At 32.0% G+C, this 71330-nt stretch overlaps 1 protein-coding gene across 1 annotated transcript; it reads right to left on the reverse strand.

The window, feature by feature from the left end:
- Nucleotides 1-18068: 18068 nt before the first annotated feature.
- On the reverse strand, nucleotides 18069-20313 carry LOC105763245 (agamous-like MADS-box protein TM6). Its single transcript, XM_012581388.2, has 7 exons — nucleotides 19788-20313; nucleotides 19619-19685; nucleotides 19461-19522; nucleotides 19240-19339; nucleotides 18752-18793; nucleotides 18620-18664; nucleotides 18069-18518 (listed from the first exon to the last, which is right to left on the reverse strand). Exons 1-7 carry the CDS (start codon nucleotides 19973-19975, stop codon nucleotides 18348-18350), a joined length of 675 nt encoding a protein of 224 aa, XP_012436842.1. The 5' UTR covers nucleotides 19976-20313; the 3' UTR covers nucleotides 18069-18347.
- Between the last annotated feature and the right edge of the window lie 51017 nt (nucleotides 20314-71330).

Genomic DNA, 71330 nt, shown 5'->3' on the forward strand with positions numbered 1-71330 from the left:
GTAAATGCATTACAATATTCATTTAATTTAAATTATACTTTTATTATTATAATCTTAATTTTTAAATTTTCTTCAAAAAAATTAATTTGTATACTGATGTTTGATTATGTAAAAAAATACAAATATTTAAAAATAAAATTTTGAAATTTATATTACCTCTATCTTTTAATCTATTAGTGCTATATATATATATATATCTTCAAATTAAAAGTACCATGGTTGACAATTTTTTTATTTACAGGTGGCAATCGAATGTTCAACACACAAAAAAAATTGCAATAACAAATGTTTTCTATTATTCACCATTATAAACAGTGATTGATGAAGTTGATTAGGAAACTAACTATAGTAATGATTAAAAATTTAATTGTTGGCGAATAGGGTGTGATGATTTTACCGAGATTTTGGTTAAAATTGGAGTGGGCAAAATTAAGAATATATGCACGTTTAAAGAAAATCAGGGTTTTTAGTTCGTTTTATCTGGAAAATTAGGGAAATAAATTGATTTTGAGAAAGGTGGTAAAAACGCTTCCTACTTTTAGTGACATGGCAGGAGAAATGGTGGAAACAAATCTTGTAGGATGCGCTTTCAATGAAAATGAATCCTATGTGATGCGTTTTAACTTTCTCTCCTACTACGTCACTAGAAAACACTTTTTTGTCAAATAATAATAATAATAATAATAATAATAATAATAATAAATTAATGGTTAGATTAAATTCTGAAAACCCAAGAATCTCACGATAAAGTTTTTAAAAACTCGAGAATCCGTGATAAAATTTATATCCCATCTTTTCTATGGCAGAACAGGAATATTATCTTTAAAAACTTACCAAAAAAATTGCTTCTTGTTAGAAGCATTTTTTTGACTTGTCATGTTTGATCTTTTCTAACATTTTGAAATATGTTTCATATTTGGTGGTACAGTTTCCTATAAAATGAAGATTGATATGGTGAGATTTTCATAGTTAAATTTCGAGCAGAAGATTTGCATAAGGAGAAGGTTGCTGATGTTAAAATATGAAGTTCAAAAATCGATCCAATAAAGTAAATTAAATCAAGTATGAGTCGTTTTAATTTGGTTAATAAGTATTTATTTTTTTGTATAATATTTTCATTTTAAACACGTGAAATAGGGTATATTGTTGAAGATGAGTAGATGAATTAGAGTCGTTATTTCTTACAACAGTCAAATTTGTGACACCAATATTGTCCTAAAAGAGTTTTGTACACAAAGAAAAATGAAAATAAATATTGCCTCATAGTTTATTTAATGTTTAACTAATACTAAGCGGTATTGCGTGGTCGGATCGTAATACGAAAATACAACTTATATTAGTAGATAATCTAAACATGTCATTAGTCTAATCAGAAATGAGCAACCTAATTGAAATACTAACATGTTGTCTATCAAGTCCAATTGGGAAAATACCTTGTCTTAGGCATTGGAGCGGATGGCTCCCAGAAGATAAAAATATAGATGTAATTGACTGAACTAACAGTACATCAGATAAGACCTAAGTGGAATAGATTCTATATCTGTTTGTGGATTTATTCACTTGTGATGTTCATCGTGTGGCATACCTCAATCCCGAGTTGATAATAGACTATGTATACATGACTTGTATACTTTGATGTAAATGAAAGCCTAAGTTCAAATAGATAAGAAACTGAAAGCTGGTACATTAGGTATACGACTTTTGTAGTATGTAACATTATTCCACGATAGTGGAATTCATAGCCCAACTAAAGAGTATATGATATACTCCTATAGACATTATATGATTATTGAAAAATAAACGTAGTCATGAGTCATTTGTCTTTGTGATAAACGATTTGATTATTATTTGATAATAATTGATTTTCATGAAGGAAGATGTAATGGTTACCATAAGATAAAATAGGATCATATTGAGAGAACGAATTAATCCAAAGAGATTAAAATATCCTATAAGGGTAATACACTTATGACAACATCATTGGATGAATACTTATTAACTAGTTGTCGTAATTATATATAATAAGAGAAAACTTAGTCATGATACTTTAGTGGAATGACTTCGTTATTAAATAAATTTATAATTAATAAGCGAAAAGTCGAAAGTTAATTATAAATTATTTAAGCCCCAATTATAGATATCCAATCAGTCCCTTTGCTAACTCGAAATAACCAGAAACGAATTGCATGTAGAACCAATAAATGGAAATGAATAGAAATGCTTATGTAAGAGAAATTGATCGCATGAATCACTATCCGCAATGAATTTGTTTTCTCGCTAAGTACATAAATGACTTGAGAATTAATTTAAGGTTCTTAAAATTATTATTTAATTAAATATAATAAAAATTGAAGTCCGAAGATGGAAATAAATTAATTAGTCATTATGAGAGTTCTTGAATAAGAAATTAGATATATTTTCTCTTAGATTCTATTACGGTAAAATTGTTATGACTTTAACAAAATTAAAATTGGGTTGAAAAATTATTTAATTGAGAAATTAATTTAGTTAATTAAATTAATTGATTAAAATAGAAAATAAATATTTGGCTAAATTAAATTATAAAGTGTTGGGTCAAAAGTCTAAAATTACATATAATTTGACCCAATACATGAGAGGCCCAATTAGCCCTCATAATCCCCTCTAGTTGAAGTACGATTGTATTTTCTATTTAATTAATATTATTTATCAAAACTTATTCAACCAAAATTGTTTTACTTCTCCTTATAAATAGATAGAGAGCACTAGTAGAACTAAATACAACAACATTCATATATCTTTATTCTGCCATAAAATAGTGGAAATTTATTTACAAAGTGTAAATTCTATTTTCTAGGAATTACAAGTTTTACTATTGAAAGTAAGTAAATAATTTTTTTCTGTTTTTTTGTTCGTGCTACTCAAGCTCACACTCAATGTGATTCGTAGTACGAGGATAACGAAAAAGGTCATTCGATTTAAAACGAGGGTCGACTTGAGATCGCCTCATACAAAACATAGGTACATATCTGGTTAGGGTTTAGTACTATAAGTATCACAAAAGGACTCAATTTTAGAAAAAAATTAAAACTTCCGCTATAGCTATAATAATTGTTTTCTTAACCGGATTTTTTTCCAACATAGTTAAACATTGATGAATGAGAATATATGTGTAAACACCTTATGGATTAAGAATGAAGGTACTTGTAGAGGGAATCAAACCACAATAATCCTTAGGTAAATCTTGTTTAAACATGCATCGCAAATAGTAAAGATATGAATACTCAAACTAATACGAGCAACTTAGCCCAATTCAAAGGCCATAATAGAGATGAACTTAGTTTCCCTCAAGGCCCAATTACGAGATTCAAATTCAAACAGATAAAGTTAAAACTCCAACTTATTCATTCAAGACTTTATCACGAAAAAAATTTGAGAAGAAGAGTTGAAGTTTTAAGATGATGGATTTTGGAGTAATGATGAATTAGAATGGACTAATTTTGTTCATGAGCCTAAACTCTCAATCTATGATGACAAGCCCATGTGAAAAATGCTAACAAGCTTAGGCACTTCACTTCAAGGACCCCAATTGATTTCACAAGCCTAGACGTTTCATATTGGGTTCAAGTTTTAGGCTTACTTTTTATTATATATGAGTCCAATATTTTATTTATCAGCTCTTATTATTTTATTATTATTTTATTCCAAAATTTTGATAAGTATTAAGTATTTTAAGTTATTTAGGAGTTTTATGTTAACAAGAAAGTTTAGTTTAAAACTACATCTTGTTTAGATTAAATTAGAGTTCTAATATACTTAAGAGTTTTATTTAGATTTATTTAGCTAGCCTATATATAGGCCTTTGCATTGTACACAATTCATACAATTCATTATTATTTTATTTCTCTTTGAGTTAATAAATTCTCTCTGAGTTTTTCTTTTCAAGAATTTCTCTTGAGTTTTTTTAGAAGAGTTTTAAAAATCTTTTTAGATTGTGGTGATCACCTTTAAAATTTTTATTGCCAAGTTTTCTTTCTTGGAGGGAAAATTAGAGCCGCCTAAAGGGGATTGTAGATTCTTCGTGTTTCCAAGGCTTCTTAGGACTTCTATATACCACGTTCTATCTTTCTATATATCTTCTTTAATTTCTTCCTTATTATTTTAATCATAGATTTATTATTCTATTTTAATTATCTTAGTTATTTATTTTAATTATTTTATCAAACTTGGATTTGATTGCATTTCAGGTTGTGTAAAAAATCCAAGTTTCTTTTCGAACGTCTAGAGCCCTAAGTCAAATCTGCGACTTTGACAGACTTTACGATTCGCTTCCACGTTCATCCGCCTCATTCTTTATTATTTGGTATCAGATTTGGGCATTTTAGGTGTTCTTTTTATTTTTATAAACTAGTTTCTAGCAAACAACCTCAAAATAAATTTTTTTACCCCGATAATTTTTGGAAATTTTTTTTCAGGAGGTAAACGATTTTCAAACAATCTGAAATTTTACATATTATTTCTTGGCAATATTTTAAAGAATAAAAAATGTTTTCCACAAAAAAGTGATCGAAAAGTACAAAAAAATATTAAAAAATATTCTGTGGTTAAATTTTGTGCCGAAACTTTCCAGATAAAATCTATATTATTTGAGGAGACTCCAATTTAAATTTTGTGATTTTTGGAAATCGGGAACACCTCGAACGAAGTTCGACAAGTTGTTTTGTAATTTTTCGGGTTTTCGGATTTCAGCAATTTTCATTGACTCTTAGCTTTAAGTTTTCATTTGTTTTTACTTTTTATTGTTCCTTTACGCATTCTAACACTTTCTTGTTTCTTGTGTTAGTAGGTTAAAGCACGTTGCATACTCCTTCCTCCGTGCAACATAATTTTTTGATGTCTAGCCGATTTTGGACTCATAGTGCTATTAGGTTTGCTTTGTTAGTTTGATTCTAATACATTCTGATTGATTGATATAGACACTTTTTAAAAGACTCACAAGATTAATTCTCACCTCAATGAGATTGGTTTTTGAGTGCATAAAGGTGAGGTTTGTTTAAATTTTTTTCTTTTGAAGTGTTTTGCTTTTCCAGGCTTTCACTATGACTCGTGACACTCATACCCGTAAAAACCATGATGAGATACCATCTGATGACAAAGAATAAGATGTTATATTGGAGAATATTGTGGGGATGGTAAATTTTCAACATCAACAATTGAACGAGGCACGTGATACATTTGAGGTCAATTTGACTAAGTGTCGAACGGAACTACAAAAGAACATTAATCGGCTTTCCAATCAAATTTAAATGCTAACTCAAGTTGTTGCTCGTTTGGAGACTTCTTCGAATCGACGATCTTGTGCTCGTGATAGTGATGACGATAGGGACAATTAACAACTTCTTATTCGTTCTAATACTGGTAGACGCAAATATCGTCACATTAATAAAACTTTGGGTATTCCTAATCGAGGCCAGCTTTCTATTGCTAAACCAAAGTTCAACATTCCACCATTCCAAGGAAAATATGATCCAGATGCATATTGTGATTGGGAGGATAAAATAGAGATCATGTTCTGTTGTTATAGATGTCCAGAGGAGGAGAAAGTTCCATTGGCTATATTGACATTTTCAGATTATGCATTGAACTGGTGGACTCAACTTGTGTTGAACTGCCAAAGGAATCGTGAACGAGATGTTGATTCGTGGGAACAGTTGACACAAATCATGCGAAAATGTTTTATCCCACCTCACTATTATAGGGATATTAAACGGAGATTGCAACGCATTGTTCAAGGTAATCAATCTGTTGATGAGTAATTTAAGGAGATGGAGATGCTTATGCACAGAACAAATGTCCGAGAAGATTAAGAGACTACCATGGTGCGGTTTGTAGATGGCTTGAATGTTTTGATAGCCAATGTTCTTGATCTTCAAACCTACATTGATCTTGAGGACACGGTACGCAAGGCGATTAAGATTGAGCGATAGTTTCAACAATGTCAATCTCATGCATTTAGTGCTTCACAATATTATAGAGGTACATGTTCTAATTTCACTTTTAAGAATTCAAAACCTCCTTATGCTACTAATAAGTTGCTGCCAAAACATGATAAGACTAAATCTTTTGAGTGGAAAAGTGGGGCTCTTACAAAACCTTCTTCTTTATCTTCTAAGCAGCTCACTTCTACCACTTCTTCACTAAAACAACAAAGAGCTCGTAAAATTGAATATTTTAAGTGCAAAGGGCATGGGCATTATAGCGGTGCTTGTGCCAACACGAGAATTTTGTTGATCAAAGAAGATGGTGATTATACCTCTGATTCTAATAAAACAGACCCAAATATGCCCGAATTAATTGATGATGTTGATGATGGATGTAAGTTTTATGGTGAAGAAGATTTGGTGGAACCACTAACTCATTCCTGTTGTCTAGTTATGAGTCGTTTGATTAAAGGTAAAATTTTCTCATTTATCATTGATAGTGGAAGTTGTGCTAACATTGTGAGCAGCTACCTTATGGATTCTCTTGCTTTGCCATGTAGCAAACACCTTACACCATACCATCTTTAGTTTCTTAACGAAGGTTTGGAGGTTCGTGTGGTAAAACAGTGCTTGATCACTTTTAAACTTGGGACTTACATTGATGATGTTTGGGGTGATGTCGTTCCCATGCATGCTGCCCACTTGTTACTTGGTAGACCATGATAGTACGATCGTGATGTTATTCATCATGGTAAATTAAATCGATATTCTTTTATTTTCCATGGGAAGAAGTACACTTTTACCCCTTTGAATCTGAAAGATATTCACAATGATCAAATCGACATGATGAATGTAACACCCCTAACCCGTATCGGTCGCCAGATTAGGGTTATGAGGCATTTCTGAACAAAACATAGTTCATCACGATCATTTATTACAATTCATGCACAATTTACCATTTATGTCCATACGTAGATAACCATCCAATAAATTATAAAACATATTCGTACTTTGCCATCACAAACCGTACCTAAACAACCAATATGCAAGCAATCACTTATACATAATTTAGTTTATGGGAATATATGCATTATAGTAAAAACACATCCATCAACTAAATCATTACTCAACCAAAACATATAACCAATACACCATACATATATATCACGAAACATACTTCCCAAAATGAGCTTATACTATGACCGAGTATACACAAACATTAACATCATTATCAAGCCATTTTTGCATGGCCACATATATACAGATCAAAAGAACCATATCGAAACTAGCCTATACATGCCATAAGTCGAAAGTACAAACTTTTAAAGTACCGAAATAGTGATTGATAGTGTGACGATGTTCTTGGATGGTCCCCAAACTCGAGATAGCTTTCAAAATCTATAAAACAATAAAAAGACACACAAAGTAAGCTTTGAAAGCTTAGTAAGTCATAAGCAATTAATTCAACACGAGAACATATATAATTTAATTCAAAATAGACCGAGATTTAGCTAATATCATACATTTATAAAATCATTTAACTCATATATTCCAAATTACCATATTAAATCACTTCCCTTACCTTTTTTTTTTCAATAAACATATAAACCTCATACGTACATGAGCCATTCAACTCAAATTCACATTCGGATTTGTTAAGTACACACAGAAATTATATAAAGCTCGTACAATACCATATCTCGGATACGGTCTTACATGTTAACGCATATCGATGCCACTATCCTAGACAGGGTCTTATACGAATCATATACGATGCCAATGTCCCAGACATGGTCTTAAATGAAATCACACCTCAGAAGTCCTAATATCATGTCATCAATATCAAATACATTTTCTAAGGTTCATTCGGAGCTATAAGCTTCTTAATTAAATCATTTCATGCACAAAACCAGTTATCCAATGCTCAAATCAATTCAACAATATATATATTCATATACGAACCAAATTTGACAATGTATATCTATATACAAATCAATTCGACAATGTATAACCATATACGAATCAAGTTTGGCAATGTATAATCATAGACAAATTAAATTCAACAGTGTATAACCATATACGAATCATTTCGACAACTTATATCCATATACAATTCAATTTCAACAATGTATAACCATGTACAAATTAACATCAACAATATGTAATCATATACAAATCAATTTAACAACTTATATCCATATACAATTCAATTTCAATAATGTATAACCATGTACAAATTAATTTCAGCAATAGATAATCATATACAAATCAATTCGCAACTTATATCCATATACAATTCAATTTCAACAACGTATAACCATGCACAAATTAATTTCAGCAATATACAATCATATACAAATCAAGTCGGCCACTTATATCCATATGCAAATCAATTTTGACAATGTATAACTATAAAAATTGAATTGACAATATATAAAACAATCAAATTCGCAATGTATATCTATAATTAATCAAATTCAACAATGTATAAAACATATACATTTAAATACAAAACATTTATTTACTTATGAACTTACCTTATTTTCGGGATAAACGGAATGGATCGACTATTCGATAATCTTTGATTTTCCCCTATCTAAATCCGATTTCTTTCGTTCTTGATCTATATACATTCAAAATTAACTCATTTATTCATCAAATCATTCAATTCAGTCCACAAACACATATTTATGCATTTTTACACTTTATCCCTTAAAGTTCCATATTTATTCAATTTAGTCCTCATTTCAGAAATACACAAAATTCATGCAATTTAATACCTTCCTAAGCTAGCCGAATTTCCTACTGCACATATCAGCTCATATTTATCATTTATTCACACATTTAACCACATATTTTCACATTTTCACAAATAAATCCCTATTTGACATTTTTATCAAAAATCACTTAACAAAATATGATAATCTATCAACAAATATCCATTTTTCATCATCAAACATTTAAAAGCTTAAACATTCATCAATGGCACTTTACAAAATCATCAACAAACTCAAAAATTAGGGCACGGGCTAGCTAATACTCGATGCAACGATCACAGAAACATAAAAATCATCAAAAATAGAACAAAATTCATACCTTAATTAATAATTAAAGGTGCCGAACCCTAAAGCTTGAAGATAGCTTTCTTTTTCTTCAAAATTCGGTGCAAAAAGATGATACATGGCCACCATTTTGTTTTGTTTTAATTTAATTAAACTTAAATCACCAATTACCTAATTAACCTTAATGAAATAACATTAAATATATATAATGGTTGTCCATAAATGTCCACTTACACAACCAATGGTCTAATATCATCATAAGGACCTTCGCATTTTACACAATTAAGTCTTTTTTTTCTCAAATTAAACGATAAAATTAAATTACGAAACTTTTACACATATATAATCACATGTTGTAAACACCAAAAATAATATTTAACTAATTTTACAACCTCGAATTTGTGATTCCAAAACTACTATTCTGATTTAGCTAAAATCGGGCTGTTACAATGAAGTTTTGTATGGAGGTTATGGGAAGTAAGACACAAAAATCAAAAAAGGCTGAGAGAAAAGAGGTCTCTAGTGAAAATAGCCAAATTACTGATGACCCAATAGTGAGTGCATCCTCTTGTGAGAAAAAAAGAGTGGTTCACAATTTTTATGAGACTGGAAAAGATGTGTGATGAGCCTTACTCACTAAACAACCTTGCATCATTATCCGATTTAGGCAAATTAGTTTATATTTGACTAACCTTCACAGCTCTTTGCCTAGTGTTTTTGTGACTCTTTTACAGGAATATGAAGATAATTTTGAAGAAACACCTAAAGGATTGCCACCTTTGAGGGGTATTGAGCATCAAATTGACTTAGTACCTGGGTTAACAATTCCAAATCGACTAGCTTACCGAAGCAATCTTGAGGAGACGAAGGAGTTACAAAAGCAAGTAGATGAACTTTTGGTGAAGGGTAACATTCGTGAAAGTTTAAGTCCTTGTGCGGTGCCAGTAATTTTGGTGCCAAAGAAAGATGGTACGTATAGAATGTGTGTCGATTGTCGACCAAATTACTATTAAGTATAGACATTCTATTACAAGGCTTGATGATATGTTTGATGAACTTTATGGTGCTTGTATCTTTACAAAAATTGATTTAAAAAGTGGCTACCATTAAATTCGAATGAAAGAGGGGGATGAATGGAAAACAACCTTTAAAACTAAGTTTGGTTTATATGAATGACTAGTCATGCCTTTTGGTTTGACTAATGCACCAAGTACTTTCATGCACTTAATGAACCATGTTTTGAGACCTTATTTGGGTAAATTTATGGTTGTATATTTTGATGATATTCTGATTTACTCAACTTCTTTAGATGATCATGTTTTTCATGTTAAATCTGTTTTGGATATTTTGCGAACTAAAAAGTTATTTGCCAACCTTGATAAATGCACTTTTTGTTGTGATAAACTAATCTTTTTAAGTTTTATAGTCAGTGCTCAAGGTATTCATGTCGATGAGGATAAAGTAAAGGCAATTAGGGAGTGACCCCCTCCTAAATCAATTATCGATGTAAGATTTTTCCATGGTTTAACAAGTTTTTATAGACGTTTTGTGAAGGATTTTTACACTATTGCCGCTCCATTAACTGAAATTATTAAAAAGTCTGTAGGTTTTAAGTGGGGAGAAGCTCAGGAAAAGGCTTTTCAAACTTTAAAAGATAAGTTATATTCTGTTCCGGTTCTTAAATTACCTGATTTATATAATACTTTCGAACTTGAATGTGATGCTTCAGGTATTAGAATTGGTGCCGTGTTTATGCAAGAAAAAAAAGTCAATCACATATTTCATTCTTGGTTTACCACGAACAAAAAAGAGTTGAAATAGTATCTTTGTTGTTGTTGACAGGTTTTCAAAGATGGCTCACTTCATTCCTTGTCACAAAACGGATGACGCTACATATGTGGTTGACTTATTCTTTAAAGAGGTGGTGCGCCTACATGGGATACCTCGCACCATTGTATCTGACAGAGACATAAAGTTCCTAAGCCACTTTAGGAAAGTATTGTGGGGTAAGCTTGGTACTAAATTATTATATTCTACTACATGTCACCCCCAAACCAATGGACAAATTGAGGTAGTCAATCAAGTCTTAGGTGCTTTACTATGATGAGTTGTGGTTAAGAACCTTAAAAATTGGGAAGAATGTTTGCCATTTTTTGAGTTTACATATATCCGATCTATTTACTCTACAACTGTCTATTCCTCATTTGAACTTGCTTATAGTTTTAATCCACTAACTGTGCTTGACCTTGTACCATTGCCTATAGAAAACATTTCTAGTTTACATGGTGAGAAGAAAGTTGAATTGGTGACACCCATGCATACGAAAGTAAGACAACGAATCACCAAAACAAATGAAACAAATGGCAACAAAGCTAACAAGGGAGGCAAGCAAATTATTTTTGAGCCCGGTGACTGGGTTTGGGTCCACATGAGAAAAGAGCGATTTCCAACTAAATACAAAAAAAAATTGAACCCACGTGGTGATGGACCTTTTCAAGTACTCAAGCTCATTAATGATAATACATATCAAATCGATCTTCTCGGTGAGTATAATGTTAGTGCCCCTTTTAATGCCGCTGACTTTTCTCCTTTTGATATTGTAGATTCGAGGACAAATCCTTTTGTGGAAGGGGGGAATCATACGAGCAACTCAGCCCAATTCAAAGGCCATAATAGAGATGAGCTTAGTTTCCCTCAAGGCCCAATTACGAGATCCAAATTCAAACAGATAAAGTTTGAACTCAACTTATTTGTTCAAGACTTTATCACGAAAAAAATTCGAGAAGAATAGTTGAAGTTTCAAGATGATGGATTTTAAAGTAATGATGAATTAGAAGGAACTAATTTTGTTCGTGGACTTAAACTCTCAATCTATGATGACAAGCCCGTGTGGAAAATGCTAACAAGCTTAGGCACTTCACTTCAAAGATCCCAATTGATCTCACAAGCCTAGACGTTTCATATTGGGTTCAAGTTTTAGGCTAAATTTTTATTATATATGAGTCCAATATTGTATTTATTAGCTCTTATTATTTTATTCCGAATTTTTGGTAGTTATTAAGTATTTTAAGTTATTTAGGAGTTTTATGTTTACAAGAAATTTTAGTTTAAAACTACTTATTGTTTAGATTAAATTAGATTTCTAGTATACTTAAGAGTTTTATTTAGATTTATTTAGCTAGCCTATATATAGGCCTTTGCATTGTACACAATTCATACAATTCATTATTATTTTATTTCTCTTTGAGTTAATAAATTCTCTCTGAGTTTTTCTTTTCAAGAATTTCTCTTGAGTTTTTTTAGAAGAGTTTTAACAATCTTTTTAGATTATGGGGACCATCTTCAAACTTTTTATTGCCAAATTTTCTTTCTTGGAGGGAAAAATAGAGTCGTCTGAAGGGGGTTGTGAATTCTTTATGTTTCCAAGGCTTCTTAGGACTTCTATATACCACATTCTATCTTTCTATATATCTTTTATAATTTCTTCCTTATTATTTAATCATAGATTTATTATTTTATTTTAATTATCTTAGTTATTTATTTTAATTATTTTATCAAACTTGGATTTGATTGCATTTCAGGTTGTGTCAAAAATTTAAGTCTCTTTTCAAACATCTAGAGCCCTAAGTCAAATCCCGACTTTGACAAACTTTACGGTCCGCTTCCGCGTTCATCTGCCTCATTCTTTGTCGCAAACACAAAGACTCAGTGGAATTTTAGTTTGAAGCTTTGTGTAGAAAAGAAGGTAGAAATATGTATGAGAAGGGGGGAGAATGGATATGAAAGCTAACATAATTTAGTTTCAACATGTTCAAGAAAATTTTGAGGCTCTTCACAATCCCTTGCCATGTTCCCATTCTTACAACACTTTAGATTAGTTTGAGATTGATGATGGTTTGGTTTGTATTCTTGTTTCTTTAGAGAACATAACAGGCAAGTTGAGGAACCCGTTGTACGTGTTCTTCTTAACCACCTTGTCAAGTTTTGAAAATAGTTCGATCTCGGGGGTCAACTCAGAATCAATAGTACCATCTTATAACACCCCAAACCCGGCCTAGACTTTAAGGTTGGATTATGAAGGTTACAACATTCATAGAAACATTGTTGACTAATTTACGTGAAACCTTAGTTTGATTTCCAGAATACTAAAGTTATTTAACTTATAAAACACGCAAGTATTTAGAAGATTGCATGTGAAAACTTTGACGAAAACCTTGTTTTATTAATTTTATAAAAACAATCTCGAATGTTTAACCAATTGAGTTGTAAAACGTCGTAATTAATTTCAAAACCTTCTAGCAGAAAAATACTTTTAAAAATTATTATCTCTTAAAATTGTAAGGTTCCATCAGTTATGTCGCCTTGGGTATGTTTATGAGTTATAAATAATACATTCGCAAAAACAAATACCAAAACCAAAATTTTAATGTTCCAAAGCAAATTAAAATCCAAAACATACTTATACCAAATTGTGTGAACTGAGCTCCAACATTGCTGCCAAGTCCTAAGTCTGAAGGTCACCTGAAACGTATTAAACATATGGGTGAGCTAGAAGCCTAGTGTGAGACTTGTCCCACAAACATAATTTTTTTATAACATACACAAATGTAAATACCAACATAGAATTTTACTTATAATGTACACTTATACAATTTTCATATAAGAATGTCACATTACCAAAAACATATATCCGATCAAAATGCCATATTTCTAGAAACATATATCAGATCAAAATATCATATTTTTAGAAGTACATATCATATCAAAATGTCATATCATATTAGAACAAATCCTACCCCCATCCACTATACACCAACTCTGTCCAACCAATCACACCAAATAGGACTACTAGAGTTCATCCATTTAATCACACCGGTCGTGGTGGTATGCCACTCATAATGGTGCAGTTGAGCTGCCAGACAAATATTGCAGTTTAACCACCAGATTTGCAGTAAAACTGCCACAAAACACTTCCTCCAGCATATCAAATTCCACCCCGATGCATATGCATTAACATGCTAACATACAATTGTAATGAATCAGAATTATGACAAGCTTATGTAAATGTCATTAACACGGATTATATCAAACAACCTACACAAAGTTTATTAATCCGAGTGATGCTTATCATACATAATCATACTTTCGGAATTATTAGATCACAGAATGTAAACGTATTTTTCACATACCTTACCCATAGCACATACAGACACATATCAACAGATGTTATGTTTTAAGTATTTTTCAAGCCAAACGGCCTCCACAAGAGGTCTAAGTACGAATTTTTAAGTCAAACGAGCCTAAGTGAATTTTTTTGAAAAATGAGCCCACACAGCCCAACAAGCCAGCCCAAGTGGTCCACACATCCTACTTGGTTAGGCTGTGTAAACACACATGCCCGTGTGCTCCACATCGCCACCCACATGATCGTGTGATGCACACGATCTATCACATAGCCAAACCACACAGTCGTGTGATGCAAAACAATTTCGAAACTGCCTCTTTTTTTTTCTTTAGATTTTTCAATTTTTTCATCGATATTTCAAGTTAAAATCACACACTTAAATATTTTTTGACACGAATTCAACCCTGAGATTTCCAGAGCCCAAACAATCACAACCATCCTAACACCTAAGTCGCAGAAGTGGAGTTTCGAGTACATCTTAATTTTCACCTGAAATGATGTATCTCGAGATTGTTGCATATGGCCCCAAATAGTTTCTTTCACATTCTAAACATCGACTTGTTTAGAAGTCTTATCATATTGAATTTCAATTTTACTAACCTGACGAGGCTGAGAAACAAATGTGCCAGACTTATCAACATCGCCATGGAAAATTTCATTGTCAAAACCACCAAATCCACTTTGCTCTTCCCAAGACAACTATGGATCATCATCATTACATTGCACCCATGATTCATCTTTATTTTTTTTTCTATATTTCCAATGAACAGGACCAGCCCAAGCATTTTGTTTCAAAGAAAATCCCAGGCACAAAAACAAATAATCATCAATTTTCTCAAATTTGTCATCTCGATAACTCATAAAAGTTGGCTCTTCCCTGTTAGATTCCTAACCAACAATGCTTGGTTGGTCATCGTGATTGAAACCATCAGTGTCAAAACTCTCAATGCAACACCATCAAACTATTATTTATGCATCAACTAGCTCTATTGATCTCTAGCTGCAGGAAAAGTTCTCCAGTGGCCTTCTGTTCTCTTCATCAAATTGATTGACTATATTATGGAGAGTTGGAGAAATCTCATCTTTTTCTTGCATGTTCAACACCATACGCTCAACTACACGAAAGAGTATTAATGCAAAAGGTTGAACATAGAAAGTAGACTCCAGCGCGAAGGTAAATAGGAACGAAATAACGAACAGGAAGTAAGAACTGAACCACCAAAAACAACAAAAAAACACAAGGAAGAAATAAAATTAGAATTATAAAAGAACAAGAAGCAAAAGAAAAAAAAAAACAACTAGCATATGTGAGAAGAAAGGAAAGAAAAATGTGATCAAGAGAGTGGGGAAACGTGGGAAAATTTCTCTTCAAAATGAAACAAAACAAATCCCATCCCACTAGCAACTAATCAGATTTTCACATAAAAAAAAAATTCATTTATGCTCATACAAAAATTCAAATACAAAACCAAAGGTAAATTGAAGCCTTATCATAGAATTAACAAACTCATTCTTGCCCATGCTTGTGCAGAAATTAAATTTAAATTAGATTTTCAGAGATAAAAATAGGACCAAAAACAGCTAAAATTTCAAAGAAGATTTTAAAACTCAAAACCTCACACAAACAAGCACAACACTTAACCATTGAGCCAGACCAATTACTTACCAAAATTTTAACAACCTTAATTTAAAACCTGGATGTAACCCTCTTGATTTCGTTGACTCAATCTTTCGAAACACATTCAATTTGAGGTTGTTGTCCAACTACTCCTGTGCATATAGCCGTCAATGGGGGACTTGTGGCAGTGGCAGTGGCGAGTGAAGAAAACAAGGATGGATGCTTGTCAGCAGAGGTTGATGTAGTGATTGCATTGTTGAGAATAGGTTTGACCATGTAGGAAAAATACTTTATAGTTTTTCTAAGTCTGGAAAAGTAGAAAAGAAAAGTGTCACCTCAGCAAATCATTAGAAGAAAACGAAAAATTGAATGGGAGTAATTATTTCGCACAATTATTCTAATTAGAATGATTAAATGAAAAAAATTAGAGTGAACAAAATAGAAAAGACCTTATTTTAGAGTGATCATGTGTTTAGTTTACCCTAATTTATATAATAGCTATCTTCATATATTATATTAATCATATGTTATCTACAACTTATAAGAGTCAATTTATTGCCCGCTAAGAAAAATAAAATTAAATTGTGAAGAGTTTAATTTACAATATAGTATTTTTTATTATTTTTACAATAGCTTTAATAACAATTAGAAATTTTTTATTAAAATTATATTTGAATTATCAAAATAGCTAATATCGTTAATTATTTATTATTTTGAATAATATTGTTTTGCATTAATTACATGAAGTAAAATTATATTGTATATTGAGTATGTTAAAATTCTTTAATATATGATTTGAAAATTTTATTATAATATTTAAATTTTAAATAAATTAATATATATTTTAATTATATTTAAAAATTTAAATAAGAAATATTATTTCACACTAATTACAATGATTACAAATATTATATTTTAAAACTAATTAAAATTAAACACATAAAATCACATGCAACACACATAACATTAGAAACTAGTATGTATGAAAATTACAAGATATTGTTTAAATTCTCTTTTGAAATTCTAGATCTATAATATTTTTCAGTAAAAGACCTTTCCAATCACTCTCAATTTTGATATTGAGCAAATTGGTCCCTCTAAAAAATTGAAGAAATTTAATATTTTCAATTTCAAAAGTGACCAACTCATGTCAATTAATCATGGTGTTAATGTTTTCCATCAATTGTACATAAATTTGATTGGTATAATAACAAAGTAGGCCCTTGATGTTTATATTATTTATAAATGTTGACAAAATGTGTAAATATTGTGGGCTAAATTTGTTAAATCAAAATCAAATTGGCAAAACTCGTATTTTCTTGGGCTAAATTTATTAAATCAAGATCAAAATAACATAATGTGTAAACTTTAAGCGCTAAGTTTGTTATTATACCAATAAAAATATGTGCAATTGATAGAAAATTTTAACATTGTAATTAATTGTCCTTAGTTGCTCACTTTTGAAATTGAGAGAGATTAAATTGATGTTTCTTTTAGAAAAACTAATTTGCTCAATATTAAAATTGAAAAAGACCAATTTTTTTTTCAGTAAGTCTATCTTTCATTGGGTTGGTTTGTGCTAAGATCTAAATAGTTGTCCATATATAGGAATATCAAAGGCTTTTTTTTGGGAATAATATGGAAAAATTTATTTATCGAAATAACATAAAAAAAGATTTTAATTACCAGAACAATATTGACGGTGCATAAGAACCCCAAATCGACATGACGGCTAACGATTTGGGGTGACTACAAAGCAATAATCATGTCCGAAAAAGACATGGAATCCTCTTAATCTCAAATCGGAAGTTGACATGCTAATTGGAGTTCCGAATGGGTTGTTATGTAAAAAAATTTCAATCTTTTATATTTTTAAAATTATTTTTATTTGTTTTATAAAAAATAAAAATACTCTTGTAGTAATATAATTTATTCAAAATGTATAAATTTTCATTCATAATTTCCTTAATTAAATTGATGTCACTTGACTCTTGAAACCAAATTTAGGGTTTTAATAATTGTAGAGATATAACATAAAATAATATTAACGCAAAGTATAAAAATTATACAATATTAATTATTCATGTATTAAGTTTATATAAAATATATAGTAATTAAAATTAAATTAAAAGAACAATTTTCTCAACAAAATCTAACCCACTAATTATAGGGAAAAATGTTGTAAACTAGAAATATTAATTGGTATCAATAGAGTAAAAATAAAATATAAAAGTTGAATAAAATGCCAATCCAACACTAATCATATATTACATGATAAGAAAACACACAAGCACTTAGTTACCCTAGGAGGAACAGGCTACTTTCAGCCCATTGATCATGTAAGAAAAGAGAGAGTTGGTAGCAAGATTAATTCTTTCACCATAACTGCGACATAAACGATTCACAATGAGAATTAAAATTATTTATTAAATAAATAGATAGATAAGAGAATTAACATATTATAGAGAATAGTCGTGATCAGAAACAGGAGGCAGTGTGTCCTCGAAAACCACCAATAATAATCAAGCAAGACGAAGATCATTGGAACCAAATCGTCCTCCATGGTGAAGAACAAGATTAGGGTGGTGGATTTGATACAGGCGAAGAGCATGTAAGTTAGAGGCTCCATTTGCTGCTTCATTATAGTATCCTTCACTTTCAACTATTCCATCCTGTTGGTCAAGCTTTGTCTCCTTAATCACCACCAAAGATCGGGGGAAAACACACACTCATTATTAAGATGCACTACTAGTCTTTGATCTATTGGATAATTAATGAAAGTCAAGTTCCTTACCAAGTCGAAGACAAGATTTGCATGTCTTTCCTCCAAGTTCCTAACCTGCAGCGCATTCCAGTCCTCAAATATTATAAGAACTCGACTAATTGAATGACAGGCAACTGTTTTTATGGTGTTGGATTCACTGACCTTCTTTCTGTGTGTGTCGGTTTGCGTTTTAATGACATGGTACTGTGGAAAATCAACTGATATTGTTAGTTTCATTATTTGAGTTTATCTCAATTGGAGGTGGTGGGGAGGTTTAGACACACACAAAAGTACCCTTTTATGTTAACCCGATTCTCCTACAAGTTCATATAAACATCTGTAAGAGAGAAGATTTTGGCATCCCAACATCCCCAATTCCAGGAAGAAAGAACACTTTCTGTTTGATCAGCTACTTGGACTTTGGGGGCTGAAAACTTTCTAAAATGGAGGAGTTGAGATGACTAGTGTGATAATAAAAATCCAAACTTTTTTTCCTGAACTTAAATCATTTAACATATTTTTAGCCAAAGGATTGGTTCTTCCACTTAGAACCCTTAACTTTTCTTTTGTAGTGAAAGAAGCCAAAGCAAGATATCCTTTTTTGGGAGGGGCGGGGGGGTAAAACAAAAAAAGAAGCAATAATTTCAAACCTTTCTGTCACGTATAGCCACCAAGGAAGAATCCATCTTAGTCTCAAGAGCCTGCAATTCCTTAATGTTAAGATCATCCAGATCTCCACCCATCCTCTGCCTGCTAAAACAATTTCCTAGTCAAAGTTTTACTTCATAAACCATGAAAAAAGGACTTTATTTATTACCAAAATAACCCTAAGTTTGGTTTGGTATGTATGTCAAAGCACTAATTCCTTTACCTGATCTCTCTTCTTAACTTCTTGTTGATCTCCTTCAGCCTTCTGTAGTTTTCTTGCATTTTCTGGCGAAACAAACAAAGCGTACAACTAAAATATAAGAAGAAAATCTGGAAAAGCCGACAGATCAAGCAAGCAAACATTCAAGAGAGACTAATAACCTCGTAGTGGGAGATCCAGAGATCGGTGCCTGTAGTCTTTTGATAAAGATCAAAAAACGCCTTCGTCCTAATTTACATCAACAGCAACACAAACAAAATCCATATAATTTCTTTCATGCATACATATATATATGTGTGTGGAGAGAGAGATGGGGTTTGGGTATTGTACGAGATATTAGGGCTGATGAACTCATGGAATTTCCCAGTGCTGGAGAACATGATGAGTGAAACCTTAGCATCACATAGAACAGTGAGCTCTTGGGCTTTCTTGAAAATACCATTTCTTCTCTTGGAATAGGTCACTTGTCTGTTTGTAGCGTTTTCAATCCTCTTGATCTCGATCTTGCCACGACCCATTTTCTTTTCCCTTGAAAATCTCAAAAAAAGAAAAAGAAAAGGTGCAGTAGGGAAAATTAAGAATAAGATTAGAAGAGGTAGAACAGCAGCAGCTAGCTATATGCTAAGAGCTAGTACAAATAGACTATCTTCAAGTTCAACAGAGGAAGAGGAGAAGAAGAAGATGATAAAGAAAAGGGAGAGGAAGGGCGGTGTAGAATCTATATCGGGAAAGGGTATAAAAAAGTTTTATGTTTTGTAACTATAAGTGGTGGTTCATTAAATGAACACCGATCAAAGAGCAGGGGCATCTTGAGGCTAGGGTAACATCGCCTGATAACGTGTGAGATTGGGTTTTTTTCCTTTCATGTTTTTCTTCGATCACGACAGGACATGAATGTATACACGACAGTGCTCCTTTTCCTTAAACCTCTTTGTTGGGAGATCTAGTTAAGTAGGATTCGGTTTAGTAGTAAGCTGTCTTGATGTACTTGTTTCTAACACTGACTATTAGAGAAAATACAATCATCGATTTACTCGCATAATATCATCATTTTGAATCACTCTTCTTCTTCTTCTTTATTACTTGAATTTTTTTTTTAACTTTTGTTTTAGATTTCTTTCTTTATCCTCAAATGGCATTGGGACCGCCACAGCCTTTTGGACCTCGAAAGTGGAATCTAAATTGTGAATCCCTAATTATGGGAGTTTCTTCGCCTTCTTTTTTCTGCCTTATAAATATCTTACCTGTTTATGTATTCACCATTCACATTTATATTGTTGATTATCAAAGAAATTTAAAATAGGAAGAACCTTTGTTTTCCTAGGGTGTATTTGGGCAAAGGATTTTGTGGAGGATTTTCATTTCTAATAAGATTTTTAAAATTTCAAAAATAAATTTACTTATTCAAATCAACACAATTGGAAATTTTAAAATTTTAAGAGATTGAGAGGAATTTTAAGTTGAAATTGCATGAAAAAAGGGGTTAAAATACCATGGAGGCCCCGATGCTAGGAGTAAGATTACATTTTACTTTTTTTTATATTAAAAAATATTAAATTAGCCATTGTATATTAGATCAAAGAGTAAACTAGTCATTCGGTTAAAAATATCATCTATTTCTACTATCACTACACCAAAACAGGGTTTTAGCGGCGCTTTTTTAGGTCTATAGCGACATTTTTTAGCGCCGCAAATACTTTTAGCGCCGCAAATACTTTTAGCGGCGCTTTACGAAGCGCCGCAAAGAACGCCGCTAATGACAGCGTCGGTAACTTTAGCGGCGCTTTTTATAATAAACGCCGCTAAAGATCAAGACCTTTCGCGGCGTTTTCTTTGCAACGCCGTTATAGACCAAGGTCTTTAGCGGCGCTTAGCCTAAAAATGTCACTATAGACCATGGTCTTTAGCGGCGCTTAGCCGAAAAACGCCACTATAGATCATTGTCTTTAGCGGCGCTTAGCCACAAAACGCCACTATAGACCATGGTCTTTAGCGGCGTTTAGCCAAAAAACGCCACTATAGACCATGGTCTTTAGCGGCGCTTAGCCAAAAAATGCCACTAGAGATCATGGTCTTTAGCGGCGCTTAGCCACAAAACGCCACTATAGACCATGGTCTTTAGCGGCGCTTAGCCAAAAAAGCCACTATAGACCATGGTCTTTAGCGGCGCTTAGACAAAAAACGCCACTATAGACCATGGTCTTTAGCGGCGCTTAGCCGAAAAACGCCACTATAGACCATGGTCTTTAGCGGCGCTTATCCAAAAAATGCCGCTAATTTTGGCAGATTTGAAAAGTTTTTTTTTTAGCCCCCTCCTGTAAAAACAAATCAGAAGAAACCAAATCTAACCAACCAAATCTAACCAAATCTATATAATATTTAAAATAAATGTCAATAAATAAAATAAAATTCATATTATTCTGACAGAAATTGTAAAAGTTAAAATGATAATACCAAAGTCAAAATTGAAGTATATTTAAACGATAGTCTAAGACGACGGCGGTTGCGACTGCTGAAACATCTTCATCATATTCTGAAGCTGCTGTTGGAGTTCATCGAACTTTTATCTTGATCGCTTCCTCATTGCACCTCTACTTCCCTCGCTGCATTGCCGCTTCTCTCGTTGTCGCATCTTCTTTAAGTCGCTCTGCAGCTTGCTCATACTTCGTTGAACCTCGACTTCTCTCTCGCGCCTCTGCTTCTCTCGCTGCCGCATCTGCTTTAAGTTGTAGCTGGAGTTCTTCATATCTTTTTTGAACCTTGGCTTCTCTCGATGTTGCCTCCGCTTTAAGTTGTGTAATTTGCTCACTCGTTGCCGCTTGCATCTAAGCTATCTGGTCTCTTAACCTCTGAACTTCAGCTTGAGCCTGACTCCCCGAATGCATGTATTGTTGCGAGCTGGATCCAAAATATTGGGATGGGTTAACAAAAGATCCTTGAAATCGAACCCGATCATACCTTTCAGGACCCAAAACTTCAATGATAATCCGATTATCAATGTCGTCAATATGAACAGAACTATCACTGGAAGCAATCGCTTCGTACTTCGCCTTTTTATCCTTCAGTTTTTCCTAAAAAATAAATCACATAGTTAAGAACGCAACATATATTAACAAAACAAATGCAACATAACTTAACAATATTTGCATTATAAGAAATGTAATAAAAACCATTAGAAAATAAACAGTATAAATAATTAAAACAAGTCAAATTGTATTAAGCAAACGTACCATAATTTCTGCGACTTGAGAGTCATAGGGTTTCCATCTTTCTTCCTATGTAATGTCAAAAGTTGAAGGCGTCCAACTTTTGACCCGACAACACTTCCTACAATACAATAGTAAAAATATTATTTGATAGAAAGTAATAAATATCGCCAAGATTAAAAATTCAAAATACCTCGGCTGAGCTACACGCAAAACTTCTCGACCCAAATTGTAATGCGTGAATTTTTGTTTCGCCTACTACTTGTTCCAACTCGTTCACGATCCTACGTTATGAAATTATTAGTACGTTAATTAGTAAATACTATAAACCAAAATAATTACAAGATTTTTGTAGTAACACATACCTCTCCTTTCTTCGAAGTCCAAAATCTAACGACTTCTTCCCACTGGTACCTCAGCATTCCCTGCGGGACATTTTGTAATCTCTCGTTGAGTGTTGTTTTTGTCTTAAAATAGTCTTTCTTTAAAGTGCTCTTATGGTCTCTCCATATTTTTCCCAATGCCTTCTTTACATAAGCATCGGAGACTTCTAGAGCAAATCTCCCCTACAAAAAACACAACTTCAGAAAGTAAATGTAAACGAAACTTAAACTCAAGTATTATAAATGATATACACATTTTGTTACCTTAATGTTATCGAGAGCTTGGTTCTTGTTACTCTCGGGCACTTTATGCCATGACTCGAAGTTAATTGGCAACATATTTGCATTTCGTGCTAGAATGCCTATGTATCCTGCTAAAAGGCGAGCTTCTGATCCAACAGGCTGACCAAAGCTATTACTGGATGCTTGGACACGCTCGACTGGATCTAGATCTTATAAATCCCTCAGTAGCGTACGTCCGCGAACTCTCCGCGTCCCACCAGTTTCAGCTGGAAAATAAAAGTATTGTAATATAAGAAATTAATAAAATAAAATAAATAATAAGTGAACACACATGTAAATTAAATGTTAAATTACTTTGAGCTTCTATAGGTTCCTCAGGTGTAACCGGAACATTCGAAGATCCAATACCAGTCTGTTGTTTAGTGCTGTTTGTATCCACCGAGTCTGGAGTACCTTGAACAATGCGGTGCGCTCGCATGGGTCTTCTAGGCATTTTATCTAGAATACAAATAAATTAGTTAAAAACTTAATATACAATTACAATAATAATAATATGTTCGTCCATATAATTAAATAATCGTAAAAGCTTACTATATTATAATCCATAAATATCTTCGTCCGTATCCTGGCGGACCCATTGACTGTGTATACTAGTACTAGGGATGTTTTCGTTTAAGTTTTGTTCTGGAAATGGCAAAGTTTGTGTTCTGTCATCAATGCCATCTCTACTTCCACTGCCCATGTCAAACAAGTCCCTAGGGATGTTACGGAGTACAACGTACCAACCCTCATCAATTGGATCTTTTGAGTAAAAAACTTGTTTGACTTGAGAAGAAAATACGTACGGCTCATCAATCAATTGTTGTCCTGTATGAATCAATCGAGTGAAGTTCACCATTGTAAAACCAAATTGATCTTGCTTAATTCCACGACCAGTATTAACATCGGCCCAATCACCTCGAAATAAGACAACTTTCCATTTTCCTTAGTAATTCAACTCAATTATATCAGTAAGAAGTCCGAAATATTCTACATTTCCCTCGACAGGATTGTTGTCCCTAGTACTAGCATAACTAGTAATTGAGGAATTAACAACTATTCCACAATTTTGCGTTCTCCTCAATCTCTCGCGATGTTTTGTATGAAATCTGAATCCGTTTATGAGGAACGCACTATATCTTTTAACCACCCGATTTGGACCTTGGGAAAGCCATTTAACTTCGTCGGTCATGTTCTTCCCACTCCAAACCTATTGTACGAAAAGTAAACTAAGTTGATAAAAAATTTATGAGAAAAGATTATAATTATACGTCGATGAATACTAGTACAATTGCATACCGTTTGGGTTAACCATTCGTGGAAATATTCTGTGAACAACTTATTGATATCTCGAAGTTGTGTTCTTCGGGAGCGCGAACGAGATCTCAGTATTTGTTTGTACTCACTATGTAAAAAATATGTTCCGCTTGTTAGAATATAAACAATTTAAAGGTGATAAATATTTGGCAAATCTATAGAACTTACTTGCATAAAGGTTCCATTGATTCGTGGTGAAACAGAACATACCGATGTGCTTGTACCCACGAAAAATCATCTAATTCTGCAATTTCCACTTTGCCGATTGGTTCTCTAAAAATTTGGAATAAATAAGTATCAGCCAAGTTATGATTCGTGAGTCCAGCATTTCTATTTGGTCTGCTTAACCTTGTTTCGACATCATCCAAATATCGGGAACAGAAGGTCATACATTCCTGTGCTAAGTAGGCTTCAGCAATCGATCCTTCTGGATAACGCTTGTTGCGGCAGTAAGACTTTAATTTGGATAGGAACCTAAACACGATATGCAACATTATGAAAAGTTGTACTTAAAGGCATATAGGGTTTAGGGAAGGAGAGTTTTTAAAATAAATTAACACCTTTCTATGGGATACATCCATCGGTAGAAAACGGGTCCGCCAAGAATTGCTTCTCCCGGGAGACGGATTATCAAGTGAACCATAATAGTGAAAAAGGAAGGTGGGAAGATTTTCTCCATGTTGCATAAAGCCAATGCGGCTCTATCCTGTACCTTCTGAAGTTCTTGAACATCCAAAACTTTGCCACAAACGACTTTCATTATATTGGATAGTTCAATTATGCAAGACGTCACCTTCTTCGACATACAACATCGTAGAGCAACTGGCAGTAAATATTACATCAAGATGTGATAGTCATGTGATTTTAGCGAATACAGTCTTCGATCTTTAACACTAACACATCGAGATATATTTGATGCATACGCATCTGGAACCTTTATATCCTTCAACATCGTACAGAACAATTCTTTCTCTGTCCTCGACATCGAAAAAATTGAAGGCGGCAACTGATATTTCCCATTAGGAAGTGGATTCGGATGAAGATCAGGTCGAATTCCCATTTGAACTAAATCAAGTCGACTCTGAAGATTGTCTTTTGATTTTCCATCTACATTCAAAATTGTACCCACAATGTTCTCGCAGACATTTTTCTCAATGTGCATAACATCAAGATTGTGTCGTAAAAGTTGATGCTCCCAATAAGGCAACTCAAAAAATATACTTCTTTTTTTCCACAAGTCTGCCTTATTGGGATCATCCTCTTCATCGGAGTCATGATCAGCTTCATCATTTGATCTTCTATTTATTTGCATGTTTGCCGGGTGGTTCATCTTTCCATAACTGAAATTTATATCTTTCAACATGAACAAGATATCAGATCCACTTGTCTGCGAAGGAGCTTCTCTGAACTCTTCGGTACCATCAAATACTGAACTCTGAAATCTAAATCTATGATTTTCCGGTAACCACCGTCGATGCCCCATGTAAGAGAACTTTTTCCCATTGTATAACCATTGCGAACATGTTTGTGCAGCACAACAAGGACACGCATAACGACCCTTTGTACTCCAACCGGATAAATTGGCATAAGCGGGGAAGTCATTAATGGTCCACATCAAAGCTGCACGTAATTTAAAGTTCTCCTTTCTCAGCACATTGTATGTCTCGACACTAGCCCATAATTGTTTTAACTCGTCAATAAGTGGCTGTAAATAAACGTCGATATCATTTTCGGGCCTTTCTCTCCAGGGATAATCATAGATAAGATTAGGGAAGATTGCTTCATGCAAATCCACGGAGGTAGATTGTAAGGAACAAGCACTACTGGCCAAGTACTGTACGCAGTGCTCATGATCTTGTAAGGATTAAATCCATCAGATGCTAGGCCAAGCCTCACACTCCTAGGATCGCTTGCAAAGGTTGGAAATTTATTGTCGAATGATTTCCAAGCTAAAGAATCTGCCGGATGCCTTAATAATCCATCATCGGTTCGTCCATCATGGTGCCACGTCATTGACTCTGCTGTCTTCGACGACATGAAAAGCCTTTGAAGCCTTGGTATCAGCAGAAAATACCGTAAAATCTTGATCGGCTTCGTTCTTGGTTGTGCATCATTTTCGTCGTCGTTCCCATCTTCTGTGTTTCTATTTATCCAACGGGATTCGCCGCATACATGACAGCACTGTTGGTTTCTTCGATCGCCCCAATACAACATGCAGTCATTCCGGCAACTATGGATTTTGTTGTTCCCAAGACCTAAGTCTTTTATCATTTTCTTCATATCTTTGCATGACTGAGGGATTTTTGGAAACGGAAACATTTCTCTCAAAAACTCTAGCAGCATTGTCAAAGAGTTTCCGGTCCACCCTCCCAAACATTTTAACTGGAAAAGACGAACGCAGAAAGCCATTTTGGAGAATTTTGACCCCTTATATATGTCTTCGTTCATGTCATTAAGTAACGTGTAGAACTTCGCCGCTTATCCATTCGGCTCTTCAGGAGGTACATTTGTTCCCGGTTCGGTAAAAGTACTTGGACCAACATTACAATCTGCAGATGGTACAAAGTCGGCTAGGAACGAATGCAAACCATGACTGTGCATATTAAATGCATCCCGCAACATACCTTCCATGTCATCCCCTCCAACGGACTGATGGTAAGATCTACCAGGATAAGAAACATCCATTGTTGACGAGGAAGTACTAGGCGGGCATTCTCCATGGAAAAACCATTTTTTATAACCCCGAACAAACCCATCAACAATTAAATGCTCGTATACAACTTCACGATAATGCCAGTTTATGTTGACACACTTGTTACAGGGGCAAAGAATCATGTTCTCTTGGCTTGAATATTGAAATGCAAAATTCAGAAAAGTCTGTACTCCATTTCGATATTCGTTGCTTACCCTTGATAAATTCATCCAAGACCGGTCCATTTCTTAATTCTTGGAAGTCTGATTTTCAGCAGATATTACAAGGGTAAGTTTTTCACTTATAAGTATTATTTCACTATGTAAGTTAAGATATGATATATATTTATGTATTATGTCGTATTATGTAAGTTATATAACCCGTTAACAGTACCTTAAAATGGTATATGTTAATATTAGGCATGCTCTACACAACTAGACTAAACAACACTCAACAAAAAAAAAATACAAGATATTTATTTTCCTTCGTAGTTATTGCGGAGAACATGGGGTTTTTTTTGTTTTTCTTAACAATATTTAAGAAAATCATTATTTTTAGATTTGTATCTAATTAGACCTCAATTTAAATAAAAAACAAAAAATTAGATATAAACTAAATATTAGAAATTAATTTGATACGATATGCAAAGATAGAGACATATAAGTTAATACTTTTTAACCTTTATAAACATATTACCTAATTAAATAGATAAAATAATAACATATTTTAAGCTTAAATTTAATGTTTGAAATTGTTGATGAATTAAATTAAAATATAATTGCAATTTACTCGAAATAATCTTTAAATTTATTTGGTGTTTAAAATTAAACTTTAATGTTTAAAATTTATTGTTTAAAATATATTTGGTGTCATAACAATTCATATTAATGTATCAATAATAATGTCCATTGCATTTATCTTTATTCACGGAATCTTTTTTGAAATTTTAATTTTCAAACCCTACCTTACATTATAGCAAAATGCTAGAAATAATGTCCATTGCATTTATCTTTCTTCACCGGAATCTTTTCTAGCATCGGTAGAGGTTAGCGACTAAATAAGATTCTTCTTATTATTTTGATTAAAAGTAATAAACTAATTAGAACATACTGAATATGACAAAATGCATAATAAATTTTTCTAAATATTTTTATGGTTAATTTGGTTGGGATTTTATTGATTATAAAATGTTACCAAAATATTTAATCTACGTGACTAAAATTGTTTTTTATTAAAATAATGTAATTTTAAAAATTGTTAATACAATTAAAATTTTAAAATTGTTAATACAAATAAAATTATCTATTAAATTTACGTTCATTGCAATGCTTCATTGCCTTGTTATATGATTATCATATCAATATTTTTAAAAAATTAAATGTTACTTAAACAAATTTAACAAAAATTTTAGTGGTGTTAACAATTGGAGTTAAATTTTAAATTTTAAAAATAGAGAAATTAAATTCTTAAAATAAAAGGCTTATATGTAAAGAAAACCATTAAGAAAATGCAAAAATTGATTAACCCTTATATTAAATTTGCACTCAATTAAACTTTCCAATTAACGGTTTCATCACTAACTACATTGATAGTTAAAATAAATCAATGTACGAATTAGATGATATGTGGTGGTTTCGTTTAATCTAATATTTACCAGGATAAAAGTATCGAATGAAACATGTGGCAAAGCAACATACAAGAGCAAGTAAATGTTAGCTAGCGTGTCTATTATTTAATTGAAGCGTCCCCTTCTAAGTCAAGCCCATGCCATGATGCAGCAGTTAATCACACAACACAACCAAAATAATTAAGTTTCTTAGCAATATGATGGTAAAAATATATTAGCATAGAACACACGTCAATGCTTTTCAACTTAATCTTGTATTAGCACAGAAGGAATCAGAAAGAAATTGTACCTAAATCCCTCACCTGCTAAACGATGCAGAAAATAGAAAAGGAAGCAACAAAATGGAATTGAATGAAACCCTAAACACAAACCCTATAAAATCAAAATAATACCAATAAAACCATTCAGAAAATAAATAAACATTCGAAGCATTACATTACCTTCAAAACGATGAACAAAAATTGAAGAGGAAGACCGAAAACCCTATAATTAAACAGAGTATATTTTTTTTAATGTCAATTTCTCAGCACAATAACAGGGAAGGAAAAATAAAATTAACAAATTGGGGAAAACCCAATGTATACGGAGGCAGAATGGGGAAAGCGAACCTTGAACAATTATTCCCCCGACCACCAATTCCGACGATCCTCCCCGACGTTCTCCGTCAACTGTCTGTGTCTACAGAATGTACGAACCCAATTTTTATCAGTTTTGCAAGAAATTGAAACAGCAAAACAAGTAAATTTGAAAGAGATATATAATTGATTTTCAGAAATGGGAGAAAGCAAAAACCGTTTATGAGTTAGGGATTTCAGAACTTAGGGATTTTAGAATAGGGAAAATGAAATTGGCGCTGGGAGAGGGGGTATACCCCGAAATCTGATCTCTCACTAAACGACGCCGTTTCAATTAAATATATTTGCGGCGTTTTTCATAAAAACGCCACTAATAATTCAGTTGTTATAATATATATTTTTTCTTTTTAACAAAAATTATTATTTTTAATAAGTTTCTTACTTAATACTTTTTTTAATTGACAAAATTTATAAAAAAAATTTAATTTAATACAGTATGATTAATTTAAACATTAACAACATTGAAATTTATAAATATTAATCCCAATACAATATTCTACAAAACTTTCATTTGTGGCGTTTTTACAAAAAACGCCCCTAATACCAATAAACAGTATAAAAACGAAGTCGTTTCAGTTACACATTTTGTGGCGTTTTTGCAATAAACGCCACAAATCTTGTTCTATAGTGGCGTTTTCTGTATAAGCGCCGCTATGTTTTCAATTTATTTTATTTGTCTTTATTTATAAGTTTAATGATTTTTAATAGATTTTTTATTGATAATTGTTATGACATTATTTTAAATTGATAAAGTAATATGCATTTATAAAATTATTTCAATTTTATGCAGTACTATAAATATATAATATATAACATATATATATGCATAGATATATATCGTGGCATATATTATATATATAACCCTGTCACTTATAATCCTATATACTAGTGACATATATAATAAGAAGTAAAAAGCAGAAAGAATTTTAATTTTTTTTTTGGTTTTGTACCCTAAAACCCGAAGCCATTAATCCCTATAACCCGTAAACATTAAAATTAAAGGCTAAACCCTAGCTAACTCGTAAAATTCATGCAAATCCGAAGGCAAAAACCAAGCATTGTAACATTCAAATCAATACGTGTGAACCATAAACCATAAACATCAAGTCAGAAACAAGAATTTTATCATTAATACATCTTATAAGCCGTAAACCTCGCATTAAAACTAACATGTAAACTCAAACCCTAAACCCCATTCCTCAAGCCGTAAACCTAAACCCAAAACCCTAAACATAAAATTATAATCCTAAATTAATAAACATTATGTATCAAACCCTAAAACCCCAAACCGTATGCAACAAAATTTAAATATTAATCCCAAAACCCTAAAATACATAACTTTCATTTGCGGCGTTTTTACAAAAACGCCGCTAATACCAATAAACAGTGTAAAACGAAGTCGTTTGATTACAAATCTTGTTCTATAGTGGCGTTTCAGATAAACGCCGCTAATTTTTCAATTTATTTTATTTGTCTTTATTTATAAGTCTAATGATTTTAGTAGATTTTTATTTTGATAATTGTTATGACATTATTTTAAATTGATACATCAATATGAATTTATAAAATTATTTCAATTTTATGCAATATATGTATAATATAAAACATATATATATGCATATCGTGGCATATTATATATATAACCCCATCTCTTATAATCCTATATACTCTTGACATAATAAGAAGTAAAAGTTCATCTAATTTTAATTTTTTTTACTTTTGTACCCTAAAACCCAAGCTATTAATCCCTATAACCCGTAAACATTAAAATTAAAGGGCTAAACCTAGCTACCTCATATTCTTCATGCAAATCAACACAAAACCAAGCATTGTAACATTCAAATCAATAAGGGTAAACCATAAACCATAAACATCAAGTCAGTAAAACAATAAATTTGATCATTAATATATCTTATAAGCTGTAAACCTCGCATTAAAACTAACATGTAAACTCAAACCCTAAACCCTATTCCTCAAGCCGTAAACCTAAACTCAAAACCCTAAACATAAAATTGTAATCCTAAATTAATAAACATTATGTATCGAACCCTAAAACCCTAAACTGTATACAACAAAACTTAAATATTAATCCCAAAACCCTAAAATACATAACTTTCATTTGCAGTAAAACAGTATAAAAACGAAGTCATTTCGGTTACATATTTTGCGGTGTTTTTGCAATAAACGCCACAAATCTTGTTCTACAGCGGCGTTTTCTGTATAAGCGCCGCTAATTTTTTAATTTAATTTATTTATGACTTTATTTATAAGTTTAATGATTTTTAGTAGATTTTTTTTCGATAATTGTTATGACATTATTTTAAATTGATACATTAATATGAATTTATAAAATTATTTCAATTTTATGCAGTATGTATAATTTAAATATAACCAACATTATAATTTATAACTTACTGAAATTATTCAAATTAATATAATGTATAACAACTTTAATTTAGATCCCAATATATGCTCTATTTTTAAGCTAACAAACAAATGTACATACGTAACTAACACAATATTAATATATATATATATATATATGTTTCATAATATATAACTTATAATATAATAATACAATTCAAACATTAATTGAGAATATATAAAAGAATGAACTAATATTTCTAATTAGCGGCGTTTTTACACAAACGCCGCTATAGACCCAAGAGTTACCGGCGCTTCTCCAGGAACGCCGCTATAGAACGGAACATTAGCGGCGATTCTCCATAAACGCCGCTTTAGAGCGGAGCATCAGCGGCGGTTTATGAAAAACGCCGCTAAAGATAAGACCATTAGCGGCGCAGACGCAAAAACGCGGCTAAAATTCCGGTACTTTACCGACGCTTAACGCCAAACGCCGCTGAAGAACGGATTATTAGCGGCGTTTGGGCAAAAACCGCCACTAGTGTTCCCAAATATATGAAAACGGCGTCGTTCTGTGTTACTCTATTTGCGACGCTTTTTGTAAAACGCCGCTGAAGAATGGAGTATTAGCGGCGCTTGGGCAAAACCGCCACTAATGTTCCCAAATATATGAAAACGGCGTCGTTCTGTGTTACTCCATTGCGGCGCTTTTTATAAAACGCCGCTGAAGAACGGAGTTTTAGCGGCGCTTGGGAAAAACCGCCACTAATGTTCCCAAATATATGAAAACGGCGTTGTTCTGTGTGACTCTATTGCGGCGCTTTTTGTAAAACGCTCCTAATGCTTGGTTTTAGCGGCGTTTTTTTATGTAGCGTCGCTAATGCTCGATATTTTACGGTGTTTTCGTAAAATGCCGCTAATGCTCGATTATTAGTGACGTTTTTTGTCCAAACGCCGCTAAAAGCGCCGCTATATCCCTATTTTGGTGTTGCGTATTAAAAAAACCACGCTAGTTTTTAATAGTACAAAAGGATGAAATTTTTAATAGAAAGAACCAATTCGCTCCTTAATCTAACATGTAGGGACTAGTTTGTTCATTTTTTGAGTAGAGTGACCAAAATACAATTCGACTCCTACTACACAGGCTTTTATGATACTTTTACAAAAAAAAAAAGAAGATGATTTGTCAAATTTTCTTTGGCTTAATACACATGATACCGCGATAAAATAAAAAACATAAACTTTAAAATGTAATTTTTATTTAATTCCATTTATATATTATTAAAAATATTTATATACATTTACAAATCTAATGATATCCCTCTAACATATTTTATATTATTTATTTTTAATATCATTATTTTCTTTTATAATTATTTTTTTAACTTATTAAATTTCATTAACTTAAATTTTTCTTAAAATTATTTATCCAAACAAAATAATCACAAATACTAAAAAGATATTAATATTTTAAAATACTAACATTTTCAAATTCTTCAAAATTTTAAAATTCCTGACCTAAAAAATCTGCCTAAGAATCAAGTAGTGCTGTCAATTCGCTCAAAAACCTAACACTCCCCTGAAGCTGCCATATAAATATCACACCTGTCCAACTAACAAATCAAATTATGATAGGTTTTGTTGTTAAGTTCTTTAATGAACATGTTAGCTAATTGCTTATTTGATGCCACATGAAACATGATCAAGGCACCAATTATAAACTTTTTCCTTTACAAAGTGTTCATCAATTTAAATATGTTTTTGTTGGATCGTGTTGTACTGGGATCTGAATTATACCGATGTCAACTATGTTATCACAATGCAAGGCTAATTTATTGAAACTTTCCAAAACTTTTTGAAATCATAGAAGCTCATAAACACCTTCAACCATAGCTGTATTCTCTGCTTTAACACTTGAGTGAGCAACTACATTCTACTTCTTTTTCTTTCTTTTTTTTTCCTTCACTCCCAGACAGGAGTCAAGAGTACAATGGACCAAAACAGTCCTTACAAAGCAAGACCAATATGCATAAAAACTCAACAAATTAAACCAAGACCAGAAAAAGCTGTTGAGAAAACTTAAAGCAAGCATAAACGTAAAAGAAAAGAGAAACAAAGAAGCATTACAACCATCGCAGCTGATCATCTAGGCCAGCAACTCGATCATCAACCTGGATCAAATACAGCAACTGGTCATTTAGACCAGAAACCGGATGGAGAAGGAGCCCAAACCGATGCTTGATTTATCCCTTTCAATATTTTAGGAGCCACTACATTCGAGGGGTTCCTAAATACATCATCAATGCTAGAGGATAAGGAAGGTCATTTAGATTTAAACCACCATGCGGACCTCTGAATAATTGTTTGCAAAATCTGCGTCCCATCAAACACTTTTCCCTTGAACACCATCCCATTAAGAAAAAGCCATATGATCCAGACAACAGAGTAGAAAAAAATTCTCCACAGATTGTCTCACCTTCTCGGATCCAAAGCATGCTGCCAAGCGAGGAAAATATAGTTTGGATTTCCAAGAACAAACCACACCACATCCCAAAGCTGACAGCATTGCTGCCAAATCACCTAAGTCTTGCTACAAAAAAAGAAGAGGTGTCAATGGACTCAGATCTCTCTCATACAGGAATTGCTAGCAGCATCCTACAAAATGATGCCTCCTTGCGAGCTCCTCCCTTGTGGGAATCCTTCTGCGAAGCAACTAGCAAACGAAAATCTCCACTTTATGAGGAGCTAGCCCTGCCCATAAATATTTCCCAGAACTACGTTCTACTTCTTACTTCTCTAAGTGACTAAATCTTCTACAAATGTGCAATATTAAGAGGTAGACCTGTCATCATCTGTAGGTCCAGCCCAATCTTTATCCGTAAATGCTTCTATATGAAGGTAACCTTTAGGTTATGTAAAATACAAAATAACATGCACGTGAGATTCCTAATGATCACTGATACAAAACTAGGAGGGGAAATTCATTCGAGTTCAAGAGTGATACATGCAGGATATGGGTGAAAATTATTAAATAAATTCGCTGATACTGTTGTTTTTCAAGTCGAGGATATCGACCAACTTGCAATACATTTCTGGATGGAATTAGAAAATATTTGGATTGAGTTGTGTTCTTATGGATTAAAGAGCTATTTCTTAGCTTCGTAATTCACTTTGAAATACATCAATTCGAGTTCAAGAGCTCAAGTTTTGGTCGTTTTAGTTAAGACTGACCAACTAGAAATAATTCGACGAGTTCAGTACGGCTTTTTTAAGTTGAAGGCTTTGAAATTCTCTTTAGCCACCAATTGTGTAACACCCATAACCCGTTTCCATCGTCGGAATAGGGTTACAGAGTATTACCGTGCAATTCGGAACATTTCATAACAATTAGCTTCCAATTCATCAAATTAATTAACAATATTCATAAATAATTCAGAATGAAGTAAGACATACATTCACGGGTCTTAAATCGAGCCTACGACGGGTCTTAAATCGAGCCTACGATGGGTCTTAAATCGAGCCTATGAGGCCTTACGAATAGTTTAGGAACAATCAGGGACCAATTAGAAACAAAATAGGAGATTTAGGACAAAAATGAAAAATTTCAAAACAGAGGTCACACAACTGTGTGTCCAGGCCGTGTGACAAAGCCCAGACCGTGTGGCTATCCTACACATCCATGTATTAACCCATGTAGCTCACTGACATGGGTCACACGGCTGTGTCGCAGGCCGTGTGAACCTTGCAACTAACACGCCCGGGGCACACACCCGTGTGGGATGCCCGTGTGTGACAACCCATGTCTCAGGCCGTGTGTACCCAAAAATGACCCAAAATGTTCCCATTTCATATTCAAATGCTTAAGTACCTAAACCAATTATTAACACATGATTATAAGACTTCAAAATGCATTTCAATGACACCTAAATCATGCCAAACCAAACATCCTAAAGCCTAACCAATGTGTCACCAATGACACCACATTTCAAACACTTAACATTTTCACCTACCTAGAATTACATTACACCAGTCTCAACTCACTCAAAATAACTTGCATTCAATTCTAACATACATTTCTTAATTCATATCAAACTTACCATTCCATGCTTGACCACTCATGTTTAAACTTGGAACTTAACAAGCATACCACACTAGTTACTCATTCCACCACATCAAAAGCACAATACATAACACATTACAAAATACTTGTGAACCTACAATCATGACCCAATGGTCCTATTACATGTCATATAAGCCAAGTTAAAATTAAAATCTACCAAAGAGGTCCTCGGATAGTGTGATTCTTCGAGTTGATTTGATTTCTCGATTTCCACAAAAATGTAATCTATAAAGAAGAAGACAATGACATGAGTAAGCTTACATAAAGCTTATTAAGTTCGTCGATTAAACAATAAAGCTTACCGAACCAAATATAATAATACAAATAACAAGATTAATGAACATAGTTCCTGTCAATAAGGTTATTAATAGATTTCTGTCAATCACAGCTCTCAACAAGTGAGCACTGCTCAACAATAAATACAAATAAAAATTTCCACATTTTAATAACATTTAGTAATCATTAGACAATGCCCGATGAACGATATACAAATACGAGTATACGGTTAACCATCCAGAACATAGCAGACGCTCATACGAGCTAATCCAACCAATAACACACATTGACACTAAGTGCCCAACCTATAGGCCAACATCCACCCCCGTAACACACCAGAAATGTTGTAATATAACTCAGTAGTCCGCAACAAATGCAAGACCTTAGTATATTCAGTGAACAGAGGATATACAAAAGTCATTGTCACATCTCATACAAATCTCGTATCGCGCGCAAATAACCTATTGGCATGTCAATTGTACTCTATCCTGCGTTCATCCTGCTCATGTTTTATAAATAGAAAACAGTACTATCGTTTCATTTCATTAGTTTTCATTTACAAGACAACATTTGTATTAATCAAAATTTAACAATTGAATTTAATCTAATATGCATTTAAAAATGTATTAGAATTAAATCAATCGAACTTACCTGACTAAACTGCAGCACAACAAGTTACAGGGACTATTTAACAATTTTTTTCCACGATTATCAGCTCGTTCTTGATCTAAAATAATAATTTCATTCAACTAACTAATTACAACAGCCAAATCAACTCATTTTATGCAATTAAGTCCTTTTTACATTTTTACAAGATTACCCTCAACATTTTACTTTTATACAATTTAGTCCTTAAGCCCAAAACATGCACTTTATCCATTGTCATTCAAACCCAAGCTTAGTCGAATATCCAAGGGTTTCACTACAAACCATATTTACGATTATTTTATATCAAGCCCTTGTAATTTTTTTACTTTAACAATTTAGTCCTTAAATATTAAAATCATCAAAAACTACTTTACAAAATAGTCCTATCTAACAACCAAGCTTAATAATCTACCATAAAACTTCAAGAATATACTAAACTCATCAATGACACAATCCATAACATTTAGCAAATTTACAAATTAATCCTCGGGTTAGTTGGATTAAGCTAATACAAGCTAAAAACATAAAAATCACGAAAAATGGGTGAGATTTCACCTACCTATTATGAACCCAAAGCTTGGTCGAATATCTTCTCAACTCTTCTAGGGTTTTTGGTTATTATGAACCAAGTTTATATGACGTATCAATTTATTATTGGTTAGAATTTTTTTTAAAAATAAGGCATTTTGGTACAAAATTGGTAGCAAAATAGTTTATGTATCATTTGTAACAAAAAACAAATTTATGTAACCATTTGTTGGTTAAGCTTTTTTAAAAATAGATTTAACTATTTAAATAACAACTTGATTAAAAGGGTATCAACTTGAGAAAAAAAAGTAATTTAAGTACCATTTGTAATAAAAAAAGTTGTTACCAAGATGAGAAAATTTGACATAATTTATATACTAATTTATGGGTTAAACCTATATCTTTTGGGTTTGCATTTGTTCATCTTTGTTTATATTAATATTTTTTGGGTTTGTGATTGTTCATATTGATAAATTTTTCGGATTTATCTTTTATATATGTGTATTCTTTTAATGAGAATTTGGGTAAAATTTGTAAATTTGTAAATTTTAATTTTAATTTGCAAATGAAACAACAAGAAAAAAATAACTTTTGGAAGAAATGATCAAGAACTAAATGAATTACCCACATATTTTTTTAAAAAATCGAGGTTAAAATCATTTAATTATTTCATGAAATTAATGAGTTTTATTTTATAATTTTCAATTTTATAATTTTATAATTTTTAATTATATAAAATTAGATTATATATTTCCTGATTTTTATATTTTATATTTATTTTTTAAAATATATTTTTATTAAAAATGGCTTATGGTGTATTTCTATTGGTGGCCTATTTTTTTAAATGGTTGGACCAAAACCTCTTTTAGGGTAACCAAAATTTAAAATGAAATAATACTTTTAACTACTAAATTGAGTAAAAATTGATGTATTTTAAGGTTAAATAGTGAATTAAGCCATACATAAATAATGTTTTTTCCATTAAATTACTCTTCGTCTTTTCTTTCGTATTTTGGGTTCACTTGCACAAAGAGTATGTCAATTTATAAGATTGATAATGTCACCTACTTATTAGATACTACACATGTAGCATCTTAAAAATTGAGGTTTAGTAGAATCGGGTTTGTGAAGCAAGAGAGAGTGGTGATGCCTTAATTTTTTAGGTTATCTATGCATTTTTAAAAAATAAATAAGGTATTGGTTTGTTGGTTAGCTGTTAGTGAGATGTTCATTGAAACCCAAGTTTAAATCCCTACTCTCTCACTATTTTTATTATTTTGCAAATTTTTCCTTAAACCATAGCTTGTGACATGTCTTATTTTTTTTAAAATAAATATTTCAAAATTATATCAAGAATGAGTTATTGGTTTGATGGTTAAACATTAGTGAATTTATCCTTGAGGTCCTAACTTCAATTTCATTCTCATGCAAATAATTTAATTTTTTTATTACAAAAACCCCTTGTTTTAAGGCGTGGACCATCCAAGCCTAGTTAACCTAGGTATAAATATTAATTTTTCACTAATAATCAGCCTTTAATCCTCCTCCTCATTGACCTAGCCATTCCTCTCCTCATCTCCTTCTCTTTGATTTTAATTTTTTTCCTTTGCTCCATTGTTGTCGTCTACACCTAGTTTTACCATCTCTTTCTTTTTTTTTTTTGGCACAATATTTATTAACATATTCTCCACCATATTACTGTCATTTTTCCTCGTTAAAATCAGACCCAAATATGAAATCTTGAACTCTAAGATCAATCCCGAACATTGCCAAGAAATTGTCATTGCAGTTTCTCTCGACTAGCTTGGATAAGGTCTATTTTCTCTTCAATTTCATGATTAATTTTGTCAATTAAAAACCAAAATTTCCAGATCCAGAACTTGGTGGATTTTAAATGATTTCAAAGGTATTTTTCCAAATTTTAAAGAAATCTCAAACCATTTTAAAATTATCCCCAATTTTGGCCACCGTGAGTGGTGGTGCGTGCACCTATGGGCAAGAAAAGGGGATGTTTTGTTTATTGGTTTTTGCTTATATTTTTCCAGCCTTAATTTGAGTTCTTTAATCCTCCTAATCAGATTTTAAACCCATTTCAATTAGGGGAAATTTTTCTTGATCGATTGGCCATTCAAAACCCACAAATCGTGAAGCGTAAGTGCAATTAAAGTTAACTAGTTTGTTATTTCGACATAGTTGTTGGGTAAAGGTTATGAATTGATTAAATGAAGGTATTTAATCATTAATTAGCTACTTATTTTCCTGTATATTATTGAATTAGGTGTTGACCCAAACGCCGCAAATCATCCGTAAAGGCGAAGAATGATTGTACGTACGATTCACATTTATACAGTGTAAGAAATCTAACTAGTTTAGATTCATAAAATAGTTATAATTTCAACGATTGGTTTTAACTCATAAGTGGGTTTTTGGGGGTTAGTTTAATGGTAAATTGATTAAATTTACACTGAATTTTGGTTTTGGTTCGTTTAAGGAATTATTAAGGAAAATTGGAAGATTCGCTAGTGTGATTCAAGGAAACGAAAAATAAGATATGGGTCCTAAACTCATAAAATTGTTTGAAAATGTTAAATATCATGTTATATTTGATAAATTAGCTTGTTGATTGGATTGACTCAATAGCCGAATTATTGATTTTGTGAGTGGTGGAACCAGGTATGTTTCGAGCCTTAAAATATTGACATGTTGGCAAAATTGCTAGTTTGATAGTATGAATATTTGATTGAGTTTGCAATTGCATATTTGAGTTATGAGATAAGAGAATGTTTGATTGAATGATATAATGTGTTGAGATAAGCTTATGTATGATTTAAACGCATGGGATGTTTGTTATATTGTGTATTGAAAAGGGTGCTATTTATGCACAATAAAAATACGTAAAGTATATGAAATTGAACAATATTGATTGATACCAACACAATGGTAATTTGAAAGATTGGAAATTGTTTCCATTTACTGAAAGTATGTGATTATTGAGGACATGCTGTGCATGTCAAATGAATGTGAAAAGTATTGAGATATGATTATGTAGGAGATTATGTGACATATTGTGTAACAACCCGTTTTCAGTGAAATCGGAACAATGGTTTCGTGACGACAAATTCGAGTTCAGAAGAAAATTTATTTTAATATTATTTCATGGTCTGCATTATGATTGAAATATCATATAAAAATTTCATAAAGAAATTTTATTGGTTACATGTCTAATTAAATGGAAAGGACCAAATTGCATAAAATGCAAAAGTTGAGTTCTAGTAGCTATAGGTATCAAATAGCTATGGAATTCAAAATTGGAGGTCCTTATATGGCAAATAAACCATTAAGAGGAGTTAGTAGATAAGTATGATTAATCATCAATGGAAAATTAAATAAAGAAAATGATTAAATTGGAAAGTAAAAGATAAAAAGATGATAAATAATAAAATAAACTAAAATATCATCATTTTCATCATCTTTCCCAAATAAAAGACATGGAAACCCTAGTTTGGAGAGCTTGAAGTTAGCAAACTATTTTGGCTAAATTAGGTATGTATTCTTGTCCTATTTTTAATAATTTTTATATTTCCGAAATCCTAATAGCTTAATCTAGCTACCTCGGAGATTAATTTGTAAAGTTATCAAAGTACTAGGGTTTTTCCATGGATGAATATAGTATAATTCTGATGTTTTATGGTAGATATTGAAAGGTTGTTGATAGATAAACAACTTTTGTAAAGGGAATTTTGATGAAATTATGATTTTTGGACTAAATTAAAAAGATGTAAAATTCATGGAAAAATTCTAAATTTTGTGAAACAAATGGGCTACTATTTTGATATATGAAAATCGGTTAGGCTTGGAATAAGGATTAAATTGCATGAATTTCATTTTCCGAGCCTAGAGACGAAATCGTAATTAATTAAAAGTATATAGGCAAAATGGTAATTTTTCTAAAGATGTGAATTGGATTAAATTGAATATAAATTGATGTTAAAATCATTCGTATAGATCCGGATAGATAAAATACAGAGGTAGATCGAGGAAAAGAAAAAGTAACGGATTAGTAGCTTTTGTGTACACGAACATTGTCGAGGTAAGTTCGCGTAACTAAATTATATATTTATATGTTTGAAGTTGTGTATGTGATTGTATTATTTCCATGTATATGAAATTAATCACATATCCGACGATGACCGACAGGTATTAAGTACTGTTTAAATAAATGAAATTCAATGGATATAGGGTTCCCGTATCGATTGTGATCCTGCATGTGTTGCGGACACACCACAGCTCGAAAGAGCATTCCGTTATTAGCTCTCATGAGCTTCCCGTTAAATGATTCTTGCGAGCTTCCCTTTAATATCTTTTCAGAGTTTCCCGATTTAAAGGCTCTTTTATGAGCTTCCCGATTTAAATGCTCTTTTATGAGCTTCTCGATATTGGCTCGCATGAGCTTCCCGATATTAGCTCGCATGAGCTTCCCGATATTGGCTTGCTTGAACTTCTCGACATTGACTCGTATGAGCTTCCCGTTAATGGCTCTCCGGAGTTCCCATTACATGGCTCACATGAGCTTCCCATTATATGGCTCGAAAGAGCTTCCCGTTTATATGCTTGTATGAGCATTCCCCAATATGAATTGATGGATTACAGATTTGTACATTTTGTGTGTACTACTCGTGTATCCATCGATATTTTAAATGATTCAACGTCAAAATTCTAACATGAGAAAATATATGAATTCGAAATGAATTAGTATCCATATTTACTTGAAATACATGAAATTTTGATATTTGAGGAGCTCATACATGTTTCTTGATATTCATGTGAAATAAATTACTTAATATTTTTGATGAAGTTATGTGTTTAGGCTACTAGCCAATTGCTTTGGATGTATTTTTGTATGTTTACCTTGAATTTAAATAAATGGGAAGTTAATTTTCTGTTATACAAACTTACTAAGCATTAAATGCTTACTCTGTTTTATTTACTCTCTTTTATAAAACTTCGGAAGCTTATTGGGTTGGAAGCTTGGTGGAGATATCTCACACTATCCATCGGCCCATTTCGGTATATAGAAATTTTATTTTGGTTATAATGACATGTATAAGGTAATTTAGCCAATGTTGGCTTAAAAATATTTTGTTGTAAATAGCCATTGGAATGGCTTGAGTTGGACATATTTTGATATGTATATGTATGTGTGGCTTAATATGTTTGTTGTGTTTAATATGGTTGAATAATGGATAATTTATGAATATAATAATGTATTATTTGAGATAATATGATTGGAGAAATATGCATATAGGTTTATATGGTCAATTAGGTAAGATTGAATACTTGGATATATGGGGTATTATGGTATGTGTTAAATTTGGTTTTGGCTTGAGACACGGGCATGTCTCTTGACCGTGTGAGCCACACGGCCTGAGCACACGGTCGTGTGTCTCCTGCAAATTAAATTTTTTTTGATATTTTACGAAAAAATTTTTGAGTTCTTGGTTTAGTCCCGACTTGTTTCGAATGCATAATTTGGGCCTCAAGGGCTCATAAAAGGGACGTTATGATTGTATATGTTTTTTTTCCTAATATGAATGTTAAATGATATGAAAATGTCTGTATTTGATCTGTATATTTTGATAATGCTCTGTAACCCTGATCCGGCGACGGATATAGGTTAGGGGTGTTACATTCATTGGTATCAGAGTTATGGTTTAGTCGATTCTCAGACTAACGTAGCACGTACGAGTCTAGCTATACATGTCATTATATAACCTGTGATAGTGTGATATCTCTTGACTATTTTAAAACATGTCTTTCATATAGTAATGTCGTCCAACCGAGCTGAATCGGAAGAACCTGAAAGTGATGCTCAAGCTTTTGTACGAAGAGCAACCTCGAGTATTAGTAGAAGACCCGTATCGGAAGGCTAAGTAGGAGAGGCTAAAGAAGCCTTTTTCCAAATGATGAATGAGTAGTTTATAGAATATGTAAGAACAAATCTGGCTGTGCAACAACCTCCACCTCCTCTTGTTTCTCAGCTGGTTCCTAATATGCCTCAAGATATATAACTTGTTAGAACTAGTAAGCCTCTTATAGATAAAACCCGTAAATATGGTGCTAAAGAGTTTAGAGCTACAGCTGATGATAATCTAAAAAGAGCTGAATTTTGGTTAAAAATACCATTGGAGTTCTTGATGAATTGTCTTGTACACCGGCTGAATGTCTGAAATATGTTGTATCTCTGTTAAAGGATTCAACCCATAAGTGGTGGAACACCTTAATTTCTGTTGTACCGAAAGATAGGGTTACATAGGAATTTTTCCAAACTGAATTAAAAAAGAAGCATATCAGTCAGAGATTCCTTGACCAGAAACGGAAGGAATTTTTAGAGCTTAAAAAAGGGCATATGACAGTATCTAAACATGAACGAGAATTTGTCCGACTGAGCAAATATGCTAGAGAGTGCATCTCGACTGAAATCGCCATGTGTAAGTGGTTTGAAGAGGGTCTAAATGAAGACATAAAATTGATTGTTGGGATTCTTGAATTAAAAGAATTTTTTGTACTGGTTGACTGAGTACATAAAGCTAAAAAACTTAGTAAAGAAAATAGACAAGCTGAGATGGAAGCCAGAATTTTAAGTAAAAAATTTATTTGAAAGTCACAACATTCGGCTTCAAAGAAATCAAAGAAATCAAAGAAATATCATGATCGTTCCACTACCTCCGTGGGATACTCTGGGAGAGATAGAGGTATTCAACGCCCCAATCCAAGATCTCAGGCTACATCTGTAGCAAGTACAGGTAGTGTTGGAAATACCAAACCCAGATGTAAGTACTATAATAAACTGCATTTTGGTGAGTGCCACATGAAAAACAGAGCTTATTTTAAATATGGTTCCTTTGACCACGATCTAAGAGATTGCCCGAAAAAGCTTGAGAAAGATACCGTTCAAACTTCAAAGCCGAGCAACCCCGCCACGAGAGGTAGACCACATTGTAATCCCGGTAATGTGAGTAGTAGCCGGGGTATGACAAAATAATCAACTGTTAGATTTGAAGCTCGAGCACCAGCCAAAACATATGATATTCGTGCACGTGAAAATGCTTCTACACTTGATGTTATCACTGATACCTTTTCTCTTCTTGATAGAGATATAATTGCTTTAATTGATCCCGATTCAACCTATTCATACGTTTGCATAAATTTAGTGTTTAGTAAAAAATAATCTGTCGAGTCCACTGAATTGATCGTTAAAGTATCAAACCCCCTAGACCAGTATGTGATGGTGGATAAAATCTACAAGAATTGTCAATTAATGGTACGGGGTTATTATTTTCCAGCTGATTTGATGCTACTACCGTTTGATGAATTTGATGTAATTCTGGATATGGATTGGTTAACTCAGCATGATGCCGTGGTAAATTCTAAACAAAAACACATTGTGTTGAAATATCTGAATAGTGAAATACTCTGTATTGAATCAGATAAAATGGATGGGTTGTCTAATGTAATATCGACCATGTCAGCACAAAAATATGTTAGAAAAGGTTAAGATGCTTATCTTGTCTATGTGTTGGACACTAAAGTATTTGAGTCAAAGATTAAATCAATGTCAATTGTTTGTGAATATCCTGATGTATTTTTGTGAATATCCTGATGTATTTCCCGAAGAGTTACTCGGATTACTGCCAGTTAGAGCAGTTGAATTTTCTATAGACCTTATTCTGGAAACAACACCAATATCAATAGCACCGTACAGAATGACCCCTATGGAACTAAAAGAGTTGAAAGCACAGTTGCAAGGATTAAAAGAGTTCATCACCTTGGGGTGCACTGGTTTTGTTTGTTAAAAAGAAAGATGGATCGTTGAGATTATGTATTGATTACCGGCAACACAACAAAGTTACAATCAGGAATAAGTATCCACTGCCTCATATTGATGACTTGTTTGATTAGTTAAAAGTTGCCACAGTGTTTTCAAAAATTGATCTCCATTCTGGTTAGTATCAGTTACGAGTGAAAGACTCGGATGTGCCAAGAATAGCCTTCAAAACCAGGTACGGACATTATGAATTCCTTGTGATACCGTTTGACTTGACAGATGCACCTGTGGTATTTATGGATTTAATGAATAGAATTTTTAGAACGTATCTAGATAAATTTGTGGTGGTATTTATTGATGATATTCTGGTATATTCCCGAGATGAAAATAAACATGCTGATCATTTGAGAATTATTCCGCAAACTCTGCGTGAGAAACAACTATATGCTAAATTTAGCAAATATGAGTTTTGGCTCCGGGAAGTTGGTTTTCTAGGATATATAGTTTTGGCTGAAGGTATTAGAGTTGACCTAAATAAAATTTCAGCAATTGTAAACTGGAAACCATCGAAAAATGTGTCTAAATTCAGAAGTTTTCTAGGATTAGTCGGTTACTATCGGAGATTTGTACAAGGGTTTTCGATGATAGCTTCGCTAATGACAAGGCTACTACAGAAAGATGTGAAATTTGAATGGACCGACAAATGTCAACAAAGTTTTGACCAGTTGAAAGCTTTGTTGACTGAAGCACCAGTTCTAGTTCAGCCTGAATCAGGTAAGGAATTTGTGATTTACAGTGATGTATCATTGAACGGTTTAGGTTGTGTCTTGATGCAAGAAGGTAAAGTAATAGCCTATTCTTTTAGATAGTTAAAACCACATGAGAAGAATTACTCGATACATGATTTAGAATTGGCAGCTATTATTTTTGCACTGAAAATTTGGCGACATTACTTGTTTGGTGAAAAATGTCACATATTCACTGATTATAAAAGTTTAAAGTACCTGATGTCGCAAAAAAGATTTGAATCTGAGACAGCGCAGATGGCTGGAATTGTTGAAAGATTATGATTTAATTATCGGTTATCATCTGGGAAAGACAAATGTGGTGGTGGATGCTCTAAGTAGAAAGTCTTTGTTTGCTTTACGAAGAATGAATACTCGATTGTCGTTGTCTGATGATGGCTCCATATTAACTGAGTTAAAGACTAAATCGACATTACTGCAGCAAATTCGCTAAGCTTGGAAATGTGATAATGAGTTGTAAGCTAAGCGAGTACAATGTGAGTCAACTTCTGATTCAGAATTTCAAATTGGATCTGATGATTGTCTATTATTTCGAGGCAAAGTATATGTACCAAAAAATCCAGAGCTTGTACAGAATATTTTGCTTGAGGCTCATAATGGTACTATGTCTGTTCATTCGGGAAGTAATAAAATGTACAATGATCTGAAACAGATATACTGGTGGTCAAGAATGAAACGTGATATTTTTGAATTCGTATCTAGATGTTTGATATGTTAGCAAATTAAAGCTGAACATCAAGTACCTTCGGGATTATTTCAGCCAGTCACGATACTGAAATGGAAATAGGAAAGAGTTATTATGAATTTTTTATCGGGGTTACCCTTATCTCCGAAAAAGAAAGATGCCATTTGGGTAATCGTTGACCGTTTGACAAAGTCTGCACACTTTATTCCAGCAGATATAGATTTCTCCCTAGACAGATTAGCAGAATTATATGTTTTCGAAATTGTCAGACTACATGAAGTGCCAGTCTCCATTATTTCAGATAGAGATCCACATTTCACATCTCGATTCTGGAATAAGTTACAATAGGCTTTGGGTACGCAATTACATTTCAGTACTACATTTCATCCTTAGACCAATGGTCAATCAGAGCGTTTGATTCAGATTCTTGAATATATGCTTCGGTGTTGTGTATTGGAATTCGTAGGCAATTGGGAAAAATATTTATCGTTAGTCGAATTTCATAAAATAATAGTTATCAATCAAGCATAAAGATGGCACCGTACGAAGCTCTATATGGTCGTAAATGTAGAACTCCGTTATATTGGATAGAGCTTAGTGAGAAATAGATACATGAAGTTGATTTGATCCGTGAAACTGAAGAAAAGGTGCAAGTAATCCAGGATAGCTTTAAAGCAGCCTCTGATCGTCAGAAATCCTATGCAGATCTTAAACGAAAAGAAATAGAATTTCATGTTGGTGATAAAGTATTTCTGAAAGTTTCACCTTGGAAGAAATTTCTTTGGTTTAGCCGTAAGGGAAAACTGAGTCCACGATTTATCAGGCCATATGAAATCATTGAAAGAATCGGACTTGTTGCACACCGATTGACATTACCGCCAGGGATTAGCAAAATTCACAATGTTTTTCATGTGTCTATGTTACGACAATATCAGTCAGATCCTTCACATGTTATCTCTCCAATTAAGGTTGAGATTCAATCTGATATGACATACAGTGAAGAACCGATCAAAATTCTGGCACGTGAGACTAAAGAACTGAGAAATAAAAAGGTAGCATTAGTAAAAGTTCTTTAGCAACGACACATTATAGAAGAAGCTACCTGGGAACCTGAGGAAACAATGAGAAAGCAATACCTAACCTCTTTACTAGTAAGATTTTCGAGGACGAAAACTCCTTAAGGAGGGGAGAGTTGTAACAGCCCGTTTTCAGTAAAATTGGAATAGTGGTTTCGGGACCACAAATCCGAGTCTGAAAGAAAATTTATTTTAATATTATTTCATGATCTGCATTATGATTGAAATATTTTATAAAAATTTCGTAAAAAAATTTTATCAGTTACATGTCTAATTAAATGGAAATGACCAAATTGCATAAAATGCAAAAGTTGAGTTCTAGTAGCTATAGGTATCAAATAGCTATGGAATTCAAAATTGGAGGTCCTTATATGAAAAATAGACCATTAAGAGGAGTTAGTAGATAAGTATGATTAGTCATCAACGGAAAATTAAATAAAGAAGATGATTAAATTGGAAAGTAAAAGATAAAAAGATGATAAATAATAAAATAAACTAAAATATCATCATTTTCATCATCTTTCCCAAATAAAAGACATGAAAACCCTAGTTTAGAGAGCTTAAAGTTACCAAACTATTTTGGCTTAATTAGGAATGTATTCTTGTCCCATTTTTAATAATTTTATATTTCGATATCGTAATAGCTTAATCTAGCTACCTCGGGATTAATTTGTAAAGTTATCAAAGTACTAGGGTTTTTCCATGGATGAATATAGTTGAATTATGATGTTTTATGGTAGATATGAAAGGTTGTTGATAGATAAACAACTTTTGTAAAAGGAATTTTGATAAAATTATGATTTAGGGACTAAATTAAAAGATGTAAAATTCATGGAAAAATTATAATTTTTTGTGAAATAAATGGGCTTCTATTGTGATATATGAAAATCGGTTAGGCTTGGAATAAGGATTAAATTGCATGAATTTAATTTTCCAAGCCTAGGGATGAAATCGTAATTAATTAAAAGTATAGACGCAAAATGGTAATTTTTCCAAATATGTGAATTGGATTGAATTGAATATAAATTGATGTTAAATTCATTCGTATAGATCCGGAAAAGAAAAAGTAACGGATTAGTAGCTTTTGTGTACACGAACATTGCCGAGGTAAGTTCACGTAACTAAATTATATATTTATATGTTTGAATTGAATGTTGTGTATGTGATTGTATTATTTCCATGTATATGAAATTAATCACATATCCGACGATGACCAACAAGTATTAAGTTCCGTTTGAATAAATGAAATTCGAAGGATACAGGGTTCCCGTATTGGTTGTGATCCTGCATGTGTTGCGGACACACCACAACTCGAAAGAGCGTCCCGTTATTAGCTCTCATGAGCTTTCCATTAAATTGTTCTTGCGAGCTTCCCGTTAATAGCTTTTTGGAGCTTCCAGATTTAAAGGCTCTTTTATGAGCTTCTCGATATTGGCTCGCATAAGCTTCCTGATTCTCGATATTGGCTCGCTTGAACTTCCCGACATTGGCTTGTATGAGCTTCCCGTTAATGGCTCTTCGGAACTTCCCGTTACATGGCTCACATGAACTTCTCGTTATATGGCTCGAAAAAGCTTCCCGTTTATATGCTTGTATGAGCATTCTCGAATATGAATTAACGGATTACATATTTGTACACTTTGTGTGTACTACTCGTGTATCCATCGATATTTTAACTGATTCAACGTCAAAATCCTAACATGAGAAAATATATGAATTCGAAATGAATCATTATCCATATTTACTTGAAATACATGAAAATTTGATATTTGAGGAGCTCATACATGTTTCTTGATATTCATGTGAAATAAATGACTAACATTTTTGATGAAGTTATATGTTTAGGCTACTAGCCAATTTCATTTGGATGTATTTTTGTATGCTTACGTTGAATTTAAATAAATGGTAAGTTAATTTTCCGTTATACTAACTTACTAAGCATTAAATGCTTACTCTGTTTTATTTCCTCTGTTTTATAGTACTTCGGAAGCTTGTTGGGTTGGAAGCTTGGTGGAGATATCTCACACTATCCATCGGCTCATTTCGGTATATATGGAAAATTTGTTTTGGTTATAATGGCATGTATAAGGTAATTTAGCCAATGTTGGTTGAAAAATATTTTGTTGTAAATAGCCATTGGAATGGCTTGAGTTGGACATATTTTGATATGTATATGTATGTGTGGCTTAATATGTTTGTTGTGTTTAATGTGGTTGAATAATGGATAATTTATGAATATGATAATGTATGATTTGAGATATTATGATTAGAGAAATATGCATATAGGTTTATATGGTCAATTAGGTAAGATTGAATACTTGGATATATGGAGTATTATGGTATGTGTTAAATTTGGTTTTGGCTTGAGACACGGGCATGTCTCTTGATCGTGTGAGCCACACGGCCTGGGCACACAGATGTGTGTCTCCTGCACCTTAAAATTTTTTTTGATATTTTGCGAAATATTTTCTGATTTCCTAGTTTCTAATGCATAATTTGGGCCTCAAGGGCTCGTAAAAGGGATGTTATGATTGTATATGATTGTTTTCTAATATGAATGTTAAATGATGTGAAAATGTCTGTAATTGATCTTTATATTTTGGTAATGCTCTGTAACCCTGATCTGACGACGGATATGGGTTAGAGGTGTTACATATTGCATATACATTGGCTTGGGATTTTGTGGTTGACGGAGGAGTTCTGTGGAGTACTGGTGGTATATTAAGTCTGCATTATTCGTAGACAGTGCACTGCACCTAGAGTACCAAGGGGAATGGCGATTTATCGCATTTTTACTGACAGAATTTTCTGCATATTGTTATCAGTGGTTTTAAACACAACGAGCTTAAGCCCATAAATGTTTCGGAGTTTGGATGACAGGTTTTAGGGAACTCGTGGTATGTAGCAGATGGTATGGGTAGGAACCTTTTTGCATTGCATCATGTGCACGACATATTCGAATGTTATTGATTTATGCTACGTATTGTATTGTGTTGTATTGAATGGTATCAAAATTAATGATTGTTACTCAAATGAATGATGTTCCATGCTCATACACCGTTTGACATCAATTTGATAACGGCTATGTAATGATATGAAATTCTTATGATGGTTCTGTTTTCTTCTGTTAATGTTAATATGTTTCATTGTATTTGATTTTTTTTGTCTGTTTGAATAATTGTTTGACTCACACTGAGCTTTTCATAAGCTCACCCCCAATAGTGTTTAACTTTTCCGGTAAACCTCGAAATTAGGACCGAACTCGGCATTCAGAGGATCACCTTGGACCTTGAATTATTTTTTTAATAAGTATTAATCAATCTCTATTTGTTTTGGTTTGCAATTTTTAATGACTTCTAGTCTATGGTTTGGTAACTTTTTTATTTGGGGATTTTTGCATGCATGGATTACTCAAGCATAATAATCGGATAATGCATGATATCGGGCTTAAGTAAAATTTGATATTATTCCCTAGTTTCCGCTACATTGCAAACGAACTGTTTTTGAAAAACAAATCGATAAGACAACTAAGTTTTCAAAATGACTTGAAAAATGGTTTTTCAACTGCATTAGTTTAACATTGAGTTTTTTTTTAAAAGAAAAGCGACAAACAAATGATTTTTCTAAAACAACACCATCAACAATAAAATGAATCATAAGTATACACAACCTAATAAATGAATGCTTTTAAGCTAACTCAAAGTACAACTAAAGTTTTCTTTAAAATGAGTTTATTTAAGGTATTCAAAAGTAACGTAAGTTAGCTTAGCCATTTCGGTGGCTAATATAGCCTTCTCAATCTAACCATAACGTCTAGGTCGGGTTTGGGAGGTTACAACACACATATTGTTTAACTATGATTTGGATAACTTATTCATTGGGTTGCCTTTTAGGTTGAGGACCGGCTGATAGTATGTCATCGTGGCGCAATTAAATTAGGGTCTGTTTGTTTCACTGAAAATGGTTTATGGAAAATGATTTACTTTCTTGGAAAAATTACCATTTTTTGGTATTTGGGTGAATCTGTATAAAATAGGTTTTGTTGTTTAATAGATTTTTTAAAAACATTTCATAAAAGTTGTTTTCAATGAAACAAATATACATTTGAGATTTGTTTTTATCTTTTCATTGTTTAATTGAGTTTATTTTATATCTATAAATTTATATTTTACATTGTTTTTGCATATGTTAAAAATATTTTGTTGAATTCAAGTTCATTACAACGTCATTTTCTAGTTACATAACTTCCAAGTTAGTATTTTTTTATTTATTTAAAATGTGACATCAACAAAATTGTCAAAAAAATTAACAATTTCAACTATTGGACTTGATTTTCAAATTTGAAAAGTAGAGGAACTAACTTCTTGAAAATAAAAGTACAAAGGCTAAATTGCAAATTTGTTAAGAGTACATAGACTTATGACATATTTTAACCTTTATATTACAAAACATTTATTATTAACATATTTATAATTGTAATAAATATTTATTATTAAAATATTAATGTTGAATATTTTCATTAATATGTGAAGAATATTATTTAAAATTATTATTTTTAAAATTTATTATTAAAATAAAATTGAAATATTAAACAATTTATTAAAATAATAAATTATACTAATTATATTAATCATTTATTATATGACTAAATATAAATAATTAAATATGTATGTTTAATAATATTGAAAATATAATATTTTATATTAATATTTTAAATATTTTAAATATTTTAAAAAATAAAATTTATTATCAATATAATAATTTTTTTGTTGAATATCAATATAATAATATTAAACTTGATTTAAATTAATTTTTATATAAAAATAAAATTACCTATAGAAAAATAATGATTTATGCTTTTCAAAAAGTAAATTATTTTACATGAAAAAAATTATTTTACGTTGACCTATAAATTATTTTCTGTTAATTAAACTGTTTTATGTGAAACAAATAAAAAAAATATTTTCTGTAACACTTTTTATTGTTCTTTTTTAGGTTCTGCATTGTGCATACCCTTTTATCTGTTTATTGACCAAATCAAACTATATTAGATCAAAGATGAAGACTATAGCTAATTCTAGTGTACAGCGTGCATATAAAATATTAACATTGCTAGCTTCTTCTTCCAGCAGGCAACGACATGAATGATTTTGAGAGTTGGGAGATATTAAGGCTGTTTAGGGTATTAGCCACCCTAGCTAGCTTTAGGTTCTGCCATGACTAGCTACTTAGCTGGGTTCTTCACATGTTCCAGCTTCAAATGGCTTTACTTAATTTGCCCCGACTCTTGTCAAGTTTTCTCCTCAATTTCTGGTCTAAACTCCAATCCTCTTTGGGTCGAAAAAGATGACTGCCCAGGTTAACCACTCTAACAAAAATTACTACGAAGCCGGTATTGTCTTTTGATCTATACTTGCAATGGCCTGCAGGCCCAGTATGTTGGAACTGGTTCGTGGGAAGGCCTCCTACATTCTCACGTTTCGTGGGGTCACTCCCACATGCTTACATTTTACCGCTGATTACTTTCACAACTTTGTATGTGTAATAGTGGAATGTATATTTGGTGATTTTTGATGGGATGAGAAATCACCATTATAAATATTAACTAGCATAAGGTCTTTAAGAATTGAAAAATAAAAAATAAAAAATAAATATTTCATCTAGTGAAGTTTTCAAATGCTTAAAAGATTTTGTTAGTTTTTAATTTTTATACGGTTAAATTCGACGACCTCACTGGTAGTTTGACGTGCTTTACAGTAGTATCGCAACATTTTTAGTTGCTTTATATTGTAAACAATGAAAGATGGTTTAAATTTTTTACTTTAATGCCACATCGTGGGTTTAGTATACATCTTTTTTAGCTATTAATTCTTAAACAAATTTGTGTTGGTGCTAAAAAATGGGAGATAACGATGTCTAGGATAACATATTGCTTCATCATTATTCCATCTTGAGTTCCAACATCCTATACGAAGACGCAAAGGAAAACCCAAAATCCAATGGCAAAGATTCCAAACCAGTGCTAGCCCAACCTTTCTCTTACAAAGAAACGACAATTGTATATTTTGGGTGAATGAGATATATGCTATTCATTTATCAACTAATATATTTTATTCAAGATATCTCTGCAAAATCTTGGGATTTGACAATGTATAGTGATGGGATTTTTATTTTGTATGGGTTTCGAGCAAAGCGAAGGCAATATCTATTAAGCTTTATCAGTTCCTACCATGGACCCAACTATTTTTATATTTAGACAAGTTGGAAGATGAAGGGGGCAAAGGGAGTTCAGATTTTTGGTCCAGCTAAGATGCAACATAATGTTATTTAAAATGTCTGTGGTTTCCAATACCCTGACTCTTGAAGCAGTTTTAGGGCATATAAGGTTTTGTATTATTTTTTGAAAGAATAGGGCAGATACATATAAGTTGTTTGTGCCTTTATGGTACATTTTTTAAGCGTTTTACAGTCATTATTATTATTAACCAACATCCACCGAACCTGTTCCATTATCACGCCAATGCCCCTTTTGAAACTATATTTTAGAGATAAAGTTTAGGTTCACTATAAAGAGTCGCCTCGTTACACAACTATTATTTTTTCGATTTAGATATTCAATTTTTTAAAAATAAATATTTTAATCATTCTTTCAATCTCCCATTAGTTGTCGTTAGATAGGTAATTGAAAGTTGATATGAGTCCTTTTTTGTTGGCATAATTACAAATTTAGTTCTCTAATGTTTACATGTTCTATCAATTTGATCCTAAATATAAAAATTCAACAAATTAAGCCCTTGGCGTTTACATAATTTGTTATTTTAGTTTGAATTCTAAAAATTCAATAAATTTATCCTCAATGTTTACAAAATTTATCAATTTAGTTCTAATTCTAAAATTTCAAAAATAGGGTAAAATATTTAATTTTTAATATTTCTTAACATGTCTCCAAAACCCTCTAAACAATAAGCGTACTTAACACAATTTGTATTGTGCTCATTTTAAACTAATGTCACCTTATTCAAATAAGAGAAAAAAATCAAATTGGCTTAAATCCAACTAAGTGTCATATTTTAAATTAATATCATATTATTTAATTAAATTCCTCTAAAAGTTAGAAAAATTAAACTATTACAAAATAATCATTTTGACTTTTTATTTTAAAATATAGAGACCTAATCTTTGAGTAGAGAGAACAAGATTTCATGAAATGAAAAACTTAGAAAGTTTTTTTTTTTTTTTGCCTTGTTTTTTCAAGCTTGAACATGTCATCAATAACTTTCAAGCTTGGGTAATCCAAATACGTCGATTGAACAACCAAAGTCCCATAAAATATAGTCCAAGAATTGAAAATACAAGTTAAATTGAACTAAGTGAGATAACTTTGTCCATTCCATATCCCATAAGGTTGTCCAACTTCATCTCTCTACTACCCATAGATCTATTTCATGTTAATTTTTTTTAGAATCATTTGATATTTTTTTCTTTTTCCTTTTGTACTTTTATTTATTTAATACAAATTTTTTGTTTTTATTTATAATTTTAGATTTTTAAATCATTTTATAATTTTGATCTAATTTTTATAATTTTTCTTTTATTTTTAACTTTTAGAATTAGAACTAAATTGAAAAATTTTGTAAATGTTGGGGCTAAATTTATTGAATTTTTAGAACTAAAACTAAAATGACAACTTTTATAAACATTGAGGGCTAAATTTGTTGAATTTTTTGGATTTAGGTCAAATTGATAGAATATATAAATATTTGAGGGTTAAATTTATTATTAGGCCTATAAAAAAAGCTAACGTCAATTTTCCATCACTTATCTAATGACAATTAACAAGAGAGTGATTAAAAATTTGATTTCAAAAATTTGAGTGAGCAAAATAAAACTAAAAGCATAATTGGGTGACTATTTTTATAGTTTACCCATAAAATTTTAGAACCCTAAAGCAAAGATGAGAGGATACTTCCACTTGGGGGTAGAGGTGTGCATGGGTCGGGCCGGGTTCGAGTTGGGCTCAACTAAAAATTAAGGCCATTTGCTAAGCTCGGGCCCAACCCAACCTGAAAAATGGGCCTAAAATTTTGCCCAAGCCCGACTCGGCTAACCCATATTAATTTTTATATTAATTTTTATATAATTTTAATTATATAATACATCAAAAATACTAAAAATATCAAAATAAATATTTATTAACAAATTAAAAATAAATTTTAAAAAATATGTATACTTAAATAACACTAAAATATATGCAACTTAACATGCAAATACCTCTAAAATAATAACAAAACTAACAAATGTCTTTAAAATAAAAACAAAATTAACAATATAATAAGTTTTATACAATATCCAAACAATGCAAACAAAATAGTAGCAACATAATAGTAAAATGGTAGCAAAATAGGGAGAAAACAATAAGGAAATAATATTAAAAAACAAAAAAATAGATTTTTTTTATCCTTTAGTGAATTCGGGCCAGGCCCGGGCCAAAAATGTCTTACTCGAGGCCTGACCCATTTTTTAAACGGACCTTATTTTTTGTCCAAACCCATTTTTCGAGCCTATATTTTTATTCAAACCTTCCCACATTTCGGCCAGGCCTTCGGGCTGGGCCAAGTGGTCCGACTCATGAACAGGTCTACTTGGGTGACGCAATAGTAAGTTTCCCTGCTCCTTAAGATGGGGAACGAGCTTTTTGATTAAAAAGTAATATAAGTTCAATTGCAGGTCAACTGAACATTTTCTCCATAGTTTAATCCTAACTATGGACTACCCAATTTTGTCACTCAATGTTATACCATTAGGTTTAAAGGATTCAAAACCTAAAACATAACCCTTTAATGGAGGATGAAAGCTTGAATTCTTGACAAACCAGCTATTTATTGACCTACTGCAATTCTACTTACAAAATATATCTATAAAGCCCATACAAGGAAAATTTTTGGATGCATTCACTTCTCAAAAGAAAGTTTGTTTTTAGTCAGCTTTATTTATGGCCGTGTAATATCATTCCCTTTCTCTTCCCTTTTCCCCCTTACTAGAGAAAACCGTCCCCCATACCAATGACTACCTCATTCTGCCCCCTCTCTCAACCACAATAGCCTTATTTTTTTCTTTCTTTTTTATTATTCAATAGCAAGTAGAGTAAAGCAACACTTTTGTAGCAGCAGAGCTGAGACTCTCAATAACAGAAAAGCCAGTAGGGGACCACAACCATTTATGCCTACAAATCCAAATCTACCATATTGTTGTTCCTACAGAAGATTTATTTCTGTTTTCACTACATCACTGGCCAGTGTCCACACCTTAGGTACTATGTATCATCATTTCAACCTAAGTTTTACTACATCACTTCAACGCTTTTGTATCATCATTTCACTACATCACTGGCCAGTATCCACCATACATCCTTACACTGCCTTAATGATATAACAAATCCCACTAGTCTTAAATGACTTTTTGCTCGTTCTATGGCTCATCATTTCAATCAAAAGCATTAAACTTCTTTCTTTGCTTGAGCTTGTTACTTGGTTTTTATTGACACCTTTTGCTTCAAATATTAAACTGCCAAAGCGCTTGCACTAAATTCGCTCAACTAAAGTTCAGGAACGGTCGGACTCGGGTCAAGAGCAGTTGGAACTTGGAGCTTGGAAGAAATCAACAAATTTCTCAAAGACATCATTACAAATATAAAATGTTTAAGGTGGGAACTCTAACAACCCGATTTTTAGCTAAGTCAAAAAATACAATTTCAAAATTCAATTCTACAAACTGATTCAATAAAATTATGAATAGAGGAATTTATGCATGTAGTATAAAGATATATTAGGAGACGGTCGAATAATTTAATCGAGAAAATCATTAATTATAATATAATGACTAAATTGTAAAAGTACAATCGTTATTAAATTTTAAATTAGAAAAGGTTTGAGGACTAAATAAACAATTAAACTAAAGACCTTGGAGTAATTAAACCATAAACAAAATATGTTAAGGCTCAACTAATTACTAAGCCATCATCTTCCATTAGCTAATAAATAATGAATTTATTAGTCCATAATTTATTAGTTTAATTAAGTTAATCACCTACTAATTATATGTATAAATACAAGTCAGAGGATGAAAGAAAAAATTCATCATCTATCACATCTCGAAAATCTGGTTAGTGAACTAAGAGTTGTCATGCCTTGTTTTTTAAGTAAATGTAGTAGGGGTTGGATCAAGTAAACTGATTTGTTGTAGTGGCTAAGAGTTAAATATGTGTGTCTGAGATATTATGTTCAAATCTCTTCCTTTGAATTTTGTATTATTTGTGTTCCAACCCCTACCCTTGAACATCTAGCTTATATATTATTTTTGCTAAATTTTTTACAAGAATGAGTCTGTTGGTTTAGTGACAAGGCTTCAATTTATATAGAGGTCTTGTGTTTGAATTTTGTGCGTGCAAAGTAGAATTTATTTTTGGTTCTCCCCAAGTGTGTCGTCCATATGGTTAGTAGTTAAGTCAAAATCGAATTATGGGAAAATCTAATAAGCATAGCTAATCAAAGTTAGTGGGGATATGGATAGCTTTTTTTAAGTTCTTTTTCTGAAAATTTCCCAAAAATATTCCTAAAATCTCTCCACTTTCTACTGTCCCTCTCTATCCACTTCTCCATCTCTTGTTTTACTTCCTTTGAGTTTTAATAATTTTTTTGCAACTATTTTCTCTATTTTTTGTGTTTCTTTTTCGTATTGTTCCATATCTTTTCCATAATCAATCTTTTTTCCTTCCTTTTGAAGACACCATTTGTTATTGTGCTGTTGTCGCTTATTCCTTTTCTAACCGGTGTCGTCACCTCTTTTGGATTCATTGCTAGTCGTGTGAGATAAGGGAGTTGGTGAAGGTTGTGTGATGCATATCTCTCGAATGAGTTGAGTTTGACAATCTTCTTTTCTGGGGTACTAGATTTACTATTGTTGTGTTGGCATCGAAAAGTAGTCTGGTGTGTAACTCGATCTCGTAAAAACAGTGAACGACGCGAAGCTAAAAAACCCACTATCGATGCCACACGGCCGTGTGGGCCACACGGGCATGTAGGCCCATTTTAGTAAAAATTAGTTAAAGTTGTGTTTGATGTGTGTTTTGAGGTTAGCCACTTCGTAGGGTCTATTATGTGTTATATATGACTTTTGTGTATAAAATTTGATATTCTGCTTCTGTATGTGTAACTTCTGAAAGCATGTTAGCATGTTCTGATGTGTAAAGCATATATGATTTATGTGTATCTAGATATATGAATGGTGATTGCATGTGCGTTAGGGTGGGATTATGATGTGACGGAAGAATGTTGGCAATTTAAAGATTTGCCTTATTTGGTGGTTTAACCACGTATCTATTTTGGCATCTTGACTGCAATTCTGGTGGCTTGACCACACTTATGTTATTCTTGCGAATTATCGCACTATTTCTGGCAGCTTGACTTCACAATCATAAAAAGTGGCATGCGCTCACTTATAGGTGTGTGGGGTTGGATGGGTAATTAATACCCTAATTGTTGTGTAAGGATGGACGGAGATGATGTGTAGCCGATGGGGGTAGGATCTGTTTCTATTCTATATTAAGTGTTGCATCGCATTAAATGTCATGCCATTTGTATCTTCTCTGATTATTATGTTGCATCGCATAGTATGCCATGCTATGTGTTCTATTCGATTTCTTACTTCTATGTATTTTGTTGTCTATTTTGTATGTATGAGCTGAGTTACACACTAAGCTATGTAAGCTTACCCAAATTTTCTAACTTTTCAAGTAATTAGCAAATTTAGGATCGGGCGGCGCACGGGAGCTCATATTGGTTTTCTGGATAATACTATAAAAAAATTTATGTTTAATTCTTTTCTAGACTGTAAATCTATTTTTTAAACTTTCTTTTATGGTTTTTTGTTCATTTTGTCAGATTTTGATACTTTAAATGTAAAACTACAAAATTGTACAAATTATCAAATTAAAAATCAGTTTTCGAAACTAAAATTTTGAAAATTTTCCTCTGCTATACTAAGTAAGTGATTAAGTGATTTTACTGTAAAATAAGTGTTTTCAAGTATGAGATTTTCTAAAATCGCATAAAATGTTAGCTAAAATTAATATTTTCTAACCATCCGTTTTCCAAATTTTCATTTTCCAAAATAAGATGTGTTTCAAGAATAAATGGCTAAAGTTTTTAATTATCAATGTAACCTTCATAATCCGACCATAACTTCTAGGTCAGATTTGGGGTGTTACATCATCTTTCCCTTGTTTTGGTTGTCCAAGTGAAACGAGAAAAGAAAGAAAATTTTAGGTTTTTCTTTAGCCATTGCCATCCATAATTAACTAAGCTACACAAGTACTTCCTTTTAAATTTTTATAGACGAGTGATCTAATAAGCTTGATTAAGTTAGCCCAAACCTTAGATTTCTTAATTTGTTAAGTTTATGCAAATTGCCATTGATGGAAGTTGATGAAATTAAGTTGGAAACGGATAGATGTTTAATTGTTAAACTTAGATTTTACTAAGATTGCATTAGAAGATAGTGAAATTAGCTTAGAATTTAAGGTTTAGTTAATTTTAATATTAGGGACTAAATTGAATAAATTGAAAACTATTAAAACATTTTGTTATAGATTGAAAGTTTGGGGTCCCTAATGAAAGAATGTGAATTTGGATTTTGATTCGATATTAAATATTAGAAAATATGAGCAATTCGAATATAAAGACTAAAATGAAAAAATGCAGATTATGTTTGATTGATGTGTTTTTCATGTTGTTGTGTGAAAACTAATTTCGTTTCTATAATTGAGTTATTGTGTGTAGTTAAAGACAACATTGGGTCGTCTCAAGATAAAGGAAAGACAAAGGTCGTAGACAAGATGCTATCTTAGTTTGTGCTTTCATGATTTAGATTCAATTTACATAAATGGATTGTTGCAATTAGTGTACTTAAGGTAATGAACTTGTCTTATAAATAGGTAAGTATGAAATGGTTGGTAACTTGTGAAAAATGTGATGATATGTATATAATAACATGAAATTGTATGAATTAATTTGAGCATGATGTAAATTGGTTATATATATTAAATTAAGATATGCGAAACATGTATATATGTTTAAAACATTTGTTACCCTATTAAAGGTCTCAGATAGAGTTAGGTATAGTTGACATGTCATAGGATTAGTGTAGGCGATTTTACTTCATTTTATACCGATGAGGCGTGGAACACATATTATACTTCAGACATACTGATGAGGTGCTAGGCACATTTATATATTTACTTCAGTTTATACCAATAAGACACAAAGTGGATATTATACTTCGGACATACCTATGAGGCATTAGGTTTCAGATATATTGGTGTGATGGTTGGATGATCTGTGTATTTATCTTGAGTTCTTGTCCGATTAGTAGGGATTATGAAACATACACTTTGCTTGTTGATATTTGATATGGAATGTAATGGTGAATTATGTATCATGCATACTAATGTTAAAGAAATAAAATATGTTATGTGAAAGGTCATATGATATGGTTATTACAATCCCTAGGGGTCGTTACAGTTGTAAACGAATCAATAGATTCGAGATTGTAATGAGAAAATGGAAAGACTCTTGTAATATGCTATGATGTTCATGTAAGTGAGATATAATAGTAAAGAGATGGAATGATAGAATATGACATGTTAAATATCATAAAGAATGATGTTTTGTTTCATGAGACAATAAATAAATTTGTGATTTAGATAGTGTTTGGATTTCATATCATATGTACTCGGTATTTTTCTCATCTTATATGTGATTAATGTTTTAAATAATGTTAGCACCACTGAGCCCTATTGCTCAGAATATGGTTTGTTTATTTTTTTACGCAGGTACTGTTAATCATGAACTTTCAAGGTGATTGACAGCTTACAGAACTCAACTCTTGACTTAGCAAAGTTTGTATAATTTTTTTTATGTTTATAGTAAGTGGTGTGTACTTAATACCTTGAGTTATTCTTAAGTTCATTTTGAGGTTTTGGTACTTATGATAAAAGGGTTTGCATTATGAATGTGACCATGTATGTTTGATGATATGTGTATGTACTAATCTAGTGATTTAATGGTATGCTTATTCATTTTATATATGTATGCTCGAAATTGAGATATTGCTTACATGCCAAGTAATAGAGAGTGATGCATGATACTAGAATAAATATGAATATGTATATGATCATATGTTTAAAGATGTTTAAATGTGCCAAGGATGGTAGTTTGGCATTTGAATAAATGCCTAGAATGTGATGTGTTGAGCTTTTGGGTCATTTTATTTGGACCAACTGGAATTGGTGCTTGGTAGGTTTGAGAAAAAAGATGCACAAATTGAAGGAATTGTATTCATAGTCGCAACATTCCCCTATTAAAGTCGCGACATTAAGTCCTCTGTCTTCAAGGTCGCGATGATAGGTTATTGTTTTCATGGTCCGAGTCACCTCAGCTAAAGTCGTGACATCATGTTACTGTCCTCAGTGTCGCAACACATTCTTCCTTCGATGGCGCGACAAAAACTTTTGTTTTAGTTGTTTTTATGTTTTGGTCCCTTAATTGCGACCGATGTTTCATAAGAGCTTTCGTAAGCTTACTTGTAACCTAGATTTGAATAAATAATGTTTTTAGAAGTTTAAAACTTAATTGCTTGAATGATTCATCTTTTAGATATTGAAATGAAATTGTAGTTGCTTCAACAACGAATGTGACATCTCACATCTCGAATCCGACGATTGGATCGGGTGTGGGGTGTTATAAGAACCATCTTAACATATCCACTAGTATTATTCACGTTACAATCTGTTTTTTAGTGGTGTTGGAATAGTGGTTTTGGAAGCACGAATTCTGACATGTCAGTCTGTAAATATTAATTATTTAATATTTACGAGGTCACTAGTGTCATATTAAATTTTGGTTAAGAAATTTAAATGTTTAGAAAGTTAATTAAGTAAAAAGAACTAATTTGTAAAAGTTACAAAAGTAAGCCATTAATATATTATGTGTTAAATGGATATTTAAACATGAAGTGAGGGTCTTACAAGGTAATTAAATCTTATTTGATGCTAGTAGATGGTAGGTAAATGAAAATGGATTAAAAAAATGCGATAATGACATTTTTGTAATTAAGTTAAAAATTCAAATAAAAGAAAGTGTAAAATTGTGTCATCTTTTTCATTTCTTCTTTATGTTGATCGAATCTCCATGGAAAGAATGGGCGAAGCTTTGGTTTGAGTTCATGCTTGCATGTAAGTATTTTCTTGGCCCGTTTTTCATAAATTTTATGTTTTTGTGATCGTTGTATTGATATCTAACTAGTTTAAAGACTAATTTGTGAAACTGTTAAACGTTAAAAAATTTATCATTGATGACTTTGAGTGTATTTTATATTATTTGATTTTATTGAAAGCTTGATTGTTGGATGAGAATAAATTTTAAAGAGATTTTAGTAAATTTCATGTTTAGGGATTGAATTAAAATAAATTAAAATAGACATGGATTTTCTTGAAAAATTTAGAAATTAAGGGCTCTTTTGAATGGTTTAAATCGGGTTATTTGGGTTTAAATTTTAATTATATGAAATAAGCTTGTTTTGGTCTTAAGGACCAAATTGAATAAAATATAAATGTTTGAGGTCTAATGTGCAAAATTGTAAATAGGAAGTTATATGTATTAAATTGAATAGTATATGAAATTGAGGCTAATAATTGAAATAAATTATATCATAAATCAAGAACAAGTAGATAACCGAGGAAAAGGGAAAGTACCTGAATAGTCTTTGAATCTTTGATGTTACTGCAGTTTAGCCCTGGTAAGTTCATTCGGTTTATTTTGATATAAATTGCAATATAAATTGAATGAGGTATTGTATTTTGAATGTTGAAATGAATGTTTTATTGTTAATTTAAAATGAATTGAGGTAATAAATTGCTTGGATATGTGTTTTACAAAAATAACTCCTAAGCCGGATAAATGTAGGATAGAGTACGATTGGCATGCCAATAGGTTATAGTGCGCACTGTTTGGGATTGGTTTGAGATGAGATGATGATTCATGTTTAATTTCTGTTTACAAAATATACGAAAGTCTATTATTTGTTGTGGACTATCGTGTTCTATTTGCAGTTTTTTTGGAATGTTACTGGGGGCGGATGTAAAGCCTTCGAGCTTGGCAGTTGGTGCCGAGGCATGTTATAGGAGGGATGTTAACCTATGGGCTAGGCACTTGGTGTCGAGGCATGTTATATGTTGGATTGGCTTGTTTGAGCATTTGGCGTGTTTCAGATGGATAACTATGTACTCATATCCGTATATCGTTCATCGGGCAATGTTTCTTGTGTTAAATGTCTTGTTATTGAATTGTTGAACGATTATTAATGAATCTCTTGATAGCATTGTGGCTTGATAGTGAATGATCTCGTACTTGTTTATGTATAAACTCACCTGTTGTGGATTGTAGTTGGTAGGAGACTTTAACTTTTAATCTTGTTATTAAAATTGTTATATTTAATTTGGTAAGCTTTATCGCTTTAACCATTGAACTTACTAAGCTCTAGTGAAGCTTACTCGTGTTCTTTTTTGTTCCCTGTAGATAACATTTTGTGGAGTCGGGCAATCGAATTAACTTAAAGATCAGACTATCCAGATACATTTTCGTAGATTTAGATATGTTTATTTTTGGTTATATGACATGTAATAGGTGTTTTTGTATATGTTTAGATACTTATTACAAATGTTATGTTTTAAGCTTGGTATAAGCTTACTTGTGTATGTGCCTTTAATCTTGGTGTTAATATGTTCATGTAAAGTTGTTTTGGTCATGTGATATAACCTTATTTAAGGTTTGAATCATGGTATGAATGAATGTGAATGATTAAGAAGAAATGATAAGTTTGGCATGAGTTTTATATATGAACTTATGAATGTGAATGCAAATTAGTTGATGTGTCAAGTGAATTGAGGTTGATAATTGAATTGTGGTGTCAATGAGGACACATTGGTTAGGCACTTATGTTGATTGTTTTGCCATGTTTTAGGCTTGTTTAAATGTGTTTTTAAAGTATGGAAATGGTTGATTTTTATATGGCTCAGAACCTAAGTGTTGGATGAAAGTTTGTCTTGTTTTGGAAGCTTTTTAAAGTGCACACGGCCTGACCACACGGCCATGTGTCTTATTAATTTTTAGGAGTAGGATTTTTCACACGGTCACAATTAGTTACATGGTCTAGCTACACGGGCGTGTGGGAAAGCCACACAGACATGTGTGGAGCCACACGGCTTGGGATATTCCACACTGCAGTGTGACCCCTGTTCCCAAAAACTTCAATTTGTGCATATTTTTCTGTTTTGATTCAAATTAGTCCCCAATTGTTCCCAAACTATTTTTAGGACCCCATAAGCTCGATTTAGGGCCTGTAAGTGTATTTATACCATAAATTGATTTTATTTGTTATATGTTTATAAATTATTAGTTTAATTGTTTTGAAATGAAATGAAATATCATATTTTACCTTGTAATACTCTGTAACCCTAATTCAGCGATGGAGATGGGTTAGGGGCATTACAATTTATGCATGTTTTTCTTTAGTGTCTAAATTTCCAAAACTTGTCTAAATAGAAGGAAAATTTATATATATACATACAAACAAGGTTCCTAATGTTGATTAAACTCAAGAGTCTGATAGGTAACATTACCAACAGGAAAACTGAAAAAGGAAGAACATTTAGTTGTTCACATATATTTCCAAAGAAATGTTGTCAGTTTTGAATTTCGGAACAATGAGAATTTTAATGGGGGAGATTCCACCCAAAAAGAGTGAAACTTTCCCTTCCTTACAAGTGGCAAGAAATTTACAAATATAATATTATTCCTCTTTGGACACATGAGAATAAGAGAAAAAGTGGATTTTCTAAATAAGGTAATTGGGGAATGCTCTCAACTCAACTCTCAAAAACTCAATGCATTAGGAAAAGCAAATATGGTTCTCACAACTTAATGTTTCTTGAGGCTTCATTTTTTTCTTCCTAAAAAGACTTTTCAGGGAACGATGAGATAAAATTGGCATTGTCGAACATTTATCTGTGTTTTGAAAATTAATTCCCTTTGAAGTAACCCATAAATCATCAGATAAGATGGAATTGTAACCATTCAATTGCAACATGTCAAACGTGCCAACAACATATTATTTTTTTCTTAGATGCAACAACTGAACTAGTGGAATGTTCAATGGGTAGATAGAAACACAATTACAAGAAAATAAATAGTAACAATTAAACTTTAACACACACGAAAAAGGCCTTAAAGAAAGATTAATGCAATTTTATGGAGTCCGAAACGATGTGAATTCTTTTTATGAAGTTATGGTTGATGAGTGAAAATTCATAACAGAAGTGCACGTATCTATCAAGCAATAAGGTTATAAGAAGATATTGTTCCCATGAGGACCAACTTCTAAGTTGCTAAGTATCAACTATCCAATTTTATTTAATCTAGAAAAAAAAAGTAAATTCTAATTACTACTAAAATTAAACTAAGCAAATTATGGGGAATTTACTAAACTAAAACAATGACAACTTCTAAGTTTCTTAATCAATTTTAAGGACTTAGAACTCTAACTTTACCTAATTCAGTTAATCAATTATCTCTCGTTCAATTTTTCAATCTATGTAATTATTAATCCATGATTCAATGACATGAACTAGACCTTTCTAGTATCTAGCTCAGTTAATCCCCTTTCCCCACTAGCTATATTCCTATGCTAGGCAAGTTAGGTGAAGTCACTAAGAACAAACCTATTCGATTAATTAGGGCACCAAGTATATTACTATCTCAATCGCAAATTAAATTATTTGTCAGCTCGACGAAAGTTAATCCTAATATATTTAGTTCAAATCTAAACATTCATTTTTATCTTCCAAGACAAATGTAGATTATCAAATTAATACAACTTAGTGGTCAGACAAGCAGATTAAACAAGCACAAGATTGGATAAATAATTAGCCAAGATCAAAACAATTGAAGAGAAAATAAATTAATTAACTAAGAAATAAGATCCATTATCATTCCAATAGAATAAAGTTTAGTTAATATTAAATTGAGAAAACCACACAAAAAGATATTCAAAACAAACATGCATCGATACGAAGTAAAAAGAAATATCTAGAGAGAAAAATAGTTCTAGAATTTATGTCGAGTGCTCCAGATCTCTTTTTCTTATTACCTTTCCAGGCTTGAAGTTTCCCTTGGTTTGAGAGAGTTGTCCATTAGTCTTCAAGTTAAGTTCCTTCTCTTTTCATCTTTTTTTTTCCCTTTTAAATCTCATCACCCTTGTTTTTAGGGTTTTTAAATTCAATGGAGTGGAATACTTAACTTCACCACTTTTTACTCTATACACCAAATCTTCTAGTCTTAATTCAATACCTACAATAGAGAAAGAAAACTAGCAAGTAAGCTTGACCTAACTCTACAAAGGACTAAAAAAAGAAATATTTAAATAAAATATAATTAATTCAAAAAGCTATAAACGCAATAAAAACTAATTTAAATGTTAAAATTACCTTCTAAAATAATGTGAAAACTATACTAAAATAACTCTAAATATGAAAGTTATCAATGAAACATATATTAATAAACCGGACTACCTACCTTCAAAAAATATTTAGATATAAAGCATTTCTTTAAAAGGTTGTTGTTGCTTTCAAAATCAACAAACTCACAAAATAAATAAATGGATTTATGTTGTAGAATGTAGTTTCCATTTGAAACACAAAATTTTGAAAAAGTTACTATTGGTACAAATGCAAAGAAATCCAAATTAAATATTCACATCAATCATAGATAGGAACAACATTATATGAACAGGATTATGTAGGTTCAAATAACATTAAAAGTGTGGATAATTGTGAAAACCCATAAGTTACTTAAGATTAATCTTTATTTAGATTTTTGCATTTTGCATTTTTTTTTTGCAGGAATCATTCTTCAACTTATGATTTTAAACTTTTCATCACTCTGGTAGTGACTTTATGACAACACCAAGATGTCAATCGAAATGTTTCTTTTTTACACATCATTCTAGTTTGTAAGAAGTATGTAACCTAATCTCATTGCCAAGATCCTAATCCATAGCATCTTTACGATAACTACTTAGTATGACTTTTGATGTAGTACTTGAAGACCAATATTCCCTTTATGCAAAAAGTGTATTATGTTTATACACATATTGCAAGTTGTGAATTGTTTCTACTTTTGAAAAGATTGTTATGAAATTACCACCAAAGATGCTATTACTATATAGTATGGTATTATAAGAAAAATAACCATTTAAAGGACCAAAAGAAATCAAGGATTAACAATTTTGCATTATAAATTAATCCAAATTAAGTTAGAACTTTTATTAAGATGAAATCTTCAACTTCATTCTATACTTTTTATCAAAGTCAAGTCATAAAAGTATATATATATATATATAGAGAGAGAGAGAGAGAGGGAGAGGGAGAGGGTTTTAGGGTTCACCTTTTGGAATGAAAGCTAGCTAAGCTTGTTCTCTCAGTTATGCATGACTGGACAACCCATGTATATTGTTATAGGTAAAAAAGTGGTGGTCATTGCACTTTGTCCAACCAAAGAAGAAACCAATATTTATGTCTGCTTGAAACCAACAACCATACGAGGAAACAGGGAAAATTAGTTTTGTGAAAAGGAAATTCAGATGGGTGAATATATTATTTGGTACTTGAGCTTGATTTTTAATGTTCAATTTGGAATCTAAGTTCTTTTTTTTTGTCTCAATTTGGCACTTGAGTTTGGCTTCGATATTTAATTTGGTAACTATACCAAATGACATTATAACACCCCTTAACCTATCGCCTTTACCGGGTAAGGATTACGGAGTATTACTAAACAATCAGAAACGTTTAAACATTACATCATTCAATATTATAATCACATCATAAAACATTCATACGCATGCATATTGTCCCTAAGTCGAGCCATCGAAGCCCTAAAAATAACCTAGAAAAAATTTAGGACTAATTTAAAATAGTTTAGAAAGTCTAGAAAAAAATGCAAAATTTGCAAAACAGGGGTCACACGACCGTGTGGCTAGATCGTGTGCCTCACACAGCTGAGACACACGTTTGTGTCTCAGGCCATGTAATAATCAAATTAGGGACACACAGCTGTGTCCCAGCCCGTGTCCTCATCCGTGTAACTTTCTGAGTTGCCCCATAGGCTCGTGTACCAGGCCGTGTAACTCACTGACTTGCACCCTAAAGAATTCATCAAATGACACACGACCGTGTCGCCAGGCTATGTGTCTCACACAACTGAGTCACACGCCCGTGTGGACCCAAAATGAACCTTAAGCAATTAGTTTACCATTTCAAGCTTACTTGGACTCTAAATAATCCATTTACCCGCCAAAATAACTATTCAAAGTGACATTAAACAAGCTAAAAACATGCTAAATCAACCATCCTAAGGGCCTAACCAATGTATCCTCATTGATACCACAAGTATATACAATTTTACAACAAAAAGAACTATCATTCAAAGTATTTTAAGTCACACCATCTAGCATTCAACCAATATGCCAAACGTAGGCACCTCAATCACAACATTCAATTAACACATACCATATATTTGCACTAAAACATCTTCCTTAGTTCACATATCATATTAAGTTAACTACTTGCACTTAAAAAAAAATAATACTTTAACATTTTACATATCAAAACAATAATAATGACATACAAGCCTATTACATGCCATATAATCCGAAATGAACATTCCAAAAACTACACAAAATGAGTTGATAGTGTGACTTGAGTGTCGATCTGATCGTCCAGCCTTCAAAGTATCTACAAGAACAGAAAATAACACAAGTAAGCTCATTGAAGCTTAGTAAGTTCGACGTACTAAAACAATAAATCTTGCCGAAGTAAGTACAACAACTCATTCAATAATAATAAAACCATATGTATTCCCTATCATCCACAATCTCAACTAGCTGAATTGCAAAATTCAATTCAAAGCTCAAAAACATGACATAAACATCATGATCACTAAAAAATTACATTATAGAAATTTACAATCTAATGAACGACTTACAGATATAAGTACATCGATATTCCAACCGAAACACACCAGATGCTCATAAGAGCTAATCCATCTGAAACACACCAGATGCTCATACGAGCCAGTCCACCCGATAACACACCAATGGCTCCGAATAGCTAGAAAAACTGAAAACACACCAAAACAATGAGTATAACATAAGAGTTTGCAACAAATGTTGAACCTCGGCCTACTCGAGAAACGAATATATATCACTCCACAAAAGTCTCCACTCTAATCCCCTATAACACACTGTATCTCAATTGTACCCTATCCCGTGTTCAATCCGATCCAAATATTGAATTTCAACAACTTTTCTCAAATAACTTTACATCATTTATAATCAAATATATCTATTATATCACATTATACCATCAAAAATTGCATATAAATGTTAAATTATAAACTGTACGAACTTACCTGGACTGAATTGTAGTAGTTGCAAAAGTTTAGGGACTAATCCATAATTTTTCCTTTTTCATGAATATCAATAGGGTCTTGATCTAAAATGAAAAACTTCTCAATTATTAGCTTACATTTCACCTTCCAATTCACTTTACATTTTATACCATTTTATTTTTCAAATTTACACAATTACCCCTAACTTTTACAACTTTTGCAATTTAGTCCCTTAACCCGAAAATCATCAATTTAACCATTTTTATCAAGTCAACCTTTCAGCCAAATATACTAGGCTCTTAAAAAATCCCTAATAAACGTTTTACTATTGTCGAAACCATTTTTAATTTTGAAAAAAAAAATTGGTTTCCGATGAAAATTGGAGTCGCCACCAATCTTTTATTGAGATGTGATTGGATCACCTAAAAACGGCTTTGGTCTACGAGTTTTAGAAAAACGGATCCGGGAGTCGGTTACGTACGAGGAAGAATTAGTGCCCTCGTTCTGCCCAAAAATTAGTACCTAGTTGATTAATTAGTGTCTTAATGTCGATAGTTAATAAATACTATCCTTAGTTAAATTAAATTATTTATTAAGACTTTCTCATTTTAAAAAGAAAAATATCACACCCAATGCGTTAGGGCACAACATTTTATTCTCTTCAAGGTGAGTTAGTCCAAAAAAAAAATCGTGTAATAAAATTTAAGAAAATACTTAATTGTTTAAAATTTATGAAGAAATCGCAGCCCAATACGTTAGGGCACAATTTCTTAAAATCCCAAACATTCAATATTTCCTTTATTTTTTTTAAAAATCTTTATCTCGAGAAATCAACGTGTCACATCCA

The sequence above is a fragment of the Gossypium raimondii genome, chromosome 12 (genome assembly GCF_025698545.1).
Source record: "Gossypium raimondii isolate GPD5lz chromosome 12, ASM2569854v1, whole genome shotgun sequence".
Classification (NCBI taxonomy): Eukaryota; Viridiplantae; Streptophyta; class Magnoliopsida; order Malvales; family Malvaceae; genus Gossypium; species Gossypium raimondii.

Bases quoted from the DNA above. Each gene is read 5' to 3' on its own strand.
- LOC105763245 (XM_012581388.2), bottom strand. From the start codon at position 19,975: ATGGGTCGTGGCAAGATCGAGATCAAGAGGATTGAAAACGCTACAAAC. The intron at 19,686-19,787 runs GTACAATACCCA...GATGTAAATTAG, and splicing joins TTCATCAGCCCTAATATCTC to GACGAAGGCGTTTTTTGATC. The intron at 18,665-18,751 runs GTCAGTGAATCC...AATGCGCTGCAG, and splicing joins CCGACACACACAGAAAGAAG to GTTAGGAACTTGGAGGAAAG.